A 72,089-nucleotide genomic window follows, 5' to 3' on the forward strand; every position below is an offset into this window, starting at 1 on the left:
TAAGTTTTTCTTTGATGAAATGAATCATGGATTCATATTTTTTAGGACCTAAATAGTCCATATCAATGATTTTATGCCACCCCTATTCTTTGTATTCATTTTTTGGGGTTTGATCCCTCTTTTGGCTAAGGGAATCTAGAAGTGCATATTGAGTTTTTGGTGCTTGGTACTTGGGTAGACCTAGTGATTAGGTTACCTTTTCTTGTGGGGTTATGATAACCTTCCATTAAGCCCATCTCCATACCTATGATGGGTATTTGGCGCTAGGACCCTTCACCTTGGGTATTGAGGGAATTTGAGCATTTTGACCATTCCTTGCTATTTGAAGACTTCTACTGCGTACTGTTGCATCACTTTGTCTTAGAGTCTTAACACCTCTAGCCTTAAGAATAATAGATAAATAGGACCAATGCTCAAGGATTTTTAGGGTCTCAAGGTGCATACAAGTCGTATGTAACAAAAATAGAAAAATTGAGGGTTTGGTGGGGCTTTCTTGGCTACCTATTGTCCCCACTTTTAAGACACCTTCCACACTTCATCAAGACTCCTCCTCCAAAAATTATAACTTCCTCATACACCTCTTCAATCCCTCAGAAGGGAAATTCTTCATTCTTCAAGATTTGCTCTCAAGAGCTCTTTCTTTCCTGATAGTCCCTAGCCAAGCATTTCCTAGCTTGCCTAGGGCTCTAAAGAGGTTTTTTATTATACTGTAATCAATCATTGATCTGAATTGGACACCTCTATTTCGTTTGCACATAATTTCTACATAAACTTCTCACATGTACTTTTTCACTTGTTTGGACCAAGCACTATTGTTGTGCTTAGCTGAAAGAAAAATCATAATGATTTTAAAGATTGCCATGATCATACTTTGCCACTTGAAATTATTTTACTTATTCCATCTACATAGAAAATTATTCCATTTTCTTTAACCCTACCACAAAGCCCTAGAAATGAACACGAATATTAAGTTTAATACCATGTCATTATTTTCATGGAAATTAGCATTTTGATAAAGATTTAAGATTTTTTTTTAAAGATGTTGATAGTTACACTACTACAAAGATTTAAAAACTTTTTCATCACACTCACTATTGTTGCCTTGAATATTTTCCTTTGATCTCATTCCTTCATAATGCCTTTACCTGATGCATTGATTATCATTAACATTTTTTTGACAATTATAGTAGCCTTTTATCTAAAACCCTTCATGAATATCATCTCCCTTAGTCTATGACATACATCCCAACTAGTCATTACTTGGAATGTAACACAAAAACATAGTCATTCCATATTATATTTAAAAAATGTTCTCTACTTTGATATTTATTTACCATTATCTACTCTTTATTTTCATATATCATATGAGTTTCTTGGCTCTCTCTTTAGAAAACTATCCTCAATGCATTATGTAGAGTCTATTCACTTATTTTCATTCTAAAATATACTTTCTAATGGGGAAAGTTTATGGTAGACTCTTATTGCACCATACTTCTTAAGAGAAGTTTATCACACCAAAATGAAATGGTGGGAGCCTTGGAAGGGTGCTCCTAGACCATATACTTTCGTACTTTATATATCTATTTACTTTGACTTGTTTTTTTAATGCCTCAAATGAAACTATCATACATTGGTGAGGGTCACATGTACCCACAACTATCAAAAGTACACTTATTTAAAGGACCGAAACCATTATTCAATATAAGACAATGAATGAAAAAAATCATAGTTTACAAACCTATCATTTAGGAGCATGTTAATGTGATTGGTATTTTTGAATGATAATGTAAGAGGTAGTGAATGTATTCCTTGTTATTCACAAATATGAATTCACATAAGATAAGATCCTTAAGAAACCCTCATAATGATGCAAAATAGTGATCTCTATCATTCCTTTGATAGTTTTGACACAATCTTATAAACCTATGGCACATTAGAATATGTGCCATATTAAGCCTACCTATAATAAATCCTTAAAATTGTGAGTTATGATGAGGAGGAAAAGTTATGAGCCCTTTAGAATCTTCTCCTACACATCACACCATGTTGTCTCCGTGATATTTTCAAGGTGGGGGAGATAAATAAAAACATATAAACTCATGTAAGCCCCTTAATGTGTCATTATCTTTGTTAGGGACATTTGAGTTTGGCATGCCCAAGAATATTCCAGTGCTTAATGGGATAGGATGAGGTTGGGGCTAGTGTTTACTTAGCCACTCAAAGCTAACAGAATAGACAGTTCGATCCTAGGATGAAAGATGAGACAGATTTGATAGTTGGCACCTTTGTACTAGCCAACACCACAAGTTTCAGCATCACCCAAGATAGCATTGCAAAATTAAAACAGAGTAAGATCTCAAAAAAGTGAGATTTTATTGTAGGTCTCTGCAACAAGGTCCTTTAGGAACTAGAATCGCATCCATACCTCGAACAAGCTTCGAGATATGCCCCATCAAAGATCACTTCCCTATGGCATCTAGTGACCCTTAGGGAAGTTTTGGTTTGACGTGCCTGAGAATTTTCAAGTGCTCAAATAGATAGGATGAGGTTGGGGATAGGGTTTCGTCAGCCACCTGGAGCTAACAAAATAGATAGTTCGGTCCTAGGCTGAAAGGTGAGAGAGATTTGGTAGTTAGCAACTTTGTACTAGTGAATACTACAAGTTTCAACATCACCCAAGATGACATCACAAAATCAAAATAGAGTAAGATCTCTAAAAAGTGAGAGAGGTTATTATAGGTCTCTACAACACAGTCCTATAGGAATTGGAATCACATCCATACCTCACACAAACTTTGAGATATGCCCCATTAAAGATCACTGCCCTATGGCATTTAGTGACCCATAGGGATGTTTTGGTTTGGCATGCCTGAGAACGTTTGAGTACTCAACATGATGGGAAAAGCTTGGGGATAGGGTTTACCCAACCACTTGTAGCTAACAGAATAGATAGTTTGATCCCAGGATGAAAGGTGAGAGAGATTTGGTAGTTGGCAACTTTGTACTGGCCAACACTACAAGTTTCAACATTATCCAAGATGGCATCACAAAATCAAAATGGAGTAAGATCTCCAAAAACTAAGAGATGTTATTGTAGGCCTCCAGAACATGGTCCTATAAGGACTATAATCACATTCATACCTTACACAAGCTCTGAGATATGCCCCATCAAAGATCGCTACCCTATGGCATTTAGTGACCCTTAGGGATGTTTTGGTTTGGAATGCCTGAGACTGTTCAAGTGCTCAATGGGATAGGACAAGCTTGGGGATAGGGTTTACCCAGCCACCTGGAGCTAATGGAATAGACAGTTTGATCCCAAGATGAAAGGTGAGAGAGATTTGATAGTTGGCAACTTTGTACTAGCTAACACTACAAGTTTTAGCATCATCTAAGATGGCATCGCAAAATCAAAATGGAGTAAGATCTCTAAAAGGAAAGAGATTTTATTGTAGGTCTTTGCAACATGGTCTTATAGGAACTAGAATCACATCCATAACTCACATAAGCTTTGAGATATGCCCCTTCAAGGATTGCTGCCCTATGACATTTAGTGACCCTTAGGGACATTTCGGTTTGGTGTGCCCGAGAACATTTGAGAGCTCAACAGGATGAGATGAACTTTGGGATAGGGTTTACTTAGCCACCTAGAACTAACAGAATAGATATTTCAATCCTAGGATGAAAGGTGAAAGAGAGTTGGCAGTTGGCAACTTTGTACTGGCCAACATTACAAGTTTCAACATCACCCAAAATGGCATCGCAAAATAAAAAAAAAGTAAGATCCCAAAAAAGAAAAAAGGTTATTGTAGGTCGCTACAACATAGTCCTACAAGAACTAGAATTGCATCCATACCTTGCATGAGCTTCGATATATGCCCCATCAACGATCATTGCCCTATGGCATTTAGTGACCCTTAGGGACATTTCAGTTTGGTATGCCCGAAAATGGTCGAGCACTCAATAGGATGGGATGAACTAGGGGATAAGGTTTACCTAGCCACCTAAAGATAACAAAATAGATATTTTGATCCCACAATACTTTTTCCACTAAGTTGCAAATTTGAGCAACTTTTACAACTTTCAACAATGCAACTTTGCACAAAAAGTGCAATTTTTACATTTTTCACTTGATTCCACTCCTACAACCTGGAAAAGATTTGCCAACACTAAAATAACTTATTTCCAAATGCTCAACCTTTCACCAATTTTCAAACTCCTGCAAAGTTGTCAGTATTTTTGCAATTTTGCTTTGACAACTTTTACAATTTTTTGCAATTTTTGACATCTTAACTCCTGGATGCCTAAAACTTAACCTAATGACACTAAGGACATTTATAACCTTCTAAGAAACATAAAAATCATCTATATTGCTCATTTTTATGCCTATAATGTGGCCCATAGTTTAACAACAGAGAATTGGTCCAAAACAATCATACCTCATCTTTTCATATGTTATAGAGGAGCAAAATGAGTATCCTAATCTTAAATTTATTTTCTTGATGTTATAGAAAAATGTGGAGGAAAATGCAATAGGATAAATTTTATGCATTTTTTCTCTTTTTACATCATCACTTTGGAAAAGTGGAAATATTACTAACCTAGTTTGAAAATCAAGTCTATTCTAGTTATCCTATTGAATTATTGTATCTTCTTTCATGCTAGTTACAACTAGATATAAGAAGAAAAAAAATGCTTCATAGACTAATGCTTCTTGTTTTTCTAGTTGTGTATTAGCTGTTTGAAAGCCTAACAAGGTTTCTAAGTGTTAATCAAGTTTAAATGCAACATTTCTTGCTATAGCGGCAAAAGTTACTTTAAAGCTATTAGCAACTTTTACAATTTGCTAAGCAACTCTTTGGTTTAGGAGTCCCAATAGTTCAAACCATTTGATGGTTGAGTAGAATGGTTCGAAATAGACTATTTAGGCTTGAGACATTCAAAAATGGATAAAGAGGGAAGATCTAATTGTAAACTTGCTTTTAAATCAATAAAATATACTTATTTCAGTGCAATTTCTTGACATTTTGCAAGTATAGTACGAAAGAATTAGGGGTGGATGATGACCTTTCTAATCTAAAAGTTGATATTAAGTTTCTGAAGGATTTTGGAAATGGTTTGAAGTTTTTATCCTTTTTCTTTCAAAAGTAATCAAATTTATAAGCTTGTTGGTTTGAGAAACACTCAATTTTAGGGTTTTAGCATTCAAATGGCCCTAACTTGTTGATCCAATAGTAGAATTTCTTCTCCACTTGTATGAGGAAAGTTAAGGATGTGTACTATAATATTTTTTGTAGTTTTAGAATAGGAATTAAAGGCATTGAATTTTGGGAGGAGGCCCTAGGTCAAATATCACCATGTATTTGACCAATTTTAAGTAGACCAAATTAGATAAAGAGATGGAGAGACTTTGAGGACTTGGTGATAAAAAAAATTGTCTCTTTTTGAGTTAGTTGAACACCCTAGAAGTGGATTTTTGATTCTATGCACCCATTCCTAACCTCTTTCTTTGAAACCCAAATCTAACCTAGCTAATTAGGCCTCTAGACTTAGTCAAGGTTATGATATGCTAGAGTGGAGTCAATCTCTACAACTTTGAGATTTGAGAGAACTTGAAAAAGAGTATTTGAATGTGTGATTTTTTCCTTAAGTCTTTTGGGAATTTTTGAAGTTAGTGGCAAAAATTAGGGATTGGAGACCTAATAGGATTATAGGTCATTTCTTGCAATTTGTGTTGTGGGTTGTTGGGAGTGCAACTAGTTGTGGATTTTTCTTAGTTGGGTTATGACTAAGTAGTTTCTAGCCTTTTTTGGAAGTTGTGAGGCCTAGAACCATAAAATTCCTATTTTACTCAAATTAAGGGAACTCATCCTTAAAGGCTTGATTTGGGTCAAATTTCTTTATGTCATACTTTTTTATGGTGAGTCTTAAAACCCTCATAGTGGCTACTTGTAAAGGTATACACTTTTTGAAGTGAAACAAACCAATTGTTCAATCCTTTGAACATCTTGAGTGTTGGTTTTGGGGTTGGGTCTTAAGGTTGTGCTTCCATTGTTGCACTTTGCATCAAATTATATGAAACTTAAATACCTCATTCAAGATCTCATTGATGATAAGAAAGTTGGGGTGGATGGACTCATGAATAATACTGATCAAAAGGTTTTCAATGAACCTAGGTACCTAAGCATGAACAAGAAGAAAGTTCTAGGAAGAAAAATAGGATGCAAAGATCAACTACATATGATTGAGCCAACTTGTGAGAACATAAACACAAGATCAACCAAGGGATGAATTTTTTCAGAGAAAATTAGTACATTATATATATGTACATGCTGTAATTGGTTACTAATTTGATGGATCAAACTTGGGAAAATTTAAAGTTCTATTTGAAAATTTACGGTATCCACTTGCCTTCCTTTGGAAAACAACAAGAAATTGGGCAGTAGGATCTCTCTTAGTAACATTGGACATGGTGTGTAGATACCAACCACCACGTGGACCTCTTTCTAGATACATCATATCCTAGTCAACCTTTGGCACATAATGATATAAAATGTCCATCTTTTAGGAGGTCACTTGTTTGAGAGTAAGGGACATTACTAATCATAGTCTTCTTCTCAGATGTTGTGTCCATTATTGACCCACCATCACCATGATGTCTATGCCTTATATCCTCAGGTGAAGCAAATCGTGAACTAAAACTAAACACTTGATCTCTTCCACTAATGCTAGAACCCTTCAAACTCCATTTAAGTTACTTGATTACAAAATGCCTATGTGATGACATTTTAAAAGTCTAAGGATTAACAACTGCCCCTGTTTGCACAATAAAAAACATTGATGCATTCCTAATCAAAACTGACTCAGAAGAATGAAGCCAGTGGAACTTTATTGCAATGCATTTTTATAAAGAACAAGCACTATAAAAATCATTTATGATGCATGAGGATTTCTAGTTTTTGATTTAAAAAAAAGCCCAAAAGAATGAAAAACAAAGAACATTAGATTCCTTGTATTTTTTGTAAACAAATTCAAAATAAAATTGCACTTATTCTACTCATTTGTAAGAGGCATAAAAAGGTAGTTGGGTACGTCGGTGCAAAAATAAAAAAATTTGGGTAGTGCCTCTAGCAACACGCACAAAAAAGGTAACAGAGCTTGGGCAATGCTTCAAGAAGCATGCACAAATAGTAAGAGAGTGTAGTAGATGAGAAGCACTTGGACAAAGGGGGTTGATGGAATGAGGCTACATGCACAAAGACCAACTTATATCCAAAAACTGTGAAAGGGGTTAAAAAGAGTGTATCATGAAACCACAAATGTTTCAATTGTTGGCCAACACACACATACTTGTTGTATAGTCATGGATATTGTGATCATTCATGAACTTGAACAACTGACACCATGTTAGAAATAGTGATGTGTAAAAGGACTGCAAAATAGAGGGAAATGGCCATGAAATATGCATGATTTAAATAGCTACATTAAATAGCCCTTTACTTCATAAATCACTTCAACTCAATCATTATGTTGTACAAACAACCTCATCATATGTCACTTGAACAAACCTATCATGTACAACATGAGGGACAAATCCAAAAAATTAAATCTTAAAATGTTACAATAGTACAAACCTCATGGAATATATGTGGGATGAATATACATATTCAAGTATTAACCCTTCCCAACATTCCAACTTTAGGATAATAATTTACTAGTCAAAGTCCAACAAGTTGGAATGCAATGACTACAAGTATTCTTGGATATCTATTACAGGCAACCATGGTTTGGAAGCAAATTAAGAGTATTAGTCTTGTAGCTAGGAAAATAAGATCAATAAACACTTTTGAGATGCTCATCTCGTGATGATTGAATGGATAGATCATTTCTAGGTTCTCTTGCTTGTTTTAGAATATATTAACTATATTTCATATTGATAAACTCTAGAAAGAAACTGATTTGAAAAGAATTATTTTCTATGACACTACATCAATAATTTAAGATAGGACACGAGAGAGTGTCTTGTTTTCAAATTTGAACCCAAAACACATAAGGCAATAAAAATTCTAAGAAGGAACATAACCAAATAAATGTAATATCCAAAGCGCACAACCCTCTATTAGTCTACAATATAACCAATCAACTTATAGGGTGATTCTAGAAAGTTCTTTACTATTCAAAGCATAAGCTAAACCTACCCAATATATACCTGCATCACTTCCAGTATATTTAGAACTTTTTCAAGTGACCACATCAATGCTCCATATACTCTTATTAGCTAAAGTGTCAATCAATAGATGGAATAAATAGCTACAAAAGAAAATAGATTTGAAGCACCATGCCTTGGTTGCCAATGTTAGTAATGTAGTGGTGAAGACTCAATATCAAAACTAATACTACCACATTGCCTTGGTCTATGGTTCAAATCAAGGTAAATATGAAACCATCAACATGTAGGAGAAATTGAATAGTTGAAATTAACTTACAATCATAGAGTAGTCCATTCTTGGGCCTACTATAAGTGTAAACTTATGCATGCTTGATAGGCACAGAAATTTACATATCTAAAGATACTTGTGCCAATTACCAGAAAGGCCAAGGAAGAAAATAAAATATCAAACTAATACAAACACCATATTGGTTTTCAAATGGATCTATAGGATCTTTAAGGCTTCCAAGCATTTTTCATGTTCTTGTTCTATCTTAAGAGGCGTGTAGTGTCCATGTAGGTCTTCAACAACATATTCCTAAAAATAAAAATAGAATAGAATGCAAAAGTAAATAAATAAAAGAGAAAAATAAACTAGAAATAATAAAGATGAATGTAGATAGTTATTCTTGTTGTAGATCTCTTGTCCAAAATGAGTTTTAAAAACCACTTTTGTGAGTTCCCTCTTTGCAAATATGTGATAGTGTCTTTGCCATATCCTTTGAATTTTCATTGTTGCTACTAGTAGCCCATAGGCAAGGCCAGGGATTGCAAAAATAATTACAAAAATAGCCAGGAGTGCACCACAACTTCCATGGATGCTGGAAAACAATCCAAAATACCCCATCCATAACAAAAATTATGGCACCTTACCATACATGGATCATTATTGTTGACTAATCAACAATACACTATCAGACCTCCAATACCTAAAATTATGAAGAAAACAAAAACTCTTGCATTTCAAATTGAGTTGGATTATTCAAATTGTGTGCAAGAAAATATACAATTTTCAAAAACAAAATGTAATTCTAAGTTTATGATCTACAACAATCAATAACAAATAATGGATAACTAGACAACCTATTTGAGAAATTGAATCAAAATATAAGAAACAAACCAAAACAATAGTAGAATGGTATAGGATGCTTGGACAACAGTCAATCCCATCCATCACTGAATGAATTTCTAAACTCCCCATTTGTGTCCATCAGGTATGAAATACTGCCCATAATAGAAAATATCTACGACAACAAATGGGAGAATGATTTATCTCCACTTCTACACATTAGGTAGTGAGAACTTTAAACAAAATGTGAGGAAATGGTGACACCACTACTAGAGACAACTTGTATTGTTAATGTTTCAATAAATTTGCATGACTGACTGAAAGTAATAGCCATTTTCCTTCTATTTAATGAAAATAAATTATCTTATTTGAAAGCCAAAAAACTACAACCAGAATCATTGTATAGTTAAAAAGGGTGGTAAATAAAAAGAAGCTACATTTGCAATAAGATCAACAATAGTGTCTGAAGGCTTTCCATTCCCCTTCTACCTTAGAAAATGTGAACAATGAAATTTTATTACTCACAAAGATTCTCCAACTCAAAATGAATAATTCTGCATTATTGTTCTATTCTCAGTGAGTAAATGGGTTAAAAACAATCAAATCTTACACTAAAATTTTTTCTATGCTATTCATTTTTAAAATTTGAGTGAGCAATAATTTCTCAAAGGCTAGCTAAAAACTCAATGGGTTACCATGAAAAGAAATTATTTATTTCATAAAATTACTGTATGTACTCATTCAAGAATCAATATCTTCTAGTATTGTTCTTTAAGATGTACTATGATGAACATACCAATGCCATAGGAAATGCATTGATTTTAAATGTTATCTCAAGGGATAATGAAAAAAATTTGATATGTCTTTGTTTGTTTCCACTGCTAAAGAATAGATTTATTTTGTGGTGTGTATTGATTACACATGAAAGTCTTATTTAATTAAATTGAATGTTTATGTAATGGTATATGTTAAGAAGAGTACTAGTGTTGTTGAATTACCCTATGGATGCAGATGGAGGTTTGGGTAAGACAAGACATGGATAGAGGGGGTATAAAGTGTAGACTATAGATTACATGTTGAGATCATCCACTCCAACTCCAAAGTGATGGTAGCTACAAATTCTTCTACTCCACATCCTTGGGGTTGCTGATTGAGATAAGCTCGGTAAATCCTCTATAGCTGACATTGTGTTGTGTTAATAGTCATTTCAAGTCCATTGCATTGTGTTTAAATGTTGGATTTATTCCCTTAGTAATGGTTTAGGCATGTGTTGGCCTATTGGATATATTTAATTTTTTAAGCATAAGCCCAGTTTAAGGAATTGTTAAGAGGTAGATCTAATTAAATATTAAAATATTTGACTTCCTTGTTAAAGCCATCGACATCATTCAGATAGAAATTAATAATAATTCCTATACATGATGTGTGTAAGAACACTTAGTTACTAGTTATTGTAACTAGAAGTGAACCAAAGATCATACACTTTGGTCTTAATGCTTCCAAATAGACAACATCTGAAAAATTTATAAGATGGGTTTTTTAAGTTTATGATCTAGATATAAATTTGTTTTGGAGTTTATCCAAAATAATTATAGATGACAAAACAAATAAAAGATGAAAGCATGTTAGTCATAATATCATTATTGGTAACAATGTTCCAAATGCAAAGAATTATTTTTTTGAGCTTCTAGCAATGATCAAGAAGCTTACTAAATGGCTTAATGAGTCTTAGAAACTTCTCCCATTGTATCCTTGTTTTTGCTAGTTTGAAGTTTGTGGTTACATGCACACAATCATGACTTTACATCACAAAGCATTCACATTCTAACAATTTTCATTTTCTTTCATTACATTTTGATCTAAACAACAAATTCTAACCTTTCACTTATTCAACCGACTAATTTGAAAATGGGTCCTATTAAAGAATCTAATATAAATTCAAATAATGTATCTAGATTTTAAACAAATCAAAACATAAAATCTATGATTTAAACTTATCTCATCACTTACACATAATACAAATACCCACCTTGTCATGTGGACAATCTTGGGGGAGAGGTTGCAACATTATATTTGGATCCAATTGATCACTCTTTCTCTCTCTCCCTCTCTCCCTATTCAATCTAATGAGCCAATTGGATATGCTCTACATTTTAATGTCTTGAGTATTTCCTCATGGTCTAACTTGTGAACTTTCCAAAGAGTCTTATTATGTGGTTTTCCACCATATTTTATCAACTAGACATTTGATGAGATGACAAGGTTTGAATAATGAAGAATCTTCCTCTATATTTTCCAATCCTTGAATAACTACAAGGGTTCTTTGTTGAATATGATCTAAGCCATGTGTTAGTTACAACCACCGCACTGACATGGTACTCTAAAACTTCACCATCTAGAACTGAGTGATCCAATTTTTTTTTGGCTTGGACGTAATGACACAAATAATAATTTGTCCCTTCTTCATTGTCTTCAAGTGCAATAATAGCAAAAACATAGCCTGTAGTGACAAATGTAAAAAATGTGGTCATTAATTCAAAAAATACTTAGCTAAAAGTTATAAAGTTACATATTGAAATTATAAAGATATATAAATATATATATTACTAGGTTGCACTAGATTAGAAAAGTGGTCAAAGTCAATAGACAAATCCATCTCTACCATTTCTAGTGCTTGTGGGGGATGATAGGTGTCAATTGGGTCCAAAACTTTATATCCCATTTGTCCACCCATTTAGTCAACTCACATTCATCCCAATTTCTTCTGCACATGATGAACAATAACATGCCATTTTTTGTGTGTTGATATTCCATGAACCTACATCAAAGCTTCTAAAAGAGTACAACTCACTAGATCCTATTAGTGTGCAACAATCCTCATATGGTGCAATGTTAGTATTATCTATCAACCAAAAAAATCTATGAACTATAGACTCACCTTCCTTACCTAGATCCATTGTAACATTACACCACTAGATGATGGATTTTTCATCTATCAATATTGCTCCATATTTGTACTTTAGTTCTTCATGATCTAAGGCTTTTTTGATGCATGCACCTGCACCATCGTGCTCTCCCTTTCCATGACCAGCCTCTAAGAAATTTCACATATATTGAATTCTACACAACTTGTGCATCTTGCTCAACCAATAGAACATCTGTGCATTCTTGAATTGAGATGTGCAATTGTCTAACCAAATAATTTGTTGACAATATGTTATACCCCTATTAGCCAAATCTCCATAAAATAGTTGAAAATAACCCTGTACAAACTCCGTAGAATGTGATCGATCATTGCTGATGTAAAAATGATACTCCCTGGAAATCTTTCTATCATCATTTATACTTGTAGGTGAATGCATGAATGTTCTATGAACAAATATGGAAACCTATTGAGAAGTATAATACTTTGCTTGCACCTCATTTTATGGTTGTAGTGTATAGTTCTCTATGAAGTTTACAACTAAAACAATGGTATCTAGTTGAAACATATTCTTGAACAACTTGAATTGCAAATATAGCCATCAAGCTCTATGTGTATGCCTTGCATACTCATAAATAATATTTTCATGAAAAATCTTTATGAACTCATACACTAGAACCTTTTCAATCACTAAATCATATCTTTTACCTTGTTTCCCATCTTCTAGAGCATATGTCACTATTTTAAATTTTTTGTAATCTACTATTTCATTTTCGATTGCTTGTGTACTATCCATATGTTCACAAGTTGATAAAAGTTGCAAAGAACTACAAAATAAGCATGTACCATCCAAGTATGATGTATTGTAAAAATTTTCTCCATCCCCTATTTCACATAAAATGTTGAATATGAATTCCCTTGAAGATCTTGGTGGCTCATTCATGTCACAATCCTACATAACAAACTTAGAATACAAAAACACACATATATGCCTAAAAACATCAAAATGGTTAGAAAATTCCATATGTATCCTGCAAAAACAAGTTGTATGTGTGTTGACATAAAAAAGTTTACCCATCTCAAAACATCTTTGACTTATCTGAATTTGAGGATATGCAATTAAATATTGCAAAAAATTGTGTTTGGGTTGAGTCCAAAAAATGTTTCGCATGTGGGTCGTGATTTTGGCTGCCAATCCTCCTTCTTAGAACATCTCTTTGATTAGGGGAAACACATGTGTTATTTTTCCAAAAAAAATTGATCAATGATTTCAAAGCTTCACTAATTTTTTTATCCTTTCATGGTAGTCTACCGTTAAATGTCCATAATTCATTTTTTGTTGGATCTTCCAATCTCTCACGCCTTAGCATGGCTCTCCTTAGAGTACCTCTACCAATTTTCAATGTTTTTCTTGTCTTTCTCATGAGTCAAGCTTTCTTCATTTGGGTACTTACTATTGTTGATGTAAGTGCTCATCTTTTGATATTATTATCTTTGGTGTGTGATTTAGAACCCACTTTGTCACAAGCACTCATTAGATTCGTTACAATGTTTTTTTTATTTGAATCGTCCATCATTCTTAGGCCAAGAATCTTCATGATAGGCCCAAATTTCAAATTCCTTATCATTTGAACAAATAATTGGAATTGACCTATAATATTTAATTCTTCAAAGAATAATCTCCACATACGATTAACTTTTCTTTGACAAGTATGCTAGCTAATCTTGTCAAGCATTGACTTCAAAATATTAGTATCAATATCAATCAAATATTTTGGTCTTCTAAAAAAAATTCTAGAAGGTGTTATAATCTCTTCCATTCCCTCAATATTTTGAACATCAACATAAGGTTGAGTGTTTTGTATACCTTGAACTGAAGATGATATGTCTTGGCAATATGATGTAAAAGATGGAATATCACCTACTTGATATGTTGATGTTGTGCCTTCAACATGACGTGATGGAGTGTGTACATCGTTAGATCTATAAATTAGTGTCTCTTCAACATGAGAGGATGATATGACTCCAACATTGGAAGGTGGTGTAGCTTCACAATTCAATTGTCTTCTTGAGCGTATCAGTCTCATTCATTATCTTTGTCTTTCCAGTTCTTCCTCTTTGTTTCTTTGTATCACTAATTCCTAATCCTCTTTGAAAGTCAATTCTTCATTATTGGTTTGCAATTTTCTTTGTTCACATAGTAGTTTTATTTTATCTCTTTTAATTTCCAAATCTCTCTCCCTATCTTCATTTGTTTGAGTTTTTAGTTTCTTCCTTGGCATGATGACGATTTCTACATGTCAAATTATTCAAACATTTGAATTACTTACAATTTGTAAATTACAAATCATTGAAATGCATATAAAAATTACAATTATTTCAATGAATACACAATATATATCAAACAACTTGCCAAATTTCTAACCATTTCCAAATAAATATTCATTCAAACATACAAATTTCAATGAATTCACTATATATTAAACAACATGTCAAATTATAATCAAATTTGTCTCTATATATCAACAAACAATATTTAAAAAGAATTGCACTAACATTTTCTATAGAAAGAATATTCAAAAAGCCTTCAAATAGCGTATCCAATGATTGAATTTGGTGCTTGCTAGCTTCAAAAAATCTTCAAATAGTGTTTACTAACTTCCAACAGCTTGAAACCCATGTTTTATGTTGGAACACTAGAATGCACAATAGAAAAAAAGTAGAGAATGGATGAAATCAAACCCAAACTTGCTTTGTGACCATTTTTGGGCGATTTGACATAGTGCATATGCACTATAGCATGTACACAATATAGTGCATACATACTATCTTAAAAAACATCACTCCCTATCCCACCATCCCCCATCCCCTACTCTCTCTCTCCTCTCCCATCCCCTACTCTCTCTCAATCTCTCGCTCCTCTCCCATCCCCTACTCTCTCTCTCACTCTCCCTCTCCTACTCTCTCTCCCATCACCTACTCTCTCTGACTCTCCCTTTCCTACTCCCTCTCCCATCGCCTACTCTCTCTCACTCTCTCTCCCATCCCCTACTCTCTCACTCTCTATCCTCTTCCATCCCCTACTCTCTCTCTCTCTCTCTCTCTCTCTCTCTCTCTCTCTCCTCTCCCATCCCCTACTATCTCTCTCACTCTCCCTCCTCTTCCATCCCCTACTCTCTCTCTCCTTCTCTCACTGCCTACTCTTTCTCACCCTCTCTCCTCTCCCATCCCCTACTCTCTTTGCCTCACACACTACCATCCCCCCCTCTCTCTCCCATCCTCTAGTCTCTCTCTCTCACTCTCCCTCTCCCACCTCCTATTTTATCTCTCTCTGTCTCCCATCACCTACTCTCTCTCACCCTCTCTCCTCTCCCATCCCCTACTCTCTAGATCTCTAACACACTCCCATCCCCCCTCTCTCTCCCTCTCCCACTACCTACTCTCTCTCTCTCTCTCTCTCTCTCTCTCTCTCTCTCTCTCTCTCTCTCTCTTTCTACTCTCTCTCCCATCCCCTACTCTCACTCTCTCTCCCATCCCCCTACTCTCACTCTCTCTCTCCCATCTTGTTCTCTCTCTTTTCCACCCCTTACTCTCTCACTCTCTCACACTGCCTCCCATCCCCTACTCTCTCTCTTACACACACTCCCATCCCCCCTCTCTCTCCCTCTCCCACTGCCTACTATCTCTTTCACCATCTCTCTCCCTCTCTACTATCTCTCTCTCTACCATCCCCTACTCTCACTCTCTCTCCCACCCCCTACTCTATCACACTCTCTCCCATCCCCTACTCTTACTCTCTCTCTCCCATCTCGTTCGCTCTCTCTATGCCACCTCCAACTCTCTCACTCTCTCTCACACTCTCTCCCATACCCTTCTCTCTATTACACAAACTCCCATCCCCCTCTTTCTCTCTCTCCCACTCCCTCTCCTACCACCTAGTCTCTCTCTCCTATCTACTACTCTCTCTCTCTCTCTCTCTCTCTCTCTCTCGCTCTCGAGCTACTCTCTCTCCCTTGTCTCCCATCCCCTAAACTCTCTCTTTATAGATACACTCTCCCATCCCCCACTCTCTCTCTTCTCCCATCCCCTACTCTCTTGATCTCTCACACACACTCCCATCCCCCCTCTCTCTCTCCCTCGCCCACTCCTCCTCCTCCCACTACTTACTATCTCTCTTTCTAACTCTCTCCCTCCCTCTCTACTCTCTCTCCCATCCCCTAATCTTACTCTCTCTCTCATCCCCAACTCTCTCTCACACTCTCTTCCATCCCCTACTCTCACTCTCTCTCTCTCTCCCGTCCCATACTCTCTCTTTCTGCCCCCCCCTCACTCTCTCTCAAACTCTCAAACTCTCACACTCTCTCCCATCCCCTACTCTCTCTCTCTCTCTTACACACATTCTCATTCCCCCCCTCACTCTCTCCCCCTCTCCCACTCTCTCTCCCACTACCTACTCTCTCTCTCTCCCCTCTCCCATCCCCTACTCTCTCTCTTTCACAGGCACACACTCTCCTATCCCCCCTCTCTTTCTTCTCTCCCATCCCCTACTCTCTAGATCTATCACACACACTCTCATCTCTCTCTCTCTCTCTCTCTCTCTCTCTCTCTCTCTCTCTCTCTCTCTCTCTCTCTCTCCCACTCCCTCTCCCAATGCCTAATATCCATCTCTCTCAAGTTCTCTCTCTCCCATCACTTACTCTCACTCTCTCTATCCCATCCCCTACTCTCTCTCTCTCTCACACCCTATCCCATCCCCTACTTTCTCTCTCTTACAGACATTCCCATTCTCCCTCTCTCTCCCTCTCCCATGCCCTCTCCCAATGCCTACTCTCTCTCCCCCATCCCGTACTCTCTCTCTTCCCTCTCCCATCCCCTACTCTCTCTCTTTCACAAACACACACTCCCATCGCCCCTCTCTCTCTCCTCTCCCATCCCCCCTGCTCTCTCTCTCCCACTCCCTCTCCCACCACCTACTATCTCTCTCTCAAGTACTCTCTCTCCCTCTCTACTCTCTCTCCCATCCCCTACTCTCACTCTCTCTCTCCCCCCCATCTTGTAGAAGCTCTCTCTACCATCCCCTCCTCTCTCTCACACTCTCACACTCTCTCCCATCCCCTCCTCTATCTCTCTGACACACATTCCCATTCCCCCCCTCTCTCTCTCTCTCCCACTCCCTCTCCCACCGCCTACTCTCTCCCCCATCCCCTACTCTCTCTCTCCCCTCTCTCTCCCTCCAACTCCCTCTCTCATCACATACTAGCTCTCTCTCACTCTCTTCCTCTCTACTCTTTCTCCCATCCCCTACTCTCACTCTCTCTCTACCACCCCTACTCTCTCTCTCACTCTTACACTCTCTCCCATCCCCTACTCTCTCTTACACACACTCCCATCCCCCCTCTCTCTCCCTCTCCCACTTCCTCACCCACTGCCTTCTCTCTTTCTCTCCCATCCCCTACTCTCCCTCTATCTCTCTCTCCCTTCTCCCATTCCCTACTCTCTCTCTTTCACACACACACCCATCCCCCCCTCTCTCCCCTCCCATCCCCTACTCTATCTCTCACTCGCTCTCCCTCTCCCACTCCCTCTCCCACCACCTACTCTCCTTCTCACTCTCACTCTCACTCTAACTCTCTCCCTTTCTACTCTCTCTCTACCACCCCCTACTCTCTCTCACATGTTCACACTCTCTCCCATCATCTGCTCTCTCTCTCTCTCTCTCTCTCTCTCTCTCTCTCTCTCTCTCTCTCTCTCTCTTTTCCTCACACACACACACACACATTTCCATTCCCCCCTCTCTCCCCCTCTCCAACTCCCTCTCCCACCACCTACTCTCTCTCTCCCCTCCCTTACTCTCTCTCGAGCTACTCTCTCTCTCCCCCCTCTCCCATTCCCTACTCTCCCTCTTTCACACACAAGTACTCCCACCCTCCTCTCTCTTGCTCTCCCTCTCCCACTCTATCTCCCATCGCCTACACACACACACACTCTCTCTCTCTCTCTCATCCCATCCCCTACTCTCAATCTCTCTCTCCCATCTTGTACTCTCTCTCTACCACCCTTACTCTCTCTCACACTTCCTCTCTCCCATCCCCTACTCTCTTTCTCTCCCCTCTCTTATTTCATACTCTCTCTCTTTCACACACACCACACACTCTCATCCCCCGTCTCTCTCCTCTCTCATCCCCTACTCTCTAGATCTCACACACACACACACACACACACACACACTCCCATCCCCCCTCTCCCTCTCCCACTCGCTCTTTTAGTGCCTACTATCTCTCTCTTACTCTCTCCCTCCCTGCTCTCTCCCCCATTCCCCTACTCTCTCTGTCTCTCCCCTCTCCCATACCCTACTTTCTCTATCTACCACCCCTACTCTCTCTCAAACTCTCTCTCACACACACTCCCATCCTCCTCTCTCTTACTCCCTCTCCCATTGTGTACTCTCTCTCTCTATCATCCCCTACTCTCAATCTCTCTCTATCATCCCGTACTCTCTATGTCACCCCTACTCGCTCTCTCACACTTCCTCTCTCTCCCATCCCCTACTCTCAATCTCTCTCCCATCCTGTACTCTGTCTTTTCCACCCCTACTCTCTCTCACACTTTCTTTCTCTCTCTCTCTCATCCCCCACTCTCTCTCTACCCTCTCCCATCTCCTACTCTCTCTCTCTCTCTCTCTCTCTCTCTCTCTCTCTCTCTCTCTCTCTCCCACACACATAGCCATCCCCTGCCCCTCTCTCTCTTAATCTTGCTTTGCATCTTTTCTTCCCTCTCTATGCACAATTTAGGTCTCAATAGTGTGTGCGCACTATAGCACACACATGCTATTGAGACTTGAATTTAAAAAGCTTTAAATAGTGCATGCACTATAGGGCATATGTGCTATTCAAAGCTTTGCATTAAACCAAGCCCAAGGCTTGGTTTTTCCTTGGAGATCCAACCCAAAGGTTTGGAGTCTATAAACTGGTCTGAGACGTGTTTTGGTGCAAGCATACAAAAAATTATTGATTTTTCTTGTGTGCCCTCCTTCAAGATTCCTCGTGGGTGACCATCGATAAGATCAGGTTAGATGATATTGCAAGTCTCTATGTTAGCTATATAACCATATAATTTAGTTTTAGTTTGAACTATTTCAAGCCTTTCATCTATAATTTCTTTTGAATTTATTCTCATTTTTTGTCAAAAACCAACATGTACAAATTGGGTTGTAGATTTTAGCTTGTTCATCAAATTTTGCAACAACATAGTTTTTTAGAAACTAGACTCCATTCTACACACTTTGAAAAAAAGAAGTTTTGATTTTAGATTAGTTTTCAATCATTTCTAGTGGGAGCACATAGATATTTCACATTTTTGGGATGTGTCTAGTTAAAAAATTCATTAAAAAAAAATATACATTATGAAATTACCCAAAAAATCTAGGATAAACTACATAGTGTTGAGTAACTTTTGACCAGAGTGATTAAAGAATTTTTTTTAAAAATTTAATTAGAGGGGCCACACTTTGTACTGTGTTATATATTTTTTAAATAAACAGTACCACTTTTTGTGGCCCACTTTTTTGAGGACCTAAAACTAAACCATTTTGGAAAAAATAATAGTTTAAAAACTAGATTCAAAGGACTACTACTTTTGTTTTTGTCATATCTTAAAATTTTGAGCATAACTATCTTCAAATTCTTGTTGAAGTTCAAAATTTGTTTATTTTAGAAAAAAGGTGCCCACTTATACCCCCCTTTTGGCACCGCAACTCAGTGCACTTACCCTTAAAGAGGATAGAATTATTTTGGGTAACAACTCAAATGGGGTCTACTTTGTTGCTTCTAGATTGTCCTCGATAACCCCTATTGAGAAAATTCTTTTTTGGGCATTATGCTAGATAATGGGTATTACTCCTAAAATTGGTATTTGCTACTAGATTATGGTGGAAAATAAAATCCTCACCCTAGATAACATTTGCAAAAGAGTTTTTTATATGGTGAAAAGATGTTTCCTTTGTTAAAACCACTAGGAATCTATCTTTCATATATTATTTGGATTTAACTATGCTTGAGAAGTCTAGAATCATTGTCTTACTAGATGGAACCTTAATTAGATTTTTCCAAGAAATGTGGACGATTATATTACTCAATGGTGTTGCCTAGCCAAGAATGAGAATGTGAAAAAAAATGTGTGGAAAAATATAACTCCGTACATCTACTGGTACTTATGAAATGACAGAAATGCCTAAGTGTTTAGAGATAGGGAAGATCCAGCTTGGGTTACTGCTACTAAAGCCATGAGGGGAATAAGGGTGAATGCAATTCAAATAAAGAACTATGAATAGTCTAGAGGGATTTAATTCCAAAGGTATCCTTCTCTTAGATTCTAGTATGAAAAGCAAGGTGTGTGTGTGTGTGTGTGTGTGTGTGTGTGTGTGTGTGTGTGTGTGTGTGTGTGTGTGTGTGTGTGAGAGAGAGAGAGAGAGAGAGTTGTTTGGTTAAGTCCTTTCAAAGGCTAAAATAATGATTTTTTGATGAGGCTGTGAAAGGCAACCTTGGGGAAGTAGGTTGTGAGGAGATTCTCTAGGATCCAAGTGGAAAATGTTTAAACATGGTAGCATACATGCATGGAAAACAAACCACCCACATGTATGAAGCTTGTGGGGCCCTTCAAGTGGTCACCATTGCTCAAAAAGCTAAATGTACATCACTTTGGCCTGAAGGGGGTTCAAAATATATAATTGATATTTTGAATAAGACACAACTGGACCATCAAAAATACTTTTGAAAGGGTCGTCATCACCCACACATATAGGGAAGCAAAACAAAATGTAGATTGTATTGCCAATAAAGGTGTATGTGCTGACTAGACTATTTGATGGCAAGAAGATATCATGAAAGATTGACTCATAAATATAGGTGTTATGATAGAGAGGACACATAGAGGTATTGGGAAGTTAAATAGTAATTATGAATGCTTCAAGGGGGTATACTAATAAATTTAGCATCATTAGAAAAGCTCGCATGGTGTAAGCCTGAAACATTTTCTAGCTAATAGCAATTTCTTTCCTTTAGGGTGGTCATTCTCTTCATAGTTCTAAGGGAAAAAATTCTAAAAATTGAAGAGACATGAGGAGAGATAGGGGAAGTGACCCAAAAATACAAGATCCCACTAATTTCTTTGAATCGAAGAATACCCCATAGGTCTTGGAATAACTTGCGACAGGGGGTTTAATTGTGTATAAGGGATGCCTCCATGGATTTGATCTTGAAGCTACCCTTGATTTTTCTAAAGGAATGGTAAAACTATTTGGCCATCATGTATGGTATCTCATTTCCGCTCAATACATAGTTTATTTTGGAAATTTTTGGTTTTCCAAATTAGGGGATTCAATTCTTCAAGGAAACAAAAATCACCAAGGAAGCTCTCAGTAAATTTTTGAAGGAAGTAGATGAGAAGAAAGTGCTCATCAAGATAGGAAATTTCTTTTCTAATAAGAAAATTAAACCTATTTGGTGCTTAGCTATGTTAGAGCCTATATAACCTTGGATAGTAGGAAGAAAGGTGTTCATTATTTCAATTTTGTATTTCTAAATCATTTCTAGTATGGTGATAAGATAAATTTGTCCTGCTACATTCTAAGGTCTATGCATTGTACTTTAATAAATCATAAGAAGGCTTCCCACCCTATGTTGCATGAATGCCATATCTTGCTATGTTCCAATTATTATAAGGCTCATATCCCTTCCCCTACTCTAAAGATTAAGAAAGAAGAAAATCACAAATTGCTTATGGTTAAGGAAATGATCCCCCATTTTAAGAAAGAAAAATATTGTAATTGAAAGTGATGATGATATTCAAAGTGGGGTGGAGGAGGACTATTTGGCGTCTGAGGAGTTTAATGACAAGAAGCTCTTAGTTAATGTTTGAGAAGGAATTGAGGAGGCTATGAAGATTAGTGAAGAAGATTTTTCCCCACCAACAAAAAAACATAAAATGAAGGAGGAGACAAAGTCGACAAATTTGGCTCATATTAGATAAGCTTTAGGTGATGTTAGCCCAAGAAAGGAAATGGATGGAATAATTGAGAATATTGTTGGGTATTCTGTATCCAACTACAAGAATATCTCAACTAGGAATACTAAAATGGGTAATAAGGCGAATTTGTCAATTTTATTGGCCAATGCAGGAAAAATCAAAGTTAAAGTAGAAGCCAAATAGATGCCTGTGATTCATGAGTTCACAATGAAACAATATCTGGTGAATGAGCTACAAATGGATCTTCAAAAGGAAGTGGATAACCAAAACAAGGAAAATTTTATTGGTCGATTGGGAGAGGTTAAGAAGGCTATAAATCATAGTGACAAAAGGATTCATTTGTTGGTCAAGAAGTTGTTAAACAAGGAGCAAGAATGCATCGATCATAAAGTTGATATTACTAGAGAAGAGAAGAATGAGGACATCCAAGAGGCAAGCAAAAGGACTCATGGAAGACTCAACAAAAGAAGATGCTAAGAACATAGAGGGAGTGCAAGAGATCAATAAGATTCAGGTGGTTAAAATTATTAAAGAATTGGCTTAGGTATGCTCCTTGTTATTTTGTTGTCTTAGTTTTTTTTTTTGCTCGATGCTAGTTTTATGATGCACATTATGTTTATTGTTTTTTTACTATTTCTAGCAGAGATGCTGACAGGGACATTTAAACTTTTAATATCTTTTTTGTATTACCATTTAGGTTGCAAGACCACGTAAAACCCACTGTCGAATAAATACTATGATTATTATCAATATTTTGATTATTGTATCTTTATTTTTATTTTTAAATTCCATATATTCATATTACCATTTTCAAGAATGCTCTAGTTTTTTATATAGAATTGATTATTAAGTTCTAGAACAATATTTTGAGTTGGTGTACATATAAGATCTAGAGATATAAGATTGAAACAAGAAAATATTTAAGTAAACAAGCTTCTACTTGAGGTTCCATAGAGAAAGGTAGATGTAGAGCTATTTGATCTTTACAAAACTAAGCATCAAATCTTGCACAAAGAAAAGTGTGTGTGTGTGTGTGTGTGTGTGTGTGTGAAAGTTTCAAGATGGATATCTAAATTTTTTAAAGTTAGAGTGACTCCCAATGGGGGTTGAAACCTAAAGTGGTTGTTTAGGGTTTTTTATAAACGCATTATGTAAGATGGAGTGCTTTTATAGGCTCAAGATGACAATGAGATAAAGTTTTTCACATGATCTTAGATACTTTTCCCTCTATATTAATTAGTTTCTATACATTTAATCTATGACTCATAATATGCAAAAATATCACATTTATTTACATTATTTTGATTATTGATTTATTTACATTACAATGGTTGTCACACAAGTTGTTTATTTGATAACAACACTTGTTGATTTCATTTTCGTACATGATTTAATGTAAAAAAAATTAACAAAATTACATCAATCATTGTTAGTTTAAAGTTGTTAATACAATGGTGACTTCTCATAAATGAATCAAATGTATCGTAAGTTGCAAAAAGAAACCAATGATATGATGCCACATCATTTTTACAAGTATGGGCACTCTTAGTGCAAGTGCCACATAGCAGCATAATTCGTGATCTAGACTTGACTTGTCCAATAATATGTGTAAAAAAGTAGAATAAAAATATAATATACATTTAAATTCAATAATAGATTTTTAATCTTAAAAATATGATTAAAATTTATGATTTAAAAAAGATTGATAAAAGTTATCATGCTCATATATCATACCATAGTAAAATATCTATATTTCACAATGTAGAACACAATATAAAACTAAAAAGTTTATAAGATATTTAGAAGTTAAGAAGATGTACTAATATTTATCACATCAAATAATATCAATAATCACACAAGCTATATTTTCAAGGGAGAAGCCATATACAATAACTATTCAATTGGGATTGGCATGCAAACTTGACATGTAGACTAGGAATAGTCCAACCATTAACAATCCCATAAACATCTTGTCCTTCAACTTTGTCTTCAGTCCACGGTAGAGAGATAGCTAGGTTTAGGAGGAAAGGCCAATCCAACCATGAGCAACGACATCAGCATCTTGTTCTTTATCTTTGCCTTTCGTTTGCAGTGAAGAGGTAGCCAAATTCAGGAGGAGAAGCCATTTGGAGCTAAGAACACAAGGAAGAGAAACAAGAGAGGGAAATGTACAAATAATCCAATAAGATATTTAATGTATTGGGTACAAAAAACAAACTTAAATAATATAATTTTTAAGATTCAACATAATAAAAAAATGCTATAGATCCAATTCAAGCTAAAACCATTGGTATAACACAATTCACCTCAAAATAAGAGATTTTTTAAAAAAATAATTATGAATTAAATAATGATTAGTTACAAATGGATAATATATATATTTTTAAAAAAAATATGAACTAGAAAAATAATTGCAATCTTTAATGATATGTTGAATAATGATCACTTAGAAATTGATAATATGATATAAAAATTATTGAGTAGAAAAATATACCTCATCTATAATGACATTGTCTTTTGAAATCAACATAACACATAGTTTATGTATATCCACTTTAATCTAAGAAGCACCAACATAATACCAAGCGTACATGTACCCACTTCATGTTCGAATAGGAAGAATTCATCAAACAAAATTGACTATTACCTCAACTATGCTTATGCTTTTTAAGATATACTCAAAGAACCAAATTTCAAGTTCTTTCACAAATAAAAATATATATCAACAAAGAATAAAGTTTCAAAACATACAACATATCATATTAATATGTAATTTAACAATATATCTTTACATTTGTAAGTAAACAATTTACAAAGCCTTCACAAGTACATTACTCAAAAAAGATTAAAACTATATATTAATACTTGCATAATGCTCTACTAAATAACAATTTTGGTTGATTTTCAAAGGTTAAAAAAAAACACAAAAGAATTTGTATAATTTTAATCTATTTTAAACTAAAAAATATGGAATGTAAACTATAAAATTAAAAATTTGATATTTCAAATATCATTTTTATATAATTACTATCATAATGTAAAAAATGTGTAACATATTTTATAAGTTTAAAAACTAATATAAAATTTATTAATAACAATAAATTATTAATTTTTGTTAGATAACCATAATGTATACAAAATCAACATAATCAAAATTTCAAGAACCATATTAAATAATATAAAGACATTATGAAAAAAACTTAAGGAAAGTGAGTATATGAGTATCCTTGTTTTTGCTAGTTTGAAGTTTGTGGTTACATGCACACAATCATGACTTTACATCACAAAGCATTCACATTCTAACAATTTTCATTTTCTTTCATTACATTTTGATCTAAACAACAAATTCTAAACTTTCACTTATTCAACCGACTAATTTGAAAATGGGTCCTATTAAAGAATCTAATATAAATTCAAATAATGTATCTAGATTTTAAACAAATCAAAACATAAAATCTATGATTTAAACTTATCTCATCACTTACACATAATACAAATACCCACCTTGTCATGTGGACAATCTTGGGGGAGAGGTTGCAACATTATATTTGGATCCAATTGATCACTCTTTCTCTCTCTCCCTCTCTCCCTATTCAATCTAATGAGCCAATTGGATATGCTCTACATTTTAATGTCTTGAGTATTTCCTCATGGTCTAACTTGTGAACTTTCCAAAGAGTCTTATTATGTGGTTTTCCACCATATTTTATCAACTAGACATTTGATGAGATGACAAGGTTTGAATAATGAAGAATCTTCCTCTATATTTTCCAATCCTTGAATAACTACAAGGGTTCTTTGTTGAATATGATCTAAGCCATGTGTTAGTTACAACCACCGCACTGACATGGTACTCTAAAACTTCACCATCTAGAACTGAGTGATCCAATTTTTTTTTGGCTTGGACGTAATGACACAAATAATAATTTGTCCCTTCTTCATTGTCTTCAAGTGCAATAATAGCAAAAACATAGCCTGTAGTGACAAATGTAAAAAATGTGGTCATTAATTCAAAAAATACTTAGCTAAAAGTTATAAAGTTACATATTGAAATTATAAAGATATATAAATATATATATTACTAGGTTGCACTAGATTAGAAAAGTGGTCAAAGTCAATAGACAAATCCATCTCTACCATTTCTAGTGCTTGTGGGGGATGATAGGTGTCAATTGGGTCCAAAACTTTATATCCCATTTGTCCACCCATTTAGTCAACTCACATTCATCCCAATTTCTTCTGCACATGATGAACAATAACATGCCATTTTTTGTGTGTTGATATTCCATGAACCTACATCAAAGCTTCTAAAAGAGTACAACTCACTAGATCCTATTAGTGTGCAACAATCCTCATATGGTGCAATGTTAGTATTATCTATCAACCAAAAAAATCTATGAACTATAGACTCACCTTCCTTACCTAGATCCATTGTAACATTACACCACTAGATGATGGATTTTTCATCTATCAATATTGCTCCATATTTGTACTTTAGTTCTTCATGATCTAAGGCTTTTTTGATGCATGCACCTGCACCATCGTGCTCTCCCTTTCCATGACCAGCCTCTAAGAAATTTCACATATATTGAATTCTACACAACTTGTGCATCTTGCTCAACCAATAGAACATCTGTGCATTCTTGAATTGAGATGTGCAATTGTCTAACCAAATAATTTGTTGACAATATGTTATACCCCTATTAGCCAAATCTCCATAAAATAGTTGAAAATAACCCTGTACAAACTCCGTAGAATGTGATCGATCATTGCTGATGTAAAAATGATACTCCCTGGAAATCTTTCTATCATCATTTATACTTGTAGGTGAATGCATGAATGTTCTATGAACAAATATGGAAACCTATTGAGAAGTATAATACTTTGCTTGCACCTCATTTTATGGTTGTAGTGTATAGTTCTCTATGAAGTTTACAACTAAAACAATGGTATCTAGTTGAAACATATTCTTGAACAACTTGAATTGCAAATATAGCCATCAAGCTCTATGTGTATGCCTTGCATACTCATAAATAATATTTTCATGAAAAATCTTTATGAACTCATACACTAGAACCTTTTCAATCACTAAATCATATCTTTTACCTTGTTTCCCATCTTCTAGAGCATATGTCACTATTTTAAATTTTTTGTAATCTACTATTTCATTTTCGATTGCTTGTGTACTATCCATATGTTCACAAGTTGATAAAAGTTGCAAAGAACTACAAAATAAGCATGTACCATCCAAGTATGATGTATTGTAAAAATTTTCTCCATCCCCTATTTCACATAAAATGTTGAATATGAATTCCCTTGAAGATCTTGGTGGCTCATTCATGTCACAATCCTACATAACAAACTTAGAATACAAAAACACACATATATGCCTAAAAACATCAAAATGGTTAGAAAATTCCATATGTATCCTGCAAAAACAAGTTGTATGTGTGTTGACATAAAAAAGTTTACCCATCTCAAAACATCTTTGACTTATCTGAATTTGAGGATATGCAATTAAATATTGCAAAAAATTGTGTTTGGGTTGAGTCCAAAAAATGTTTCGCATGTGGGTCGTGATTTTGGCTGCCAATCCTCCTTCTTAGAACATCTCTTTGATTAGGGGAAACACATGTGTTATTTTTCCAAAAAAAATTGATCAATGATTTCAAAGCTTCACTAATTTTTTTATCCTTTCATGGTAGTCTACCGTTAAATGTCCATAATTCATTTTTTGTTGGATCTTCCAATCTCTCACGCCTTAGCATGGCTCTCCTTAGAGTACCTCTACCAATTTTCAATGTTTTTCTTGTCTTTCTCATGAGTCAAGCTTTCTTCATTTGGGTACTTACTATTGTTGATGTAAGTGCTCATCTTTTGATATTATTATCTTTGGTGTGTGATTTAGAACCCACTTTGTCACAAGCACTCATTAGATTCGTTACAATGTTTTTTTTATTTGAATCGTCCATCATTCTTAGGCCAAGAATCTTCATGATAGGCCCAAATTTCAAATTCCTTATCATTTGAACAAATAATTGGAATTGACCTATAATATTTAATTCTTCAAAGAATAATCTCCACATACGATTAACTTTTCTTTGACAAGTATGCTAGCTAATCTTGTCAAGCATTGACTTCAAAATATTAGTATCAATATCAATCAAATATTTTGGTCTTCTAAAAAAAATTCTAGAAGGTGTTATAATCTCTTCCATTCCCTCAATATTTTGAACATCAACATAAGGTTGAGTGTTTTGTATACCTTGAACTGAAGATGATATGTCTTGGCAATATGATGTAAAAGATGGAATATCACCTACTTGATATGTTGATGTTGTGCCTTCAACATGACGTGATGGAGTGTGTACATCATTAGATCTATAAATTAGTGTCTCTTCAACATGAGAGGATGATATGACTCCAACATTGGAAGGTGGTGTAGCTTCACAATTCAATTGTCTTCTTGAGCGTATCAGTCTCATTCATTATCTTTGTCTTTCCAGTTCTTCCTCTTTGTTTCTTTGTATCACTAATTCCTAATCCTCTTTGAAAGTCAATTCTTCATTATTGGTTTGCAATTTTCTTTGTTCACATAGTAGTTTTATTTTATCTCTTTTAATTTCCAAATCTCTCTCCCTATCTTCATTTGTTTGAGTTTTTAGTTTCTTCCTTGGCATGATGACGATTTCTACATGTCAAATTATTCAAACATTTGAATTACTTACAATTTGTAAATTACAAATCATTGAAATGCATATAAAAATTACAATTATTTCAATGAATACACAATATATATCAAACAACTTGCCAAATTTCTAACCATTTCCAAATAAATATTCATTCAAACATACAAATTTCAATGAATTCACTATATATTAAACAACATGTCAAATTATAATCAAATTTGTCTCTATATATCAACAAACAATATTTAAAAAGAATTGCACTAACATTTTCTATAGAAAGAATATTCAAAAAGCCTTCAAATAGCGTATCCAATGATTGAATTTGGTGCTTGCTAGCTTCAAAAAATCTTCAAATAGTGTTTACTAACTTCCAACAGCTTGAAACCCATGTTTTATGTTGGAACACTAGAATGCACAATAGAAAAAAAGTAGAGAATGGATGAAATCAAACCCAAACTTGCTTTGTGACCATTTTTGGGCGATTTGACATAGTGCATATGCACTATAGCATGTACACAATATAGTGCATACATACTATCTTAAAAAACATCACTCCCTATCCCACCATCCCCCATCCCCTACTCTCTCTCTCCTCTCCCATCCCCTACTCTCTCTCTCACTCTCCCTCTCCTACTCTCTCTCCCATCACCTACTCTCTCTGACTCTCCCTTTCCTACTCCCTCTCCCATCGCCTACTCTCTCTCACTCTCTCTCCCATCCCCTACTCTCTCACTCTCTATCCTCTTCCATCCCCTACTCTCTCTCTCTCTCTCTCTCTCTCTCTCTCTCTCTCCTCTCCCATCCCCTACTATCTCTCTCACTCTCCCTCCTCTTCCATCCCCTACTCTCTCTCTCCTTCTCTCACTGCCTACTCTTTCTCACCCTCTCTCCTCTCCCATCCCCTACTCTCTTTGCCTCACACACTACCATCCCCCCCTCTCTCTCCCATCCTCTAGTCTCTCTCTCTCACTCTCCCTCTCCCACCTCCTATTTTATCTCTCTCTGTCTCCCATCACCTACTCTCTCTCACCCTCTCTCCTCTCCCATCCCCTACTCTCTAGATCTCTAACACACTCCCATCCCCCCTCTCTCTCCCTCTCCCACTACCTACTCTCTCTCTCTCTCTCTCTCTCTCTCTCTCTCTCTCTCTCTACTCTCTCTCCCATCCCCTACTCTCACTCTCTCTCCCATCCCCCTACTCTCACTCTCTCTCTCTCCCATCTTGTTCTCTCTCTTTTCCACCCCTTACTCTCTCACTCTCTCACACTGCCTCCCATCCCCTACTCTCTCTCTTACACACACTCCCATCCCCCCTCTCTCTCCCTCTCCCACTGCCTACTATCTCTTTCACCATCTCTCTCCCTCTCTACTATCTCTCTCTCTACCATCCCCTACTCTCACTCTCTCTCCCACCCCCTACTCTATCACACTCTCTCCCATCCCCTACTCTTACTCTCTCTCTCCCATCTCGTTCGCTCTCTCTATGCCACCTCCAACTCTCTCACTCTCTCTCACACTCTCTCCCATACCCTTCTCTCTATTACACAAACTCCCATCCCCCTCTTTCTCTCTCTCCCACTCCCTCTCCTACCACCTAGTCTCTCTCTCCTATCTACTACTCTCTCTCTCTCTCTCTCTCTCTCTCTCTCGCTCTCGAGCTACTCTCTCTCCCTTGTCTCCCATCCCCTAAACTCTCTCTTTATAGATACACTCTCCCATCCCCCACTCTCTCTCTTCTCCCATCCCCTACTCTCTTGATCTCTCACACACACTCCCATCCCCCCTCTCTCTCTCCCTCGCCCACTCCTCCTCCTCCCACTACTTACTATCTCTCTTTCTAACTCTCTCCCTCCCTCTCTACTCTCTCTCCCATCCCCTAATCTTACTCTCTCTCTCATCCCCAACTCTCTCTCACACTCTCTTCCATCCCCTACTCTCACTCTCTCTCTCTCTCCCGTCCCATACTCTCTCTTTCTGCCCCCCCCCCACTCTCTCTCAAACTCTCAAACTCTCACACTCTCTCCCATCCCCTACTCTCTCTCTCTCTCTTACACACATTCTCATTCCCCCCCTCACTCTCTCCCCCTCTCCCACTCTCTCTCCCACTACCTACTCTCTCTCTCTCCCCTCTCCCATCCCCTACTCTCTCTCTTTCACAGGCACACACTCTCCTATCCCCCCTCTCTTTCTTCTCTCCCATCCCCTACTCTCTAGATCTATCACACACACTCTCATCTCTCTCTCTCTCTCTCTCTCTCTCTCTCCCACTCCCTCTCCCAATGCCTAATATCCATCTCTCTCAAGTTCTCTCTCTCCCATCACTTACTCTCACTCTCTCTATCCCATCCCCTACTCTCTCTCTCTCTCACACCCTATCCCATCCCCTACTTTCTCTCTCTTACAGACATTCCCATTCTCCCTCTCTCTCCCTCTCCCATGCCCTCTCCCAATGCCTACTCTCTCTCCCCCATCCCGTACTCTCTCTCTTCCCTCTCCCATCCTCTACTCTCTCTCTTTCACAAACACACACTCCCATCGCCCCTCTCTCTCTCCTCTCCCATCCCCCCCGCTCTCTCTCTCCCACTCCCTCTCCCACCACCTACTATCTCTCTCTCAAGTACTCTCTCTCCCTCTCTACTCTCTCTCCCATCCCCTACTCTCACTCTCTCTCTCCCCCCCATCTTGTAGAAGCCCTCTCTACCATCCCCTCCTCTCTCTCACACTCACACTCTCTCCCATCCCCTCCTCTATCTCTCTGACACACATTCCCATTCCCCCCCTCTCTCTCTCTCTCCCACTCCCTCTCCCACCGCCTACTCTCTCCCCCATCCCCTACTCTCTCTCTCCCCTCTCTCTCCCTCCAACTCCCTCTCTCATCACATACTAGCTCTCTCTCACTCTCTTCCTCTCTACTCTTTCTCCCATCCCCTACTCTCACTCTCTCTCTACCACCCCTACTCTCTCTCTCACTCTTACACTCTCTCCCATCCCCTACTCTCTCTTACACACACTCCCATCCCCCCTCTCTCTCCCTCTCCCACTTCCTCACCCACTGCCTTCTCTCTTTCTCTCCCATCCCCTACTCTCCCTCTATCTCTCTCTCCCTTCTCCCATTCCCTACTCTCTCTCTTTCACACACACACCCATCCCCCCCTCTCTCCCCTCCCATCCCCTACTCTATCTCTCACTCGCTCTCCCTCTCCCACTCCCTCTCCCACCACCTACTCTCCTTCTCACTCTCACTCTCACTCTAACTCTCTCCCTTTCTACTCTCTCTCTACCACCCCCTACTCTCTCTCACATGTTCACACTCTCTCCCATCATCTGCTCTCTCTCTCTCTCTCTCTCTCTCTCTCTCTCTCTCTCTTTTCCTCACACACACACACACACATTTCCATTCCCCCCTCTCTCCCCCTCTCCAACTCCCTCTCCCACCACCTACTCTCTCTCTCCCCTCCCTTACTCTCTCTCGAGCTACTCTCTCTCTCCCCCCTCTCCCATTCCCTACTCTCCCTCTTTCACACACAAGTACTCCCACCCTCCTCTCTCTTGCTCTCCCTCTCCCACTCTATCTCCCATCGCCTACACACACACACACACTCTCTCTCTCTCTCTCTCATCCCATCCCCTACTCTCAATCTCTCTCTCCCATCTTGTACTCTCTCTCTACCACCCTTACTCTCTCTCACACTTCCTCTCTCCCATCCCCTACTCTCTTTCTCTCCCCTCTCTTATTTCATACTCTCTCTCTTTCACACACACCACACACTCTCATCCCCCGTCTCTCTCCTCTCTCATCCCCTACTCTCTAGATCTCACACACACACACACACACACACACACTCCCATCCCCCCTCTCCCTCTCCCACTCGCTCTTTTAGTGCCTACTATCTCTCTCTTACTCTCTCCCTCCCTGCTCTCTCCCCCATTCCCCTACTCTCTCTGTCTCTCCCCTCTCCCATACCCTACTTTCTCTATCTACCACCCCTACTCTCTCTCAAACTCTCTCTCACACACACTCCCATCCTCCTCTCTCTTACTCCCTCTCCCATTGTGTACTCTCTCTCTCTATCATCCCCTACTCTCAATCTCTCTCTATCATCCCGTACTCTCTATGTCACCCCTACTCGCTCTCTCACACTTCCTCTCTCTCCCATCCCCTACTCTCAATCTCTCTCCCATCCTGTACTCTGTCTTTTCCACCCCTACTCTCTCTCACACTTTCTCTCTCTCTCTCTCTCATCCCCCACTCTCTCTCTACCCTCTCCCATCTCCTACTCTCTCTCTCTCTCTCTCTCTCTCTCTCTCTCTCTCTCTCTCTCTCTCTCTCTCCCACACACATAGCCATCCCCTGCCCCTCTCTCTCTTAATCTTGCTTTGCATCTTTTCTTCCCTCTCTATGCACAATTTAGGTCTCAATAGTGTGTGCGCACTATAGCACACACATGCTATTGAGACTTGAATTTAAAAAGCTTTAAATAGTGCATGCACTATAGGGCATATGTGCTATTCAAAGCTTTGCATTAAACCAAGCCCAAGGCTTGGTTTTTCCTTGGAGATCCAACCCAAAGGTTTGGAGTCTATAAACTGGTCTGAGACGTGTTTTGGTGCAAGCATACAAAAAATTATTGATTTTTCTTGTGTGCCCTCCTTCAAGATTCCTCGTGGGTGACCATCGATAAGATCAGGTTAGATGATATTGCAAGTCTCTATGTTAGCTATATAACCATATAATTTAGTTTTAGTTTGAACTATTTCAAGCCTTTCATCTATAATTTCTTTTGAATTTATTCTCATTTTTTGTCAAAAACCAACATGTACAAATTGGGTTGTAGATTTTAGCTTGTTCATCAAATTTTGCAACAACATAGTTTTTTAGAAACTAGACTCCATTCTACACACTTTGAAAAAAAGAAGTTTTGATTTTAGATTAGTTTTCAATCATTTCTAGTGGGAGCACATAGATATTTCACATTTTTGGGATGTGTCTAGTTAAAAAATTCATTAAAAAAAAATATACATTATGAAATTACCCAAAAAATCTAGGATAAACTACATAGTGTTGAGTAACTTTTGACCAGAGTGATTAAAGAATTTTTTTTAAAAATTTAATTAGAGGGGCCACACTTTGTACTGTGTTATATATTTTTTAAATAAACAGTACCACTTTTTGTGGCCCACTTTTTTGAGGACCTAAAACTAAACCATTTTGGAAAAAATAATAGTTTAAAAACTAGATTCAAAGGACTACTACTTTTGTTTTTGTCATATCTTAAAATTTTGAGCATAACTATCTTCAAATTCTTGTTGAAGTTCAAAATTTGTTTATTTTAGAAAAAAGGTGCCCACTTATACCCCCCTTTTGGCACCGCAACTCAGTGCACTTACCCTTAAAGAGGATAGAATTATTTTGGGTAACAACTCAAATGGGGTCTACTTTGTTGCTTCTAGATTGTCCTCGATAACCCCTATTGAGAAAATTCTTTTTTGGGCATTATGCTAGATAATGGGTATTACTCCTAAAATTGGTATTTGCTACTAGATTATGGTGGAAAATAAAATCCTCACCCTAGATAACATTTGCAAAAGAGTTTTTTATATGGTGAAAAGATGTTTCCTTTGTTAAAACCACTAGGAATCTATCTTTCATATATTATTTGGATTTAACTATGCTTGAGAAGTCTAGAATCATTGTCTTACTAGATGGAACCTTAATTAGATTTTTCCAAGAAATGTGGACGATTATATTACTCAATGGTGTTGCCTAGCCAAGAATGAGAATGTGAAAAAAAATGTGTGGAAAAATATAACTCCGTACATCTACTGGTACTTATGAAATGACAGAAATGCCTAAGTGTTTAGAGATAGGGAAGATCCAGCTTGGGTTACTGCTACTAAAGCCATGAGGGGAATAAGGGTGAATGCAATTCAAATAAAGAACTATGAATAGTCTAGAGGGATTTAATTCCAAAGGTATCCTTCTCTTAGACTCTAGTATGAAAAGCAAGGTGTGTGTGTGTGTGTGTGTGTGTGTGTGTGTGTGTGTGTGTGTGTGTGTGTGTGTGTGTGTGAGAGAGAGAGAGAGAGAGAGAGTTGTTTGGTTAAGTCCTTTCAAAGGCTAAAATAATGATATTTTTGATGAGGCTGTGAAAGGCAACCTTGGGGAAGTAGGTTGTGAGGAGATTCTCTAGGATCCAAGTGGAAAATGTTTTAACATGGTAGCATACATGCATGGAAAACAAACCACCCACATGTATGAAGCTTGTGGGGCCCTTCAAGTGGTCACCATTGCTCAAAAAGCTAAATGTACATCACTTTGGCCTGAAGGGGGTTCAAAATATATAATTGATATTTTGAATAAGACACAACTGGACCATCAAAAATACTTTTGAAATGGTCGTCATCACCCACACATATAGGGAAGCAAAAAAAAATGTAGATTGTATTGCCAATAAAGGTGTATGTGCTGACTAGACTATTTGATGGCAAGAAGATATCATGAAAGATTGACTCATAAATATAGGTGTTATGATAGAGAGGACACATAGAGGTATTGGGAAGTTAAATAGTAATTATGAATGCTTCAAGGGGGTATACTAATAAATTTAGCATCATTAGAAAAGCTCGCATGGTGTAAGCCTGAAACATTTTCTAGCTAATAGCAATTTCTTTCCTTTAGGGTGGTCATTCTCTTCATAGTTCTAAGGGAAAAAATTCTGAAAATTGAAGAGACATGAGGAGAGATAGGGGAAGTGATCCAAAAATACAAGATCCCACTAATTTCTTTGAATCGAAGAATACCCCATAGGTCTTGGAATAACTTGCGACAGGGGGTTTAATTGTGTATAAGGGATGCCTCCATGGATTTGATCTTGAAGCTACCCTTGATTTTTCTAAAGGAATGGTAAAACTATTTGGCCATCATGTATGGTATCTCATTTCCGCTCAATACATAGTTTATTTTGGAAATTTTTGGTTTTCCAAATTAGGGGATTCAATTCTTCAAGGAAACAAAAATCACCAAGGAAGCTCTCAGTAAATTTTTGAAGGAAGTAGATGAGAAGAAAGTGCTCATCAAGATAGGAAATTTCTTTTCTAATAAGAAAATTAAACCTATTTGGTGCTTAGCTATGTTAGAGCCTATATAACCTTGGATAGTAGGAAGAAAGGTGTTCATTATTTCAATTTTGTATTTCTAAATCATTTCTAGTATGGTGATAAGATAAATTTTTCCTGCTACATTCTAAGGTCTATGCATTGTACTTTAATAAATCATAAGAAGGCTTCCCACCCTATGTTGCATGAATGCCATATCTTGCTATGTTCCAATTATTATAAGGCTCGTATCCCTTCCCCTACTCTAAAGATTAAGAAAGAAGAAAATCACAAATTGCTTATGGTTAAGGAAATGATCCCCCATTTTAAGAAAGAAAAATATTGTAATTGAAAGTGATGATGATATTCAAAGTGGGGTGGAGGAGGACTATTTGGCGTCTGAGGAGTTTAATGACAAGAAGCTCTTAGTTAATGTTTGAGAAGGAATTGAGGAGGCTATGAAGATTAGTGAAGAAGATTTTTCCCCACCAACAAAAAAACATAAAATGAAGGAGGAGACAAAGTCGACAAATTTGGCTCATATTAGATAAGCTTTAGGTGATGTTAGCCCAAGAAAGGAAATGGATGGAATAATTGAGAATATTGTTGGGTATTCTGTATCCAACTACAAGAATATCTCAACTAGGAATACTAAAATGGGTAATAAGGAGAATTTGTCAATTTTATTGGCCAATGCAGGAAAAATCAAAGTTAAAGTAGAAGCCAAATAGATGCCTGTGATTCATGAGTTCACAATGAAACAATATCTGGTGAATGAGCTACAAATGGATCTTCAAAAGGAAGTGCATAACCAAAACAAGGAAAATTTTATTGGTCGATTGGGAGAGGTTAAGAAGGCGATAAATCATAGTGACAAAAGGATTCATTTGTTGGTCAAGAAGTTGTTAAACAAGGAGCAAGAATGCATCGATCATAAAGTTGATATTACTAGAGAAGAGAAGAATGAGGACATCCAAGAGGCAAGCAAAAGGACTCATGGAAGACTCAACAAAAGAAGATGCTAAGAACATAGAGGGAGTGCAAGAGATCAATAAGATTCAGGTGGTTAAAATTATTAAAGAATTGGCTTAGGTATGCTCCTTGTTATTTTGTTGTCTTAGTTTTTTTTTTTGCTCGATGCTAGTTTTATGATGCACATTATGTTTATTGTTTTTTTACTATTTCTAGCAGAGATGCTGACAGGGACATTTAAACTTTTAATATCTTTTTTGTATTACCATTTAGGTTGCAAGACCACGTAAAACCCATTGTCGAATAAATACTATGATTATTATCAATATTTTGATTATTGTATCTTTATTTTTATTTTTAAATTCCATATATTCATATTACCATTTTCAAGAATGCTCTAGTTTTTTATATAGAATTGATTATTAAGTTCTAGAACAATATTTTGAGTTGGTGTACATATAAGATCTAGAGATATAAGATTGAAACAAGAAAATATTTAAGTAAACAAGCTTCTACTTGAGGTTCCATAGAGAAAGGTAGATGTAGAGCTATTTGATCTTTACAAAACTAAGTATCAAATCTTGCACAAAGAAAAGTGTGTGTGTGTGTGTGTGTGTGTGTGTGTGAAAGTTTCAAGATGGATATCTAAATTTTTTAAAGTTAGAGTGACTCCCAATGGGGGTTGAAACCTAAAGTGGTTGTTTAGGGTTTTTTATAAACGCATTATGTAAGATGGAGTGCTTTTATAGGCTCAAGATGACAATGAGATAAAGTTTTTCACATGATCTTAGATACTTTTCCCTCTATATTAATTAGTTTCTATACATTTAATCTATGACTCATAATATGCAAAAATATCACATTTATTTACATTATTTTGATTATTGATTTATTTACATTACAATGGTTGTCACACAAGTTGTTTATTTGATAACAACACTTGTTGATTTCATTTTCGTACATGATTTAATGTAAAAAAAATTAACAAAATTACATCAATCATTGTTAGTTTAAAGTTGTTAATACAATGGTGACTTCTCATAAATGAATCAAATGTATCGTAAGTTGCAAAAAGAAACCAATGATATGATGCCACATCATTTTTACAAGTATGGGCACTCTTAGTGCAAGTGCCACATAGCAGCATAATTCGTGATCTAGACTTGACTTGTCCAATAATATGTGTAAAAAAGTAGAATAAAAATATAATATACATTTAAATTCAATAATAGATTTTTAATCTTAAAAATATGATTAAAATTTATGATTTAAAAAAGATTGATAAAAGTTATCATGCTCATATATCATACCATAGTAAAATATCTATATTTCACAATGTAGAACACAATATAAAACTAAAAAGTTTATAAGATATTTAGAAGTTAAGAAGATGTACTAATATTTATCACATCAAATAATATCAATAATCACACAAGCTATATTTTCAAGGGAGAAGCCATATACAATAACTATTCAATTGGGATTGGCATGCAAACTTGACATGTAGACTAGGAATAGTCCAACCATTAACAATCCCATAAACATCTTGTCCTTCAACTTTGTCTTCAGTCCACGGTAGAGAGATAGCTAGGTTTAGGAGGAAAGGCCAATCCAACCATGAGCAACGACATCAACATCTTGTTCTTTATCTTTGCCTTTCGTTTGCAGTGAAGAGGTAGCCAAATTCAGGAGGAGAAGCCATTTGGAGCTAAGAACACAAGGAAGAGAAACAAGAGAGGGAAATGTACAAATAATCCAATAAGATATTTAATGTATTGGGTACAAAAAACAAACTTAAATAATATAATTTTTAAGATTCAACATAATAAAAAAATGCTATAGATCCAATTCAAGCTAAAACCATTGGTATAACACAATTCACCTCAAAATAAGAGATTTTTTTAAAAAATAATTATGAATTAAATAATGATTAGTTACAAATGGATAATATATATATTTTTAAAAAAAATATGAACTAGAAAAATAATTGCAATCTTTAATGATATGTTGAATAATGATCACTTAGAAATTGATAATATGATATAAAAATTATTGAGTAGAAAAATATACCTCATCTATAATGACATTGTCTTTTGAAATCAACATAACACATAGTTTATGTATATCCACTTTAATCTAAGAAGCACCAACATAATACCAAGCGTACATGTACCCACTTCATGTTCGAATAGGAAGAATTCATCAAACAAAATTGACTATTACCTCAACTATGCTTATGCTTTTTAAGATATACTCAAAGAACCAAATTTCAAGTTCTTTCACAAATAAAAATATATATCAACAAAGAATAAAGTTTCAAAACATACAACATATCATATTAATATGTAATTTAACAATATATCTTTACATTTGTAAGTAAACAATTTACAAAGCCTTCACAAGTACATTACTCAAAAAAGATTAAAACTATATATTAATACTTGCATAATGCTCTACTAAATAACAATTTTGGTTGATTTTCAAAGGTTAAAAAAAAACACAAAAGAATTTGTATAATTTTAATCTATTTTAAACTAAAAAATATGGAATGTAAACTATAAAATTTAAAATTTGATATTTCAAATATCATTTTTATATAATTACTATCATAATGTAAAAAATGTGTAACATATTTTATAAGTTTAAAAACTAATATAAAATTTATTAATAACAATAAATTATTAATTTTTGTTAGATAACCATAATGTATACAAAATCAACATAATCAAAATTTCAAGAACCATATTAAATAATATAAAGACATTATGAAAAAAACTTAAGGAAAGTGAGTATATGAGATTTCAATACACTCATCTTCTTTAAAGCTTTTTCTATTTGAAAATTTCTCACTCATTAAAATTTTCCTTCTCCAACAATCTGCATATCTCCATTTTCCCTATATTTCCTTATAATGCCTTAATATCATATAATATTATCTAAAAATTTGATTTATGTTAAATTTGTATACATACAGCTATCTAATAAAAATTAAAATTTATCCTTACCAATGAAAAACAAAATTTAATATAAACTTGAAAATAATAATCAATAAATGAACTACCTATTCCAAACAAAAATATTAAATGTAATCGTAAATTATGTTTATGGGCCCAATAATATAAAATATAATATTTTCAAAAACACTTTTAATTGATAAGTAAGAGATAATTTCCAATGAGTGCTAAGTGTTCCATTTATTCTCATTAGAGATGAATTTATGTTGAATCAATACTCATGAAACATGGGTCAATGAATTTGACTCAAAAATCATAGTTAAATCCTGATAGCAATATCACAACACTTTTAATTGTTAACTAATAAAACTAATTACTTATAATTATTAAAAATAAAATACTATATAGTCATTAACTACTTTTATCCCAACCTCAACTGTAAAATATAATAAACATTTTAAAAATATATATCAAAGATTTAATATAACTAAATTATAGAATCTGACATATCTCTTCACTTATATTGCTCCCTGCCAAATAAACAAACCGCTTAAGAATAAATGGATCGAGCCGTGGAAAGCATTATGGAGTATGCTACTTTGAAAAAAACATCTTCCTTCGTCTACGCTGAAAAAAAAAGAAACCCTCGGGCGCTCCAAAACAACCTGGGTCGATTTCAGCGCGGGCTATTTCATCCACCACAAAGAAAATCAACACAAAATGCAGATAAAACAAACAGCTATTGAAAACATTTTGAAAATGCATAAAATATGATAAGCCATTTTAATCAGCCAAAAAAAAGCAAATAGAAATTCTACGCGCAGAGCAGAAACACAGATATATAGATACCTGAAACGACAAGTTACATTTTATACAAATTTCTAAACCTAATTTTTGAATAAAGGACGGCAGTTCTAATAGCAATAGCAGTCAAGTAAAATAGGAATGAAAGCAGAAAATAAACTTCCTATCATTACAAACCCTAAAAACCCCACAACACGCAGGGTATTTTTGTTCTGAGAAGTTGAGCGGGCGTTGGGGTTTATATAGAGGGGAAATGGGGTCTAACCAAACCTGGGTTAACTAACCTTCAGTTTAACTCTCGACGCTCAACTCTCCTGCAAATGCACGGCATACTTCTTTAAATATACAACTTACACGTTTTGGAAATAGTACAGACGATAAGATTTGTGGGACTTGTGAATATTTTAATGGAACGGACGTGGGGACAGGGTCAGTTATCCGAGCGAAAGTAATCTGATACAAATATCTAGATTCTCACGTTTATTTTTAATAACAGTTGAAAAAGTAATTTAGTAATAATCTAATTCAATATATTATTAAATTTTAATTAGTGTTAAATAATATTCTTCATAACAATACTAATCTTATGTCTTAAATCTATAATCTTATGCATATCCCTCCCACAGAAATCTGTATATTTAATAATAATTATATATTTATAAACTTCAAAACTAAACATACATATATATATACACTTATTAGTATATTAGTATATTTCATAATATGCTAATAAGTTTGGTTTAGCTAGTTATTAACCAAATTTATTTTAACCAATTAGAATGAACTATTATTATTTTTTAAAGTTCTTAAATTATTTTCTAAAGTAATGTGTACAAATGAAAATAATGTTTTATCTTATGACAATTTGTTCCAATCTACTACTTCATTCAAATTTTCACAATGTTAAGAAAAATATTGAAATTATTTTATTTTCCACCATTACATAAATATATATATTTTTTAATATTATTTTGATATATTATTATAAAATAACTTCTAAATTCATAATATTAATACAAAATTAATGTTTTTCGGTAATAGTTTTTATTTTATTAAAACAATATTTTTTACATCATCGCAACTATGCTCTTAAAGATTAGCCTTTCCTTCACGTATGCACATTCCTTCAGAAATTCTCCTATCTATGACTTCCAAAGATTTTATATCTTTACCCCTAAATCCTAACTTCAAATTTATTTTTTTCTTATTTGACTATGTTTTACATAGAAGAAAACCAAAACAAAAAAATTTCGCCATCGCTTCTTCTATTCTTTCCCCATTTCTTCCACTTGGAGCTGACACACATCTTCTTCACATCTATGAGGCTTCTCTGCATTTTATTGAGTCTTTGCTTCTTCTGCCACAGAAAAAAAACCAGCCAAAAAACGTCACCTTGTTTCTTCCTATAGTACATCAACCATAAACTACACAAAGTGAGACAATCATAGAGCTAAGTTGCAGAAAATATTGTTGATAGCTTTCCCTTAATCAGATTCCTTGTCGGCATTTTTGTACTTGTGAAAGCCAAAAGTAAAAATTGACAAAATTCAACTCCTTTTACTATCGTCTTAACTCATCACTCCTCCACCCTTATAGGAACTTTGACTCGCACCACCCTCCCTCTCCTCACCCACACCCCCCAGGCACTCCTCCACTACCTCGGATGGGCACCAAAGAAATTTCAACTTTCCAAGTTTCCTACCTTCCTCTATGTTCTCATAGCATTCTCTATAGTCGAACCCCTTCCTTGGTCATGCCCACTCTAGTAGGGAATCAATTCCCATAGTCAAATCCACCAAAAAAAAAACTCTTCATAACCCATTCCACCTCTTCCACAAGACATGCTATCTCCAAACCCCATGTTGTTACTATCACAATGATAACAGCATTGATCTTCCAATGGCAAGAAGAGTTTTGAAATAGCTCCCCCACTGTCTCCTTCATGATATCTATCACACCTGACAATGGGCACTGAAGAAAAAATTTCAACCTCTTGTCCTGCACTGGTCCAAATAAAGCTTTTTGCTGCCTGTTTGTTTTAAAGGTAAATGTCGCTTCCATTTTTCCTACCTATTCAATCACTTTCAACTCTATAAGATTTAACTTTCAAACTGTTAGAAAGACCTTCTTAACTCTTCTATATAAAGCGTAGCGATAGTCTTCTAACTTGTAAAACATCCCATCATCACTCCCAAAAAATTATGCTTTTTCCCACTTTCACATCCTCTCATGATGCAAACATTTATTATAGATTTTCCAAATATATTCATCTTTCTTTACTGATAATCCTTTATGACGTCAATCACCTTACGATCATCTCTATGCCAAAAAACATAAAAACTAATAAATGCTTTAATCGTATTCGCCAATTCCATCCCAATGGCTACACATTTCAAAAACTAACCTTCCATCCTACATTAAACCTACCACCTATTTTGATAGTGTATTTGCTTCTTTGTTAGCTTCTCTATAGATGGGAAAATTTTGAAATTCCTCAAAGGCATTTAACTCTTCATTTATACACACTAGCAAAATTTATAAGTGTCATGCAGCAATCGAATTGTTTCTAACAGTTTGCACTATAACCATCGAATTGCCTTCTAAAATTACTATACCTCCTCCAAATATTTTCGCACATTTTATTACCAAGAGTGCAGCCTAAAACACTGCTTCGTTATTTGTTCCATGAAGTAACCTGAAAGCTCCAAAAGCCATAGTCACCCCTAAATGATCCCTAATAATGCATCATGCTCTTGATTTTTTGGGGTTTCCCTTTGATGCCCCATAAAAATTTACTTTTATCCATCCTTTTGCTAGAGCTTCCCACTTTGCACCTTCCCTCTTCTTTGCCTTAGAAGTAGATTTCCCCTTCGCGAACTATCATCCCAATTTTTATCCTAGGCCACCTTTTCTGAATAGCTCTATCATAATTCATAAACACACATTTTGACATATTTTTCCTAAACACTGTAGCATTTACAACTTATTGAATTGAATGATCTATCATTTTCAATAGCTCATCAATTGTCTCTATCAATTCCTAAAAAATCCTTCTATTCCTTTCCTTCCAGACTTCCCAAATGACCATTGAAGGGCTGACTTACCATATACATTCAAATAAATTTCTCCTTCTCCATCTTGGCTATGAAATAAAGAAAGCCTTACAAGAGGGACTCCAAGGTCCAGACCAACCTAATTTTCCCTGAAGACAGCTCCAACATTTAACTACAATTTCATAGTTCAACAACAAATGATCAACACTTTCACTTTCCTCCTCCCTTCCACACATAACACATTTTGTAGGACCCTAGAAGCCCAACTTCCTTCTTCTATCCCCTATTAGGATTCTGCCTTATATTTCTAGCCATGAGAAACTTTCTGCTTTTGGAAGTATTTCTTTACTCCAACATAAATCCCCAGCTTCAAAACACTCTTTCTCCTTATTGTCTATAATTTCATAGCCAAGTTTTACTGAAAACTTACTAGATGTAGTCGCACACCAACTTATCCTATCTTCTCTATTAATTATGCACACCTTTCTTCTATTAAAAATCTCCCTTAGAGATTGTTTCTAAGCTTTAGAGAGACGCTCCACTCTCCAATCTTTCCACTATCACCTTTTCCAAAAGATTCCCTCTATTTCCACAACATAGTTTCTAACTTTCCCGCCCCATAAATCATAAAGTTTCAATTTCAGTTCTCTGTCCACTACACCATCATCTAAAGATTTATTACCATTCCATGAGTCCTACCAAAAATTTTCCCTATTTCCATCCCCTATGACCCATGAAATATGGTCTATTATTACATGCGTACATTAAAGATTAAAGTTCCAGATTGTTGAACCTCTAATCAGATTTTGAATTGTTAAATCCTTATATTCTCATTAGAGTCTAAATATTTTGCCTTAAGGATCCTAATCCACAATTGATGTCCATCATTTTCTATTTACCATACCAACTTTTCCCCTAGGGTAGTGTTCATAGTGTTCCAATCTCTAATTTCTATTAGGATTTAACTATGTGATTTTGAGTCAAACTCATTGACACATGTTTCATAAAGTGATTCAACATGAATCCATCTCTCATGAGAATAAATGGAGCACTTAGCACTCATTGTTGAGATAATGGGTGTTGCACACATTGCATATTATTGTTATATTTTTTTTTTTATTATGTAATGTTGTGCCTAGATGGATGTGCAACATGTAAAGATTCCCATGGAATATTCTTGATGAGTTGTATTGTAACATTGTGAAAATATTTCATGTAATTATTTAATATTGGGGAAAAGAATTAAATGCCAAATATTAAATGTGGGGTCAGTGGGTTAGGTAGCACATGGTTTTAGCACATGGTTTATGTAATACCAGTTAGTGGTTTTGTGGGACTTGCTACTATATAAGCAGTCGCAAGGGTAGTTGTTATAGAGTGAGAGAGAGAAGAGTGACAAGGAGAAGACAAAAGGCAAGAGTCGAGCGGGACAAGGCTTGACAGGTTAGCCAAGGGAGCATTTGTGAAGGTTAAAGCATGGCATGGGATGTGTGGATTCATGCTTGTTCACATAGTTTGCTCGGTTGTGGCTATGACCATGAAGGCTTCCATGGTTGTATGGCAATGGTATTTTTGCTGAATAATACATGATGATGGATGCTTTCGGAGGCTGGGTTTTTCCCTCAATGAGGGTCTCCCAGGGTATATCTTGTGTCGCATTTTTTTGGGTATGTTGTCTCTTCTCTTGCATGTGGATTTTAATTCCGTGCTTATTTTAGATCTATTATGGGTTATGTGGAAACGGTTATATTCTTTATTGCCAAGTTTCCTTACAAGTGGTATCAGAGCTATGATTTTATTATTGTAACCCTAGATTGAATCCATGGGAATGCATGAGAGGATAAAAGAAAGGTGCAAGATATATGAGTGATTTATTGCAGATCTGAGGGTTTTCAATTTGCTGTTATGATGGGATGTTAAAAGATTTGGGCATGTGAAATTGTTGGACAAAAAGATTTTTTTGGATGTTTCATTTAAATGAGGGTTTTGGGGGGTAGCATGGATAAATGACCTCCTGGGTAAATATAGACCTCACCATTGGATCCGGGTCAACATTTCCATAAAATTTTGATATATAATATGCCCTAGTTTGGCCATGTTTAGAGGAAATGAAAGAGTTTTTTGGTTTCAGCCCGTGATGGCCGTCAAATTTAATCCCGTCGGAATTTTCGTCGCTGAAAAAAAAAAAAAATGAAAAATCGTACTGAAAATGGTAAAAAGATTGTCTTAGTAAAATGGCCATAACTTTCTCTCAGAATATCGGATTTCAGAGTTCTTACAGGCGTTGGAAAGCTAATTCAAAGCACTACAACATGGCATAGATTTGGTTCTATGATTTTGAAATTTTATCAAGTTTTAAGAGCCCTAAAGTCAGATTTTATTTATTTTGAGCACAAATTGGGGCATAACTTGGGCATATGGAGTCGGGTTTTGGACTTCGAGTAGTCAACGGAAAGATCTTGGAGAGGTCTACACATTGGATCAGATTTGGTGTAGGTTTGGCATGATTTATTTGTTGATATATTGATCTGAACAATTTATAGATATATTTTGACTATGGTAACATTATGAGTTTATGGCATTGGAGATTTAAGAGTTGATGTCATTGTATACTCAGTTCATATTTTAGATTGGTCTCATGATGATATGGTTATCAGTGTTTGGTTTGGATATGCATGATGACTTGTTGGATCTACAAGTTGTGTAGTGTTGTAAGCGGTCTATACTTACAGGTTGCATTTATAGCTTGGATTTGGGTTGTCTATGCCCTAAGTCACATGATTTTATCTTCATGTAGAAGAGATGAGATGTTGTTACCAGGTACAGTCATGGTGGAGGATTGCGGTTGACTATGCTGGCAGGTTGGACACTATTGAGAACTAGATGCTCGGTTCATGGATGTGATCATGGTGCCATGGATTTTGGCATGACATGATTGGTTATACAGGTACATCCTTGATGTTCATTAGCTTGGATTTTCTGATTTGGTTATAGTGGTATATCTTCTTGGTTGAGGATCATGGTTATTTGGTTTCTTTTGAGGAGCTCATGATGTGCACTTTGAGTTCTTTGATGGTTTGATGCCTTGGTTGATTCTCATGGTTAGAGGATGGGTTCTCATCATGATGTCATGGATAGCTTGGATACACGGTTCAATGGGAGCTTGTGACAGTGATGGGGTGACAGTGCAGGATTAGTTCTTGGTTTGGTTTATATCTTCTTGGTTTGGAGAGGATGGATTTTATGATGCCATAGGTGACTTGGTACCACAGTTGAGTGGGAGTTGTTGGCATTGATATATTTATTGAGTGTTTGCAGATGTTGGAGGTTTGTCTTAGATCCTGTTGCTGCAGAAGCATCTTTGACATTTGCATGGTGCACTTGTTATCTTCATGGTGGGTGAAGATGGTTAGATCTTGAGGACTCATGGTGTTCTTGGTTATCTTCATGGTATGTGGAGATGGTTTTTCTTCATGGTGTGTGGAGATGGTTGCATCTTGAGGACTCACAGGGTTCTTGGCAAAGGTGTGGTTTATGCTTATATTTGGCATGTTATCCTTGGTGTGATGATGGTTTCATTATTATGTCATGGTATACTCTTGATATGCATTTAGAGTTGTGACATGTTATAGTATGTTCATATGGAGCATGTTATCTCTTTAGTTGAGATGGTAAGATCATGTTATCATGTTTATGTTCCTAAGGCCATGGATGAAACTTTTTGACATTGATCTTGGTTTAGTTTCTTCATATTGAGTACACTGATCATAAGCTGGATACTTCATGATATTGCTATGTTGCATTTGGATTTGGCATGGATTGATTGGTTATAGGTGCTCATGGATACTTAGAGATGGTGGTGACGCTGATTTCTCTTGGATTAGAGAAGTATTTGTTGGGATGGTTGATGGTTTCAGCAGGAAGTCCGAGGGGTAGACACCTGATATGGACTTGAGAGGAGATTGTTCTTAGATAAGTCTTGGTTGGAGACTTGGGTATCTTGATGAGCATTCTCATTCCCCACTCTTGGTCTACTCGGCAGTTTGCTACTTGAGAGGTATAGCCCATTGTTTCTCTCAGTTGCATTATATTTATGCTTGTCTTTCATGGATATGGATCTTGAGCTATGGTACATGAGTTAGTTCTAGAAGGTTCATTTGAGAGATGGTTTGGCATTGGTTATCTCCATGTGCATATGTTGTTATGCTGGTTGAGTTTGGGAGATGGTTTTATATTGGGCATTTTCCTTGAATTAGGAATGGTTATTCCTTGGTTTAGGAATGGTTTTATTGAGTTTGATCTTCTTGTGAGAGGCTTACATCCATGATGAGTTTTATGGTATGGTTTGGGTGTTTTTGAGGCTTCTTGTTGGGGTTTTATGGAGGAGATCATACTTGCACAGTTTACATCTAGAGGTGTGTGTAGAAGGACATGATACAGGTTTGATTTGCATGGTTTCTCTGGTCTTGGTTATCTTCCTAGATGTTCAGTTTTGCCTACATTGGATTTGAGATTGGTTAGAGATTGTGATCACTGGTTTGTGCTCATGTATGTCATGTGAGAGATGACAGGGTTATTCCTTTATCTCTTTCTTTTGTTGGTTGTGGAGAATTTGGGAGACTGTTGGAGACTTGTTATGAGAGTTATTCTTGCAGGATATTGGATTATGTATTGTGGATATCCTTGATTCTACATGGATTCACTTCTTTGAGATGTGTTGAGTGGATTGGTTATAGATTTGACATTATCTTTTGCAGTGGGAGCTTCTTGGTATATATGTGGCAGGTATTGCTCTTGAGGCTTGTGATTGCAGGTTGCAGATTGGATATGTCGGTGATATAAGATTCACTTGTTATACCTTTGAGGTATGGATAGTTGGATGGGTTTGGCACTTGCTGTGGGTGCTATTTCAGCTATGGATATTTTGACAACTATGGATACATGTGATTACCTTTGGATCAAGTTATTTGTGCTTGAAATTTTAGTTGGTACAGGATTTTATGATCTTCTAATGCGATAGGTTGGGTGGTTTTCTCTTTGGATGGCTTCTACGTATGTCCAGTGGCAGTGGCATAATAGGAGGTGAGATCATTCATGTTTGAGATGCTGGATACTTTAATTTTTGTTGCGGGTACCAGGATGGAGCACTTGGTGTATTTTGATCCATGATGGTGGATGTGCTGGGAGGGATTGCTTCCTTGTTCATTTTATGTGGCTACGGATTGACCCTATGCAATGCATACAACAAGTGGGAGATTGTTGAGATAATGGGTGTTGCACACTTTGCATAATATTGTTATATTTTATTTTTTATTATGTAATGTTGTGCCTAGATGGATGTGCAACATGTAAAGATTCCCATGGAATATTCTTGATGAGTTGTATTGTAACATTGTGAAAATATTTCATGTAATTATTTAATATTGGGGAAAAGAATTAAATGCCAAATATTAAATGTGGGGTCAGTGGGTTAGGTAGCACATGGTTTATGTTATACCAGTTAGTGGTTTTGTGGGACTTGCTACTATATAAGTAGCCACAAGGGTAGTTGTTATAGAGTGAGAGAGAGAAGAGTGACAAGGAGAAGACAAAAGGCAAGAGTCGAGCGGGACAAGGCTTGACAAGTTAGCCAAGGGAGCATTTGTGAAGGTTAAAGCATGGCATGGGATGTGTGGATTCATGCTTGTTCACATAGTTTGCTCGGTTGTGGCTATGGCCATGAAGGCTTCCATGGTTGTATGGCAATGGTATTTTTGCTGAATAATACATGATGATGGATGCTTTTGGAGGCTGGGTTTTTCCCTCATTGAGGGTCTCTCAAGGTATATCTTGTGTCACATTTTTTTGGGTATGTTGTCTCTTCTCTTGCATGTGGATTTTAATTCCATGTTTATTTTAGATCTATTATGGGTTATGTGGAAACGGTTATATTCTTTATTTCCAAGTTTCCTTACACTCATTAGATATAGGTGATGCTCACAGGAGAGATGGATTCATGTTGAATCACTACTCATGAAACATGGGTCAATGAGTTTGACTCAAAATCACATAGTTAAATCTTGATAGCAATATCATAACTTGACTTGCAATGGAAATTATCTCCTACGTATCAATTGATGAGCTTAAGGGGCTTTCTAATGAATGGTTCATAAGGTACAACACTTGGCAAAGGTTTTTCAAATGGGGTTGCAATCTTTGGGTTTAACCATGGAGGAAACACCATAGTTAAGTGCACTTAGGTTGGTGTAGTATTGGGATGGGTGACCTCCTAGGAAGTCTCGGTGCTTTACCCTTGTGAGAATCACCTATATCAAATGAGTGCTAAGTGTTCCATTTATTCTCATGAGAGATGGATTCATGTTGAATCACTACTCATGAAACATGGGTCAATGAGTTTGACTCAAAATCACACAATTAAATCCTGATAGCAATATCACAAGACTCTCTATTCCAAACTTTCAACTTCCCCTTTATATGTTGAAGCTTCTTGAAAGTTTTGAAAGCCTTATTTCCTTCCCATTCTAGGGCCTCAACTCACCATTTTTCCACCATCTCCTTCAACCCATCTGCCCTTATCCACATAGTTTCAATTTTGAAAGGACATTAGTCAGGGGCACATTCTTCCTAAATTCTCAGGCTAATAGGGAAGTGATCCAAGCCATAAATAGGCAAAATTTCAGCTTCAACAAACCAGTCCACTTTTGTCCAATCACCCCTAGAAGGAACCTGTCAATTTTTTCAACAATGTTAACAAAACCTGGCCTCCTATTATTCCAAGTAAAATTTCCCCTATTTAAGGGGAATATTAATGAGACCATTTTCCATTAAAAAGGTTGAGAAATCCTCCTGTTTAGTCAATCTCAATCCTTTTCCACCTTTTCTTCCTCCAGGTAGAGGATAGCATTGAAATCTTCCCCTAAAATAGTAATTTCATCTTGTAGAATTTCCAAAATCTCTGTTAAAGTCTTCCATAATTCTCTCTTCTCTCTTCTTTGAATTGGGCCATATATATTAAGAACATTGAATTCATATTCTAATTATTTTGAGGAAACCTTCATCCACTGCCAATTCTTACCCATCTCCATTACAGTTTCAGCCATTGTCTCTTGATTCCATAAAACACACCTCCCCCTCGAGGCTCCCTCTACTACCACCCACTAACTATTCCATCTGCTAAACTTACGTTTCATACCATCCAAACCATCCAAATATGTATTTATTTCTTGCACTAGTACCACATCTAATTTTGCTTTATCAAGGCCCCTCTTGATCAAGCATAGTTTGTCACTTGGGCATTACATCCCTTGACATTCCACGATTAAAGGATCTTCATCTTTTCTAGGAGTGGTTCTTCCCCCTTCCATTCTCAATTTACATTCAACCCTTGCACTTCCTACAATTTGGATCAATGCATTAATGGTTCTTCTTCCCCTTTTTGGCTCTCCCCAATATGGGCTTTATGTTTTTTACTTTTTGTTTTTTCTACGATTCTTTTTTCTTTAAGGGCCATAGTCTCCTCCACCCCAAATTAATCTTCTTCCCCTTCAGCTTCCCTATCATCATCTTCCTCATTCAAGCTTTCCTCCAAGCTTGAATCCCTTGATCTTCCTTTCAAGTTTCTAATTGGAGAGATTTCAATGTCGTTAAAACACTCTCCCATCCCACTTTCTATTTTTCCTTCCAGACCAGTCATATAACCTTTATTTTCCTCCTGGCCCCTTTGTATTTCTTCTAGCCTTTCAAACATCACTACCTCCCTAATCCCTTCTTCATTAGACATTTGAGGTCCTTCAAGGTCCTTACATCCCTTTTGTCCACTCCCACCAATAGTCCTATAAATAGTACCATCCTCCATAACCGGCCCTTGCCTTTGTTCTACCCTGATTTCATCACTGTCATTTAAAACCCTCCTCTGTTGCACCTCAAGCCCATCCTTTTCTTTTTGTAGTGCCTTTTGTGAGCCACTTCATATTGCATCAAAAAGGGCTTTCTCTTGTGCCATTTTTAGACTCTTAAATAACCCATTCCCTTTTTCTTGACAATTATTTGCTCTCATTTTTAACATAATTTCATTTTCCACCTCTGCATTATCCTTTTTCAAGAATTTTTTTGTCATAACTATCTCCTCTTCCCTTATCTTGGCTATCTCTATAACCTTCTAGAGTAACCTTTCCTCTTCTTTACCCTTATGATATCCTTCTTGCTTACAACTTTCTGAATCATGTTCCTCACATAGACAGAACTTGCACACCATTAGCCCTTCCTCCAAAGACACTGGCTATCTCCAAACTCCCCCTTAAATGAAGATCTCAATCATTTTAGGAATTAGATGGAAGTCATTCCACATTATGCAAATTCTTAGGAATATTTGACGAGTTTCTCTATCCACCATTTCAACCACCTTAATAAATGTTGCTAGCATATTTCCAATCGCTTTATAACAGTGTTCTTGCCAATATTCCTAGGGAAAATTTCTCAACCCCACCCATAGAGGAAGTTCCTTTATTAATTTTTTTTTTGGATCAAAGTTTGGGACCTATTTTTATATATAAAACCCAAATCCATCCAGAAAATATGGCCCACTATTCAAGTTTGAATCCCTATCTTGAGCTATTTCCACTATAACCATACAAAAGTCATTTTCTAAAGTTTTAAAATCTTTCACCTCTACCCATTTCTCATCATACCAAATTTTAATCTTACCTAGTACTGGCGTTGGTCCTCCCCACCTGAAGAAAAAGGCATTTTTCTCCAAAAAGTCTTTCTTCTGCTTCATCGACCCACTATCAAGTAGTACCCTCTCTACTATACATCTAGTCATTTGTTGTTCTTCAATCAATAGCTTATCTTGGTTTTCCACCATCTGTGGTTTTTTCAATCTTTTGGCTATATTTTCAAAAACCACATTCCCTCCAAGATTTATTGATGTGAATCTTTGCATAGGGTGGCTTCTCAAGCCATTTAAACTCTATCTCTCTCATCCATTTTGTCATTTATCACCATTGTGTTGGCCCACTTTTTTCCATTGAAAGCTTCCTTGGTAGTATCTTCTCCCATCATGCCATCTCCCATTCCTTAGTAGAACCTTCCTTCTTGTCTTCTGAATAGCTCTATCCCCCTTCCAAACCAACCAGAACTTCCATTTTTTTTGTAATCCTCAGTAAACCCTCCCCGAAATCCATTTCTCCAACATTTTTCCATTTTTATGGCCCTAGATTAATTGAGAATATGAGATTATGCTGATTATTTATACAAAATTAATTATTACCTTTTACTTTTAACTATTTATTCATGGATTTAGATATTAATAAAATGTTATTTTATATTTTAATATTATATTTTGACATTGTCATTGCTTTCATTTATGTACTATAATTGTATAATCAATTCTATTTCTACACTATATTTTCATGTGGCACTTGTATTTGTCGTAGGCTATACTATGGTACTTAATTACTAATTAATATTTTTAATTTCAACTAATTTGATGAAAGTATTTCTAATTTTTATTGTCACTTTTCATTTTTCTAAAGTATATATGTGATCTTTTTTAATTTATAAATTCATTAAAATTATTTTAATGCAATTTGACTGGCTAATATATTTGGGTGTTATAGGAGAAAATTTTGAATGCTCAATATAACTTTAATTCTTTTAGATTAATTATCTATCTTCTAGTTCTAAGTTTCATTATTCAACTATTTCATCCTATTTACTCTCTAAATGTGTTTTTCCTTCAAATTCTATTCCACAAACTAATTCATCCATTTTTGATACTTTATTATATTTATATATAAAAAAATATTTTAATATTTTAAATACAATTATATATTACTTCTATATTAATTTAATTGTTGCAATTATTTATTTTAATATTATATAATCATTTTATTTAAATGAATTCTTGTCATCATTTTTTTTATTGGTAAAAGGTTGCAGTCATTTAATTATATTATTTTAAAAAGAGATAAATTAGAAGTTTTTTGTTCAAACGGGCACTAGTAGTAAAGAACAGAGATGAAAATTTCCAATCTTGCCTATGACAATCATCCTATACTCTTTTACATGCTTAAAATGGGTATACCCTAGTATTACAACATTTATTGAACTTTTGGTTTGTGTACTCATTGTAGAGTTTTAAAGTCTTCCTTGCCTTCCAATTAGCCAAGATGTCTATGTTACAAGATGGGTTATGATTTGAACAATTAAGCCAACCATCTTGTTGTAAAAGATTAAGAGAAATTTGTGGAAAATACCCTACCTGCTATGTTCTTCCATAAACCACAATCTCATTAAATTATTAGTTAAACATTATAGACACATTCCTAATCTTTTGACAAATTATGATATAATATTATTATGATTATTAGCTACTTATATGTCTCCATCATTAAAGGGAGAGAGTACAATGAAGAGAAAGAATCAAAGACAAGCAACTTTGATAACTGCACTCCAAAGCTAGAGTAAATGTTGTTTATAACTCACAATGAAGAACTACAAGAATGGTCAAAGATTGTAACTCATAATGAAGAACCAAAAAGAGAGAAACCACGAGAAGAAGCCTAGATATGATAAAGAATCTTAAACGTGTCTCAAAGAGAAAAACTAATGGAAAAGGGAGAAGAACACACATGGGCAATAAACTAACCTGCTGCTTGAAGACATGATTCCCAATTTTGAAATTGTCCTTTGCTATATTAAATATTGCCTTGATACCTTTACTATACTTGAAACTAGGGACTCAATCAAACTTACAAAATACTCTCTCTTAGAGAAGTAATTTCCTAATAACTATAAAGATTTGGGGTCTAGGAAATATATACTAATAACAAAGATGAAATGCCAAGAGAGAAACAAAAATATCACCAAAAGTATTATGGTTGAATACACAAGGTAAAGGAGGACAAAAAAAAAAACCCGATGTCTTGGAAAATATAGTTATCTAGTAGAGGACAAAACAAGATAAAGAGCTACTAAAAATTAGAGCTAAACTTCCGTAATGTTTTTAGCCTCATGGTACCATTCCATTCACCTCCAGTTGACATAGATATGCATATTGGTGGAAGTGAGAAGAAACATCCAACTATAGGTGTTTTTCTCCACACATTGCATAAAAGTCCTCTTGTGTTTGAGAATCAATATCATAAAAACTTCAACCAACAAGTCCAAAACATTATACTTGCTTCTTTTGGAAATGCAAATGTTGTTGTTGATGTTTCCTAAAATTGCATCAAACTCTTTAATAATAGGTTTCTTAAAAATAGCCTTGCAAAAATCTCCAATGCCAAGTTTATACCTATCTACATGCATAATTGTATTAATGAACATGGCCATAATGTTAGTGGTATGCTTGGGCATGTCAGCTAACTTAGAAAACTCCTCACCTAGGATAATCTTGATGGCTCTAGGAATAAGGTGATTCTTGGTTTTGACCACCTTACTAATCCTAAGAATTGAGATTTCCCCAAAGAATGCCATCTCTCTATGATCAGGCTTCACCATAATTGGCATATCCATCATACAAACCACAAGCTAAAGAAATAAAAATAAACAATGACCTAACTCCTTTAGCTCAAAATGACCAATGCTATGAGCTTGCAATATTTACGTTGAAGGATCTTAAATATTTGGATTATCATCATTAAAAGATACCCTCCCTTTTGGAGCTCATGCAAAAATTTGGGAAATCTAACTACAAGTTACCTGTAAGTATATGATGCCTAGAGTATGTCCTACTCCATATGTGTTGTTCGCTTCTAAGTGATTTGGTATTTATAGGGTACAACTTAATTAATTACTATCAATTTGTATGTGTGATATTGATAATTTGATATATGCAAATAGATTAGATGAATCTTGAGTTTTAATTATTATAGAGTATGTTAAAAGGATTTAATTAACTCCCAACTCACCTTGCAATTTGGTCTAAGCACAAGGTTACAAAGTTTAGTTAATCTATGTACTAGTTGAGACTCTGATAAGATTGAGTGAGGAATGAAGCAAAACGTCTGTCAATTTTAATGATAAATTTTCTAATGGATTAAATTTCAAAGATGACCTAATAGTGCAAAGATGAAGATTAATCAGTACTATTAATAGTGAAATTTTTTCCATCAGCTCTAGAGTTTTCTAAAGAATCTTCTATCTTATCCCCTTCCCTAAATATATGTTTTAACATAATCTCTTCAAATTTCGCCACTAGATTTAGTGCAATTTATTTTACTGTACAATTTGGTGTTCTTCCTTTTCAAAGTGCATTAAGAATGATTCGTGAGTCTCCTTCTACTAAATTAGTTTTTTGATTCCTAGGTTGAAGCTTAGTTGAATCCCTTCTATGAGAGCTTCTAACTTTTCCAAGTTATTATTTATCATACCAAAAAATATAGCCCACTTAACTATCCATTTGTCAGATTCAAAAATATAGCATCCTAATCCAACTATTCTCAGGTTTCCCCTAGAAGTGTTATCAAAATTTACCTTTGTCTAGCCTAAAGGTGGGGTTCCCATTTACAATTCTTCCTAGCTTTCTTACTAGTTTTAGAGTATACCATAGGTGGGTTGATTATTTTTATCCACTTCTTTTTCATTAAAGCATCCCATTATGAGAAAGCTCCTACTTCTTTGGTGTGATTCCTCAGATTATTCTTTATAACTTCAGTGATACTAGTTTCTACTTTATTTAGGAAGGTTTTAGTTTACATTTACTCATTGTTAAAAATTATCCTATTTTTTTTACTTCCAAATATCCCATAGATGGATGGATGATGATATTTTCTAGACATTTCTTTAGATTTTGAACTAGCCATCTTTAGGCCAACTTTTAAGATGTTCCCATAAGTTGAAATGAAGAGTTGAACACCTGTTTAATTTATTGCAAATCCATAACCAACATAATTTTATAAAGCTACATTGGAAGAGGAGATGATCTACCATCTCTTGTTCTTTTTTTCATAAGAAAAATCTTGAGGGTCCCTCAAAATGTATTTTAGTGAATCTATTTGCTGTGAAGATTCTATTTTGGACTGCTAGCCACAAAAGAATCCCAGATTTGTGAACGTAAGCTAGGTCCCAGTAAAGAGAAAAGGGTATTTTGATCTCCTCCCAATGTTGTGAATTTATGATAAGATCATAGACTATTTTAACCTTTAAGTTCCCCTCTTTTGAAGCCCCCCATATTATTTTATCATGTCAATCAATGTGTTTGACTTATATTTGATTGATGAATTGCTCATACTAGAGTTTTTTCTTGTTCCAAGAGGTTAGTGTTTTCGACTGTCTTCCATTTCTAAATTTCTTTTTGATTATTTATTTCTCTATATTTGTAATCTTTGAAAAATATTCCCCATTAATTTATCAACTTGATTTTTATGGGAGCCAAGAGAGAGAAGGAGTTGGGGGAGGGAAGGCCATCCCATGAATCTTCCTAGAATAAAGCTTCTTCTTCCCTCCCTATATCTTAAGTTAGGTAATTACTTATTAAAGTCCTACAATGTAGCATAAATTTCAAAGTGTTAGAAACTTGTGGAGAATTAATAGTGTGAAACAGATAAATAGGATAATTTGAGTTGAGTTATTTACTATTGCTGCCAAGCTTTAGTCTTCCCTTCCTTTTGGTTGAAGTTTGTGGTTAGAGTGAGAGTGTTAATAAAAGAAATATGTCTAAGTATGTCCTAGGTAACTTAAATATCATCTTTCCTAAGTCATCTACCTTCTTCCATTGTAGGTTTCCTATTTTCCTAGTACACACGAGATTTAGGTGATCTAGGAATGGTTGGGTTATATTATGGCATCTTTCGATGAGAAGTAAGTCATTCTTCACCTAATTATTACATCATCACTACTATAGACTACTTCACCAAATGAGTGGAGGCCAAGCCAACTAAAAGACTACTCTAAGGTAGTCTATGAATTCATTAAAGAAGACGTCTTGATACTGTTTGGCATGCCAACAAAGCTTGTCATAAATAATTCTTCCTATTTTTCTTAGGTAAAAATTATAGAATTCTAGTATGACAATAGTATACATTTAAGTCATTCATCCAACTACTTCCCTCAAGAAAATGGTCAAGTAGAATCAAGTAACAAAAACCTAATTAACATCATGAAGAAATTGGTCTCTATGAACCAAAAAAATTGGCACAAGATGTTGTATGATGCACTCTCGGCAGATAGAGTTACAACAAAGGAGGAAATCAAGATTTTCCCATTTGAACTAGTTTATGGAGTTGAAGCTAGTCTTCCTCTCCTACTAGAAATATCCATTTATAAACTATAGTAGGTGATCAAGGATCCAAAATTCCAAGATGGACTAGAGAAGAACATTATGTGCCTGACTAAACTAGAAGAAGAGTGCGAGAGGATGGTTGGTCATGTTATAGAACATCAAAAGCATGTTAAAACATTCTTTGATAAAATGGATAGACCAAGGAGATTCATGAAAGGTGACTTGGTCCTACCATGGGATAGATGACATGAGGCCAAAGGTATGCATCACAAGTTCGACTCCTTCTGGAAGGGCCCTTTCAAGATCATGCAAGCGAATAAGAACAATTCCTTTGATCTAGCATATCCTTATGGAGAGGTTATGCTATTTTCATACAATGGCCAGGATCTGAAGTTATATCAAGTACACAATTGAAAATAGGTAACCCCTACAATTAAGATAGTCTAGGTAGGTTTTCTTTGCATTTTTCATGACTTATTTTCTTGCTTTCCTAGATTAGTTCCCTTTTTTGTTTGCATGCTTAGTTATGCTACCCACTATATTTTTCCATTCTAGCTATGCAAAACCAAATATTTTGGGTCCCTTCTTAGATATTTTTAATTCATAAGTCCCCGATCAAAGCCAATTGTTGCCAAGTTTTAGTCTTCCCTTCCTTTTGGTTGAAGTCTTTAGCTAGAGTGAGAGTATTAATAAAAGAGATATGTCTAAGTATGTCCTAGGTAACTTACTTCCCATCTTTCCTGAGTCATCTACCTTCTTCCCTTGCCTATTTCCTATTTTTTTGGTATGCACTAGATTCAGGTGATCTAGGCATGTTTGGGTTATATTCTAGCATCTTCCCAATTAAAACTAAGTCATTATTCACCTCATTAACAATTTTCTTGTATTATCATTTCATATCCCATGGATTCTAAGCTCTTGAGAAAATTTTACCTTAAGAGAACCACATCAAGTGTAGATCTGAGGAACAGATGCATGGTAGTAGTTGATAAGTCCCAAATTTTATTATGTCAAATACCCAAATGCCTACGGGGCTATGGATGGAAGCCAATTAGAGGTTTGGGGAATAAGATTGAATATGTCAAGTATTATGGATTTATGGTTGATCTAAGACATATTGTATTTGTCTCTATTTCTATTACCACATGAATTTAAGATAGATCTCTACCCCAATGATCAATGGACTCTATAAAGATTCACAATTGTTAAGATATGATCACGAACTAAGCATCGATGCCATTAGAAAGAAATAAAAGCTTAAATGCTATGCACTGAATTTTAGATTGGGAAATGTGGTTGAAAAAGGGTTTTTCATCTCAAGGTAGCCAAGGAAGACATTTTTCCAAAGATTATGAAAAATTTAAAGTAAAGATGCTCTAAAACATGAATATTCCTTAGAGATTCTTGATAGACACTTCCAAAAAAGTTAGTAATAAGAGGGTGATCCCAATGCAAAGAAAATGGATTATTAAAAGATTTCAATGGAAAGAAAGAATGGAGTGCACATGCTACCAAAGGATTACAACCCATTCTACATTTCCATATAAAAATAAAATGGTTTTTGGAAAAGCTAAGTGTGTCTCTCTCTCCCACATATGTTAACACCATTAAATATTTGTGCATTCTAGATTTTGAAGAAAATAAGGGCACTTCTTGCAAACATAAATTACTCATGCAAGTTAAGTTATGTTACTCTAGTAAAGTAATAGTGTTTTTGGGGATTTTATATTTTATGTGAAAATGAATGGAAAGTTTAAATAACCATTACTCGTGGAATTAAATGCAAATATTGTCATTATGAATGTTGACCAAACTTAATTTCATTCATGTAGTGCTAATGTTCAAATTCTTATATCTAGTTGACTAGGATTGTTTGTAACTCACTTCTTCAAGTATATTTAAGATGGATATTTAACAAAATCTGCAACCTATGTAATCATCTAGTGAATGGTAATCAAAGTTGTTGGTTATGAGAAGTTAATTAGCCTAGAGAGTGAGCTAAAAAAGATGTTAGACACATCTTCCAAATTCTCATATTTGGGTGATCTTTGTAGAAGGCTTAATCCTCAAGCTCTTGACCCAATAACTTAGAAGCTTAAAGATAGCAGACTGGTTAAAGTAGCTAGCTTTCCTATGGCTATACATGTACCTGAGCTTGTTTGAGAATGTATAGAATGAAACAACCCAAAAACAAAATAAATTTTATTTTCTTGACTAGTCTATCCTCCTATCTATCAAAAAAGAAATAATGTAGTCTACATTTAGCATCCCATTAAAGGAACAGTATTGAGACATATACTTCATGTCTTCCACATCCATTTTCAATGAAAATAAGACTCTGAGGTAGGAGGACATGCATAAAATCTTGTTCCAAACTACCTACTCAAAGAAGAGAAAGATGCCAAATATTTTGTTTGGCTCAAATCTAAAGCAAGAGATTACATATATTCTCACACTACTCCTCAGGTTAAAGGGAAAGGAAGAAATTTTGGAGATCGTTTAGCATCATTTCTTTTTGGTGCAAGCAACTTGTATAGAAAATATGCACATAGTTTGGGCACAAATCATCTACCATGAACTCTCATCATGGTTAAATTCAGCCAAAGGGTCCAAGCAGTTCTACATGTCTTCTTATTTGATTTATGCCCTAAAAACTCACCATAGGTGGCCTGACCTACCTAGCATTTAGGATTATAATGAAAACACCAAGGTCTATGATTTTTATCCACATCTACAACTACAAAGAAGCTACAAGAGTATTTGGAAGTTAGTGATGCCTTTATAATGAGACTATGCTGTGAATTGCAAGGATGACAAGGATGGAGATTCTTACTTGAGGCAATTTAAGAAATAAGTCAATTTGGATGCTCATTCATCTAGTTCCCTAGTTTCTCATATTTACGGATAGGGGCTTATGATGGATTTCCTAAGAATTTTCCAAGATATCTAGAGGATAAGGTAGTTATAGTCAAGCTATGTCAACAAATCCTTGAAGTAAACACTCTTTGTTCTAATGTGCAAAAGATTGTTAGGATTTCATTCCCTATAGTGGTTGGCCCATATTTTTGTGCCTCCAAATCAAATGTCCACAATTTGGTAAAGATATTTGAAGGATAGGTTAAGTTGCTAGATTATGAGGTGCTCAAGCCTTAGTATGTTCCAATTGATTTTGCAAAGGATCATTTGAAATTGGGATATGCCTATAGGCATGTTCCACATATTGAAGATTACTAGTCTGGGTATCTTAATGAGTACCAAACTCAAGAAAGATTTTAGTCATGACTAACTATTGATGAAATTAAAGTATATAATAGTTCTATTGATGTTTCTATCCTTGTGGATGGTGAAGGCTTCATGTGTCCTGCATCATACGAGAAGATCAAGGACACCCTAGATCTGTCTACTCTATATGTAGATCTAGTCATGGAAACCATGGAGGTGTTGATGAAGGGGATCATTAAGAGAATTGATAAATGGGTTGAATGGACTTGAGTGAGAAAGAAACTAATAATAAGCACTGGTTCTATGGGTGGACTCTCATCTAGAGCTGCTCAATCCATCGTAGCAACAACCACCACAACTACTACTTCAAGTGTTGTAGCTCTTGTTGAATCAATTGGGCAGGGAGGAGACTAGCCTCTAGAGAAAAATGTGTTAATTACTCCTACCTATGGAAGTGGCTCCCTTCCAAACATTTGAAATGTTGGAGAGAAGTAGGATGACAAAAATAAGGGGAAGGAGCAAGAAAAATTAGTGGCCAAGCCATCTTCCCCCATTCAAGTCATCAATTTGGATGGTGACACCAACCCTATGGATGGCTAGGATCAACTTGTATCCTAGCAAGGAGATACCTTAGCCCTTTCAACAAATAACATAGCCACCTTCCCCATTACTTCTCAAGACAAGCCAACTCCATTGATGCCAAGGAAATTATTTGACCCCATTGCTTTGCAGTCGACCATCAATGTGCTATCTATAGAATCATGGCTTGTGGAGACCATTGACAAAAAGAAGAGGAGATATGTGGATGCTACTCCATCAAAGGACTTGATCACACAAGTCACCTCTCAACTATCTAGAAGGATGAAGAAGAAAAAGACAATTGCTATGTTGGCTACAGATTCCACTACTAGTCACATGCAGATCAAAATTGATGAGTCTTAGAACGATGGAAGAGTTCATAAACTATCAATGGATGATTTCCAAATTAGAACATTGGATCTTCATATCCCTAGTCACGATTCCATGTAAACATCTAGAAGTCTATCAATGATAAAATAGAAGATAATCTAGAAGAGCTTAGAGCAAAGAAATAGGTGCTGAAGGCCTCGAATTAAGAGTTGGAGGAATGCATCAATTCTTCTCTTGGAAGCATGTCTCTAGGCCAATTTGACACAAATGTAGAAGAAAACTAGAACTTTCTGACAAAGTTGCAACATGAAAGGCAGTTTAGGCAAGTTGGAAGAGCATGGGTAGATCAGCTAAAGATTCAAGGTAACCTATGAAATATTTTGGAAACTTGGTGTTGGATGCACACAAGGTTAGAGAGGAAACCTCAAACCATAGGAAAATTATATAAAAGGAATCTACTGATATGATAGAGAAATTGGCCCTTCTATAAGAGGTAATTAACATGAAGACAAATGTGGCAATTACTCATGGGATCCTCAAGATAGGCACAAAGCCATTGTTTCATTAGAGACAATATCAGGTCCACTAATGAGCTATGAGATGTGTGTGATATAGTGTACAAAGTTACTGACAAGTGTTTTCAGAAGTTAAAGATATTGCACATAGAGTCTTTTGCGTCCACTAATTACAATCTTATAGATATTGAGAGAATGAAATGAAAATCTTGGCATTCATCAATGAGGTTTTTGACCCTCTCAATTTCCAAGTGTCTAAAACACATGAGCTCTCAATAGTAGATGTAGTCATAATCATAGAAATAGAGAAGTACAAATCAAGAATGACCAGAAAGGGTGAATTAGCAGACATGCATGACTACTAGATGGTCCAGGCTTACAACATCATCATTCCAAATGCCAAATATCTAAACAATGTAATTGACATTGTGAAAGCTTACAAAGCTAAATTAGTTACCCCAAAGAAGACATAATTTCCTTTGACATCTTTCATTCTTCTTTCTTTCTTCTCTTTCTTATTGTAATCATTCTTGTTGTTTTGTCAATCTCTGAAATGGATAATGATTTAATCTTGTCCTATTTATAGTATTTCTATTTGGAGATGCTTTGAGAAGAAATCATCCAAAGTAACCAACCATTTTGAGAAGGCCTATATATGTAAAATTTCAAGAAGTTAATAAGAACAAAAAAAATTAGTTTAGGCAAACCCCTGTAGATGTGACTATTGTGTGAGACTCAGAGTTTATTTCAATTTTTTTTTGTTCACTTCATTTAAATGGAATTGGTGGAATGAATATGTGAATGATGAAATTTGAATGAATTTGGATGAACTTGGTTTTATTTCCTTTTTTTCAATAGATTTTATGCTTTAGTCTATTTGGCACAAGCATATCTTCTGTTATAAGTTCGTTGCACTAGGCAGTTGGAGAATGATCTATAAAGTGGCTAAAGGATACATAATCTAGGTATTATCAAGACATCAGCTAGTCATGTAATCTAGGAATTACTTGTTTCATGATCTTTTCCTCTCTTCTTGCCATTGTAGTCAATCTTGCATGTTTCTATTTCTTTGCATTGATATAGTTTGAGTAGATTGCATTTAGTGAGTTTTTCCCCTTTCTTTGCCTAGGTTGTTTAAAGCTTTGAGAAACTTTGTTTTGCCTCTTCTGCTCTCTAGTTAAGAGCATCCCCCCTTAAAACCCAAAAAAAAAATTCATTGCATATGCTAGATTTACAAGGGAGTTGTACCTTTCAATTACGGTGGCTTTGAATAGATTACTAAATTGACCCATTCTGTTGTTAACTTTATGTTTTCCATAAGCCATAAGGCAAGTAAAGAGTCAAGGTATAGAACAATATATTAAGGAAGACAAACTATTAACTAACAACTATATAGTATTTTTTTCCATTTATTATCCTTATTCATATACATTCTTAGTACGAATTTAGCTCCAAATGCTTAATTCTACCAACTAAGATTTTTGATACCTAACCCTACTTGAATATGGGGTTTGCATATGTTATCCCACTTGATTAAACCTTTTTTTTTTTTTTCTCTTCTCTCTCTTTCCTAAAGAATTCCCTTAATTTCTCATCTATTTTGTTTTTAATTCCTTTAAGTAATGAAGGTATGAGATGTGATAAGATTGTATTGCTAATAGTAAATTATTATTTTTAATCTTAGTTACCCAACATGCCTTTTTCACCAATCTACTTTTCCACTTATTAGTTTTCTTATCAATTTTTACAATAATTGAATCCCAATTTTTCTGATTTCTTGACCATTTCTCTCTCTAGATTCCTATTTATTTACAAGGGAAGGATCCCTTCTTATATCCCATTCATTGGAAAATGTTGTTTTCCATAACTATTTTGGTGTTTAAGAAGAATATTTCTTAGTTTTCCTTATTTTCTTTTTGTCTTGATGCTCTCACATAAGTGGAGATGATTTATTTAAATTTTTTGGCTTCATTTTAATTACTAATATCTTCTATTATTGTATCATATGTGAATTTCTAGTGGGTGATATTCTTGACCTCTTCTATGACTAACACTACTTTAATCTAATTTTTTGCCTAGGCCTTTTTTAAGGATCTACCAAAGGTTTCTACAATAATGTTAAAAGGAAATGGGGAGATTGGATTCTCTTGTCAGATTACTCTAGATGAGTTAAAGAATCTATTAGGTGTTCCATCAGTAAGAATAGATAATTTAATTGTTGAGATACAATTATAGATTAGGTTAATCCAATGTCATGAAATGCCAAAGGCTTCTAATGTTTTGCAAAGGAATCTCTTGTCCACTTTATCATAGGCTTTTTGAATATCTAGTTTCATAAGCATGCATGCTATTTTTGAGTTTGTACCAACTGTATTAAGTCTTGGATAATTATTATTTCATTAAAAATAGACCTATTAGCTACAAAACTATTTCACTCCTCCCTGACTAATTTGGGAAGAACTATAATAATCCTATTATTTATCACCATAGAGGGAATCCTTGGATCCTCATCTTCATTTTTCTTTGGAATTCATGAAATGAAGGTTGGTGTAGGAGCACCTATCAAAAAGGAATAAAAGAAGGATACATGAGGATGAAATACTTTAACTTCTAATTGTATTTTGAATCCATTTGAGTCAATATGTAAGGCTAAATAAAGCCATTTGTAATAGATTGTCCAAGTTGTCTAGCATGGTAAAATTATGTAAATGAACCCATAGAAGCGTAAAATATCATAATATGTCATATATAGTCTATTTTGATATATTAGTAAGGTTTTTATAAAGTTTCATGGTCATTTATGAGGAAATGTAAAAGTTTTCAAATATGTAATAAAATATCGTCATAAAAAGTTTACAATATGTAAAATTGATGTAAAGAAGAAGGTCAAGAGTCATAGGAGGTAGGAAATAGGTTAAAGGAAGTGAAAAGGAATTAAAATATCATTTATTTGTCATGATTTTTAGAATGTAATGGCTGGATAAACTGAAAGAATAGGGGAAATAAAGAGAAGTTTGTATTTGTGAGTTTTATGACAAAATTTGTGTAAATTTCTAGAAACATAACTATTGTTTCTATTGGTAAAAAATCATATGAAATGATACATATCTACAAATTATATTTTCAGAAAGATATTTAATTTATCTTTCATTTGGTTTTGGTGTGGTCAAATTTAATTTTTATTTCAAGAAGTTATGATCATTTTAGTCCAGACTAGTCTGAAGCTATTTTTTATGTGAGCAATTTTGGAAAAAGTTTAATAACTTTTATTCTATTAATTGGATTGAGATATAAACTAGGAAAAATATTTCTAAATCCTCCTAAATAAATATCATAAAAAAATTTGTGATATGTTTTCATTTGTAAAAGTTATGATTAAATATGTGAAGCATTTTGATATTTCCCAACTCATTAATTTGGTTGAAAATGTCTATTATTGAAGCCTCTTAAGTTTTAATCCCAAAAGATATGTTTGAAAGGTGTACCTCTACATCATTTTTGGTATCAGAGCTCAGAAAAAGGTTTGGGAAAAGGTGAGTTTTTGAATTTGTGTGGGTTGTGATAGGTTGAAGAGAGAACCCGTAGAGTGGCCAAAAAACTAGGTTGAGTGGAGAGAACCTAGATAGGAGAAAATGGTTACAAGAGGACATTTATCTCATGATAAGAGGATACTTTTAGATGTATGGGTTTTATATTGGGATTCTTAGAAAAATAAGAAGGAAGAGGCAAAGAAAAGAGAGGAAGAGAGAGAGAGAGAGAGAGAGAGAGAGAGAGAGAGAGAGAGAGAGAATGAATCAAGAGATAGAAGAGAAAATAAGATTCATAATGAGGGAACTTAAAAAAAGGGGAAGAAAATTTAAAGAGACTAAAAAAGGAATTGAAGAAAAATTTGGATAAGGAAAATAGTAATTTCAAGCAGCCATTCATTAAGAATACAAAGGTATGTGAAGATGGAATAGAGTACTTGGTTACCAATGAAGAGAAGAGTTATCCATTAGGAGGACAAGGTGAACGAGTTGATGCTAATATAAAAGGTGAGCATCAAATAGTTTTAGATGAACCTTACGATAAAATTTTTATTGAAGCTAGAAATGATATGGAAATTCTAGTTGTTGATGGGCCTTATGATGAAAGGGTTCATAAAGATGGAAAAGAGATGGATGTGATGGTTCTTGATGGAACCAAGAGATGGCATTTGAGGTTAAGTCAGAAAGTGGTATGGCCTATCAAAAGGATAATAGTTGTATAAAGGAATAAGAATTTTGATGAAGCTAAGAGGATAGATAAGGCTCAAATAGTGATGAATTTGTCTCCAAGCATGGAGATATTGCAGCATAAAGAGATTGAAAACAAGGATGCAAAGTTACCTATAGTGAACCAGGAGATCCCATTTATTTTTTCTAATCCATTTGTTGTAGGATTGTTGGAGTTCTATTTGGACAATTATGTGGAAGAGGTTTATGAAAATATGAAATTTGACTTTGGTACTTGGAAAGAGTACAAACAACAAATATCAAGGAATTGGAAGACAAGAAAGACAAAGGACAATCCAAAGAACTTGGATTCTATTGTCCTTGCGATTAGGGTACACAAGAACCTATAAAAAAGAAATAAAATGAGGATACATGGGGATGAAATAGTTTAACTTTTAATTGTATTTTGAATACATTTGAGTCAATATGTAAGGCTAAATAAAGCCATTTGTAATAGATTGTCCAAGTTGTCTAGCATGGTCAAATTATGTAAATAAACCCATAGAAGGGTAAACTATCATTAAATGTCTTATATAGTCTATTTTGATATATTAGCAGGGTTTTTATCAAATTTCACAATCATTTATGAGGAAATGTAAAAGTTTTCAAATATGTAATAAAATATTGTCATAAAAAGTTCACAATATGTAAAGTTGATGTAAAGAAGAAGGTCAAGAGTCATAGGAGGTAGAAAATAGGTTAAAGGAAGTGAAAAGGCATTACAATATCATGTATTGGTCATGAATTTTAGAACGTAATGGCTAGAGAAGCTAGAAGAAGAGGGGAAATAAAGAGAAGTTTGTATTTGTGTGTTTTATGAAAAGTTTTGTGTAGATTTCCAAAAACCCAACTACTATTTCTAATGGTAAAAATTCATAATAAATGATATAGATCTGCAACATATATTTTCGGAAAGGTATTTTAGTTACCTTTCATTTGGTTTTGGTGTGGTCAAACTTCATTTTTATTTGAAGAAGTTATGATCATTTTAGTGCAGACTAGTCAAAAAAATTTTTTTTTTATGTGAGCAATTTTGGAAAAGGTTTAATAACTTTTATTCTATTTGATTGGATTGAGATATAAAATGGGAAAAATGTTTCTAACTCCTCCTAAATCAATATCATAAAAATAATTTATGATATCATTGTTAACCATATTTACCTCTTGCCAAAAATTTGAATTCAAATACTTGAGCCCACCCAATGGTCACTTTCCATATTTAAGTATTTAAAATGCCATAGAAATATGAAAATAAATGAAATAAAACCTTAATGTATTTCCTTGTTTCTAAGTGACTGTGCACTTTAATGTTTTTGCTTGCCTATAATTCCCTCACCATCATATCTTTCATGATCTATGATGGGTGCTTTCCTACTTTCTCAAAATGCACTACCTTTACCTAATGTAGGCAAGAGCCTTTATGCCACATAGCCCCTACTGAAATTCAAACCTCAGTGCACCATGAAAGTTCTTGGTTGTCAAAAGCACTCAGACCTAATGTAGAGTTGTCAGTGTTCCTCGTGCATGTTTTGAATTTCTTGCGATGTCATTGGTTGGTCTTTTAATGATATTAATACTTTATAGTTCAGGCATTGTGATCATTGATTTAGCAATGATCAAGGGCTAGTGCTTGCCCATAATATGAAAGTGCATGAGTTTTAAGTAATGTAGGCAAGCCCCTTCATGACACATAGCTGATAATGACATCATGTATCTATTTTTCTCAAAGAAAGATCCATCGTCTGATGCAAACAAATCTACAGTGGGTGCTTCCCTACATTATAAAGATGCAAGGATGTTAAGGAATGTGGGCAAGCGCCTTGCTTCTACATGTCTTTTTGGGGTCAGGTTGATTTCATAAGTCACAAGGTGATGCCAAGTGCGGCTAGGTCATGCTAAGGTGTATGTTGAATAGTTCGTGGGACCAAAAGTATTAAGGGTAGGCATAGTATCATGAAGATATTTCATGATCATTGATCTTACCAAGATCAATGATCAATGCTTTCCCACATTATGAAGATGCAAGGTAATTAAATAATGTGAGAAAGTGCCTAAAGGACATGTGTCCTTATGGGCCCAACTAAGGTATTAACAGTTAAGGTTGATGGTTATGTGATATCGTGGCTAAGTTGGGAAGGTGGCTCAATTAATTGAGAATATGTGGTCAACCACATGGAGACTTTATGAGGTGGCAAAATTAAATGAAATTATTGGCCCACGTGGCCCATTTTGGTTGTAGGATTCAATTGACTTTTTGACTTTGCTGACTAATGAGCCAAAAATGATGGAAATCAAGTTTTCTTGCATGATTTGATCCTCACGATCAATTCCAACTACTCTCGAATGAATGTTGAACCCACTAAATAGCAAGAGAACACTCCACCACCCTAGTTTATCCATCTACTTGGTCAGAATGGTTTAATGGTGTCATTTCTATCAAGGCCTTGTTTCAACAAAATATCAGATTTCATTGTATCTAAATCTGTTCCCAGATCAAATTTTCTCTAGATCTCTAAAGAGACTTAATGATAGTGGTTGTGGAGTAACTTCAGTTAGAGAACATCTCATTTATGCCTAAGCTATAAAGGAATTTTTTATAGATTTTGTTGAGGTCGACCCTTCTCTATTCTCTCTGATATTGCTCTACAATTTCACTATAAATCCCCTTTGCCTCTAAATTGTATGACATTCTTATCTCCTTCAGCCATTGATGTGAAGTGCAAGAACTATTTTCCTCTCATTGGTGTATTGTAGATATCTGCAATCTTGCATGACTATATCTATTTTGGCCTATGAATGGTATATAAGTGAATCCTCTCTTTCCTTATGTCATTCATTTGGATTTTTTTGATCTACATGTGATTATTAGATTAAAGCAACTCTGGATGTGTATATCTTTTGGTGTCATGATGTTTCAATAGTGCATGTATGGGCAGAGATTGGTTTGAACACTCTATTTTTGGTTCATCACCCCCCTTAGGTTAGAATAGGTAGATTTTCTTCTATGCATTCCTTCTCCCTTTTCCTCTCCAAGAGTAGTTAGGTGCACTTTGATAGTAAAGGAAGTTAGCCTTCTCTAGAGACTCAACCTCACAGTTCAAGTCCCATAGCTTGAAGGTTGTTTCCATGTTTCACAAGGTGGTCCTTAGGTAAAAACTTTGGACAAGGGTGCAAACTTTTGTGACAACAATTTTTGGAATGCTTGGTGGGAGTGTATTCAGAAAATTTCAAGTCTATTGGTGTCAAAAGTAAGATTTCTAGATTAATACTAAGGAGATAGTACTAGCTTTGATGTTCAAGCCTTCAAGGGATTCATTCTTCAAGTACTTGGTGAATCTGAGCTTCAAATACATCTAGTTCCAAACCAAAGTTGTAGTAATTCATGTGCAAAGCTAAAACAAGGTCATCTTCTAGAGGTAAATTTTAGTACCAAGAGCTTTCATTTTCAAATCCTAGAAGAAGGAAGACTAGAGTATCTTTATCACTAGTTAGGAGTGCAATAGTAACAAATGCACCTGCAAGATCCATCTCTACTCCTCATGTTGTTAGATCTTAGCCTAGATTGCCATCAACACATATCAATAGATCATTTGTCTATATGGTGCAGCCTAGAGCTCATGCTTTTGCCACCTTTAATGGTGGAAATCCTCTTTTATTGGCCTAAAGACATGACATACCAATAGCTACACTCAAAATTATACTAGAATTTACTGGTGAAACTTCTATCTCTCTATTAGAACACATTCAAGAAGTTGCAAATATCTACAATATCCATGGTATTATAGAAGTTGATGTTTTAGTTAGGCTTCTAGCCTCATCCTTGAAAGGAAAAGCACTACAATGGTATAGAGGTTTGGCTCATGGTTCTATAGCAGGGACGGATTAGGAGTAGGACTGTGCAAATACTCTGAGGAAAAAAGTGACCATTTGTCATTTTTAGAATAGTTGACTACTATAAAAAGAGCCCCCCATGAATGTATGATTGATTTCAACTATAGATTTCAAAAGACATGGGATAGAATACCTACTTCAGTAAAGCCTACCCCTGGTAATGCCTTCTTGCATTACCTCAAAGCTTTTAATAGTGACATTGCCACTACAATCCAAACTATGGGAGGAGATACCTTGCCTAATGCTTATGACATAGCAATAAAGTTAGAAAACATCCTAATACAAGGAGGTAAGCTAGCTCTAAGGCCTCCCATGCCTTTCTTCCATGACATTCCAAATCACCAACTAGCAATGGTTCCTCTTGCCACAACTTCCACATCTTCAAATTGAATAGATGAAATCAATGAGATGATACAATCTATGATGTTGAACATAGAGAACATAGATAAAAGATTGCAGTGCCAAGAGAAGAAGCTAGAGGATAGCTTCTCTGTGATGCAGAAAGTGAGCAACAAAGTGGTGACTTTAGAGAGACATCAAACTCAAGCTAGTAAGGTTTATCAATTGTAGTATCAAACTCTAAATAGTGGTAGGCCTCCAAATCATAATCATGGGAACAATTATTTTGATCAGAATAGGTAGAATAACTATCCTTCAACTTCAAATGTAAACCAAAGTAGGCCCATAGTTCCTCAAAACAACATGGCCCAAGATTAGAATTTTTGTAGAGCCTCTAGCCCTCCATCATACTGAACCCTACACCCCTAATCTTATCAACATGAATTGCACTATCCTAGAAATGGATGAGAATGACATAATGAATGAGCCTACTACTTCCCTAGCAGAGATACCAAATTTTCTCTTAGATGAATGAACTAATGCATATCAATTTGATCCTATGTCAGAAACCCTTGAGACAAGCCTCAGTACATATTGTATATTAGAGAAGGATGCTCTAGTTCCCAATCTTGTTGAGACTAAAGAAGATGTGAGTGAGATATGGAGTATGTACTTTGATGGATCAAGGAATATGAATGGATCAAGGGCTGGTGTGATGTTGATTTCTCCTGTACAATTAAGGTTCTACTTCTCCTTTAGGATCTAGTTCAGTTGCACTAATAATATGGCCGAGTATGAATCCTTGATTCAAGGTCTCCTACTTGCTCAAAAAAGAAGAATTCAAGCCTTAAGTGTATATGGAGATAGTGATTTGGTTGTTAATCAAGTGAGAAATCATAATATCACCAAGAATAGTTTGCTCAAGTCCTATAAACATAGAGTATG

At 35.3% G+C, this 72,089-nt stretch overlaps 1 pseudogene; it reads right to left on the reverse strand.

The window, feature by feature from the left end:
- Positions 1–8,654: 8,654 nt before the first annotated feature.
- LOC149555224 (uncharacterized) lies at positions 8,655–42,799 on the reverse strand (annotated as a pseudogene).
- Positions 42,800–72,089: the final 29,290 nt, after the last annotated feature.

This window comes from Cupressus sempervirens, chromosome 5 (genome assembly GCF_028749045.1).
Source record: "Cupressus sempervirens isolate cs-2001-9-10 chromosome 5, ASM2874904v1, whole genome shotgun sequence".
NCBI classification, from domain to species: Eukaryota; Viridiplantae; Streptophyta; class Pinopsida; order Cupressales; family Cupressaceae; genus Cupressus; species Cupressus sempervirens.